The sequence below is a fragment of the Planococcus citri genome, chromosome 2 (genome assembly GCF_950023065.1).
Source record: "Planococcus citri chromosome 2, ihPlaCitr1.1, whole genome shotgun sequence".
Lineage (NCBI taxonomy): Eukaryota > Metazoa > Arthropoda > Insecta > Hemiptera > Pseudococcidae > Planococcus > Planococcus citri.
The window spans coordinates 73,222,809-73,289,413 of NC_088678.1; the positions used below are offsets into that span (position 1 = coordinate 73,222,809).

At 33.4% G+C, this 66,605-nt stretch overlaps 4 protein-coding genes and 2 long non-coding RNA genes across 8 annotated transcripts; all 6 read left to right on the forward strand.

The window, feature by feature from the left end:
* Positions 1–24,884: 24,884 nt before the first annotated feature.
* On the forward strand, positions 24,885–28,567 carry LOC135837667 (speckle-type POZ protein-like). The gene is made up of 3 exons (XM_065353019.1): positions 24,885–25,081; positions 26,614–26,810; positions 27,379–28,567. The coding sequence occupies exons 1-3, from the start codon at positions 25,079–25,081 to the stop codon at positions 28,256–28,258; spliced, it is 1,080 nt and encodes a 359-aa protein (XP_065209091.1). The 5' UTR covers positions 24,885–25,078; the 3' UTR covers positions 28,259–28,567.
* A 2,236-nt stretch (positions 28,568–30,803) lies between these two features.
* Positions 30,804–33,674, forward strand: LOC135837668 (speckle-type POZ protein-like). 2 transcript variants are annotated; one of them, XM_065353021.1, is made up of 4 exons: positions 30,804–31,087; positions 32,125–32,447; positions 32,677–32,765; positions 32,844–33,674. In XM_065353021.1, exons 1-4 carry the CDS (start codon positions 31,085–31,087, stop codon positions 33,563–33,565), a joined length of 1,137 nt encoding a protein of 378 aa, XP_065209093.1. In that variant the 5' UTR covers positions 30,804–31,084; the 3' UTR covers positions 33,566–33,674. The 2 variants fall into 2 exon arrangements, with proteins under 2 accessions (XP_065209093.1, XP_065209092.1); XM_065353020.1 differs by having other exon boundaries at positions 30,806–31,087; positions 32,677–33,674.
* A 3,420-nt stretch (positions 33,675–37,094) lies between these two features.
* On the forward strand, positions 37,095–45,567 carry LOC135837669 (speckle-type POZ protein B-like). Of its 2 annotated transcripts, none has more exons than XM_065353024.1 (3): positions 37,095–37,519; positions 44,003–44,243; positions 44,399–45,567. In XM_065353024.1, the coding sequence occupies exons 2-3, from the start codon at positions 44,029–44,031 to the stop codon at positions 45,270–45,272; spliced, it is 1,089 nt and encodes a 362-aa protein (XP_065209096.1). In that variant the 5' UTR covers positions 37,095–37,519; positions 44,003–44,028; the 3' UTR covers positions 45,273–45,567. The 2 variants fall into 2 exon arrangements, with proteins under 2 accessions (XP_065209096.1, XP_065209094.1); XM_065353022.1 differs by having other exon boundaries at positions 37,096–37,531.
* A 186-nt stretch (positions 45,568–45,753) lies between these two features.
* On the forward strand, positions 45,754–47,284 carry LOC135834376 (uncharacterized). The gene is made up of 3 exons (XR_010556660.1): positions 45,754–45,945; positions 46,054–46,244; positions 46,479–47,284. It is a non-coding gene; the product is annotated as an uncharacterized LOC135834376 (long non-coding RNA).
* Positions 47,285–49,325: 2,041 nt separating this feature from the next.
* On the forward strand, positions 49,326–53,895 carry LOC135837670 (speckle-type POZ protein-like). The gene is made up of 3 exons (XM_065353025.1): positions 49,326–49,842; positions 52,137–52,363; positions 52,518–53,895. The coding sequence occupies exons 2-3, from the start codon at positions 52,185–52,187 to the stop codon at positions 53,407–53,409; spliced, it is 1,071 nt and encodes a 356-aa protein (XP_065209097.1). The 5' UTR covers positions 49,326–49,842; positions 52,137–52,184; the 3' UTR covers positions 53,410–53,895.
* A 1,832-nt stretch (positions 53,896–55,727) lies between these two features.
* On the forward strand, positions 55,728–59,863 carry LOC135837671 (uncharacterized). Its single transcript, XR_010557235.1, has 2 exons — positions 55,728–56,786; positions 57,564–59,863. It is a non-coding gene; the product is annotated as an uncharacterized LOC135837671 (long non-coding RNA).
* Positions 59,864–66,605: the final 6,742 nt, after the last annotated feature.

Below are 66,605 nucleotides of genomic sequence, written 5' to 3' on the forward strand. Positions count from 1 at the left end.
TTTATACTTTAACGACGTAAATCAAGTATCTGAAATCAAGAATAAATTCAAATCGTATAAAATCAATAATGTGAGATCCTATGGTTACCCTGTGTTGCCTAATGCTATCGATATGGTACGCGAAATAGTCTCTTTACACAAATCTAATGACAAATTTCGTGAATTGATTAAAAGTTTGGAGAGTGATTTTAAATACGTCGAATTCGATGCCCATTTGTATCACAAATTGGTAATGAAACGTGTTCCTAATTTAGATTTTTTGGATTCTACTATTGATAGTCTTCGAGAGCATATTCCGCTATTTAACGCCGCGATTAGTGAAATGTTCGACATTATGAGGCCTGTGCTGATTACTGTTCGTGGTAATCTAAAAGATGCTTGGTATATACCTGATGATCTTCCTTCATTTAGGAAAATGATCTGCGAAGCGTTGACGCAGTTGAGATCTCTTCTTCATAGCATGATCAATAAATTCAAATCTGTCGGGAACTCTGTAGTTCTGATCGAAAATCTAGAAGAAGTGGTTGCTTTGTTATTGAATACGTATCAACAAATCTTACCATCTCATCACGATCGAACATTATTGTACAAACTGAATTCATGCTTCGAAAATAAGATCGCTGAAATCGCAATATACAAAGACATGGATAATTCTATTAAAGACGATATTTTACTGTACGAATACGAACATTTATGGGACATTTACAAAAAATCAATATTCCCATTCGATATTTTGTTTCCCGAGTCTTTTTCCCCAACTTCAATGCGTCCTGTTCTCGAGCCTCTTTCTTTAATTCCTCACAAAGGATTGATCATTTCAGGTATGGAAAAATTGGAGTTGAAATTAAACGAGTTGGAAAACCACGAGGATTTTAATGTAGAGTCGTTCTCTGCTGATACCTCGAATGGAGCTTTCTTCACCTGGGGCTACCAATACTACGGGGATACTCTCAAGAAACTGTTCAGAGGACGAAAAGTTACCCTAAAAGCCCAGATCACCAATCGTAATCTCGGTTTGTTGAGATTCAACAGCATAGGACTTAGATTCCATTTGAACGATTCTGCCCGACAGGAGGAATTTCACGATGTAATGAAGAGCTTTAAAGTAACCATGATCCATAGTGGTCTGTCTTATTTCACATTATGTGATCGTATTCATATTCGCAGTCAGGATTCCACCAGGTATAACTTTGATGTGCAATCTGGTTTGGTATCGTGTGGTGAGAATGAAGATTGTACGTCGAAAAAACGCCCCACGAGGAGTCCCTTCACGGCTTGGTCGTTCGAGATGAAGCCAATTCAAGATGGCGCAGGATTCGAGTCATTGGAACGGTTTCGCGGGTTGGAGATTGATCTCGAGCTCGAAGGAGAAGCTAAATTTATTCGTTCGTTGGATGATTACACGTGTGTCAAGGTTGAAACCAGGAGTGATTCTGATGATGAAAAATTGACTGATGACGGTGCTATAGGTGGAGTGTTTACTCGAGGTGGAAATGATTTGTCGAATGAAAGAGTAAAACGTGGAGTTTTTTCTGATGCCGGTGGTTTCGTAATTGGCGCAGTAGAACAGAGTGCGAAACCTATAACTGATAAATATCCTGTAGCTGACCGATTGGTACAATACTTTAAGGATGGTGTTAACTTATCTGCTTATTTAGTAGAGAAAAGTGTTGATTTTGTAGTCGATGGCGTGAAGTGGGGTACTGGTGTAGTAAGTGATGGCCTCGATTCATTAGCTAAATTGATAATTCCAGAACCGGTGTCGAATTACGAGTATTTTGCCTCACAGGTTTCATCGACGGTCGACGGCGTAGGAAATAAATCCTACAATTTAAGTGCTATCGAACCTTACGATTTAAATAGCACGTTAGTATTACTAGACTACGTGATTCGAAATATTACCGATGTGAAACACAGCCTACCCAAGCTCAGACCTTTAACTCCTCCCCAAGCTCAAATTATGGCCATGGTCATCGTTGATGAATTCAGAAGCACAATGACTGAAACTCAATGGCAGGCTGTAGATCCTGTTCAGCTTATGGGAAAGCTGGAAGGAAGTATCCTGAAGGGAGACGGAGCTGCTATCCAACAAATATTACTTGATTATATGCCGAAGAACGTGACGATGAATTGATCTGTGATCGCACTTTTCAGATATTGAAAATTTTTTGAGGCAGCATGTTACTCTTTGTACTTAATAGCTAAATAAACTATTTACAAGATGCATTGCCCTAGGGTGTACCTTACTTTTCAAATTTGTAATTTGTTTCCTCGGATGAGAAAATAATTTCCTTCCCTATCTGCAAAAAAAGTTGTGCAGGTAGCCCTCCTCACAAGTTGAAAAAAATCAAAATGTTTGTTTCTGCGTCAGAATTTTTCTAAATATAATTCGATCTCTTTTCAAGAAAAAACGTTTTCAAGCCCTTCAAACCATATTGACCCCCCTCCCCCTTAGTAAGGAACCCCTCAAAATTGAAAAAAATGAGAATAAATCAAATCAAGGGTAAATTTAGGGAAATATCTCATTTCCATATTAGAATGGTTCAATATCACCCCCTTTTCATGGAAAAATCTTCGTTGGACGCTAAAATGATGTTGGATCTCATGTATGGAGCATTGGAGCACTCCATTCAAGATGCTGCTTTCAAAAATTTTCGAAATTCAAAAACTAAACAGGAAAATTCCAGAAATACCTACTCATAGTACCCAAACCATTTCAAAAGTGCAAATTTTTCATTTTTTCTAAACAGAACCACTAACTTTTCAAAATTATTGTTGATGTTGATGGTAAGTATTGTGCTCCTGTGAAAATGTAAAATAAAACATACAAAATGGTCTTTTTTTAGTTTTTTGAACCAATTTTCTCAAACAATTTTTACTCTTGCAGTAATTTTGCTTTCATTTCAATAAAACAGGGTGTCTAACGGTCATGAAAGTCGTGAAAAAGTCATGAATTTTGGCAAAATGGTCGTGATAGAAATTTTTTTAAAAAGCCCATAAAATCAGGGTGTCTAACAGGTACTGCAGGTACTGCAAGTACTGTAAAAGTACTGCATTGAAATCCTCGGTACTGCAAGTACTGCAAAGTACTGCATTTTGCCTGAAAAGTACTGTATTTTTTCTCAGAATCATTGATTTAAAATTTTTTAAAAACCTCAAAATAAATTACATATTAATTGGTGAAAATTTAAAAAAAATGTTCATTTTGTAACTCAAAAGATGGCAACACTTGTTGAATTATTACTTGTAAAAATTTTATCGACAAATTCCAACCGGTTCAAAAATATTTTTTTTTCTTGGGGGGGGGGTCGGTGTAAGCTGGATAAAAAAAAATAGGGTAATGCAAAAGGTACTGTAAAAGTACTGCATTTCTTCGGAGAAATTTTGTTAGACACCCTGAAAATGAAAAAAACTGAAATAACTACCTACCTACTTGCCTACAAATTCAAAAAAATGTCCTCGCTATTTCGAGTTATTCAATTTTTTTAGGGGGAGGGGGGTTTAAGCGGTAAAAATGTGTCATGAAAAAGGTCATGAAAGAAATTTGTTTAAAAAGCCCATAAAATGAAAAAAAAAGAAAACTGTGTTCAAAAAAGCAGAAAAATGAAAAAACTGAAATAACTAACAATAAGTACGTACTTGTCTACAAATTTTAAAAAGTTTCCTCGCAATTGAAAGTTATTTATTTTTTCGGGGGGGGGGAGAGGTGTTCAAGCTGTAAAAATCATGAAAGAAAAAATTTTTTAAAAACCTATAAAATGAAAATTACTTATTGAAAAATTTGTTCAAAAAATCAGAAAAATAAAAGAACGGAAATAAATACTTTTCTGCAAATAAAAAAAATTTCTTCGCAGTTTCAAGTTATTATTTAATTTTTTTGGGGGGGGGGGGTATTTTCATGCGGTAAAAAATATGTGAAAAATGGGTCATGAAAAAGGTCATAAATAAGTCAGGAGTTTTTGTGCGGGAGTTTTGTTGGACACCCTGTAAAATAATATAATCATTCAATATGAAAGGGTTTTGAAAAAATACCTATCTAAATTAGACTATGGTAATTTCTCATGTCTAAAAATTGGATTTTTCTCCAGCACGTTAAAATTTTGATTTTTGTCGGCAAAAGTGACGTAAACCCCCCTCCCCGCTCCATCCCTCTCAGAAATAACACTACTTCGATCTACATCTTTTTATATTTTTGTTATTGTTTTCATCTTTGAATTAAATCAATTTCATTAAGTACATACTTTCATTATTTGTTATTAAGTTTAAGATTTTGTTTCTAGCTACTTAGTACTTATAGTTAATTTATTACTTATAGTCTGAATTAAATCCTCTTCATCAAACTTGCCTTAACGTTTGTTTTTATTACGTTTTTTCATCCCCTTCACCATTATTTGAAATTTTTTGGTAAAATTGAAAAATTGTTGCTGAAAGCTCCAAGTTGAAATGGCCCAAAACTGGAGGTTTTCGAGATGTGGGGAGGGATTGGATTGAAATAATCATTCGTGCAAGGTCATTTTGTTTGAAAAAAATATTCATATGAACAGGAAAAATCTCCTTTAAAATATATTTTTTTCATTTCTTTAATTTTTAAAAATTAGTCAAAAATCCGAAAATGAACTTTTAGTTTCAGGGGTTTCAAGTCATGATTTTCTTATCTAGCTTAGTTTTGTTCAAATTGAAGGGTATACGAGTATGTAGTATCTCTTCAAGAAGTTTCCTTTCCATATGATAACTTGAGACAAGTTACTTATAGAAATTGCATTCTATTTGAACTTTTTTTTCAAATTGTAGTACTTTGAGAGGGTAATTGACGAATGATGTCAAAATCAGTGTTGCGACTCTCATAAACTTAAAAAAATCGATTTAAAAACTTATAATTTAAAATATACATATAACCATGATATTCAGGAGTAAAAATTTTGAAAAAATTCTTAGTTTTAGTCCTTTTTACGTAGAATAACATATCAGAAAAATTGGACTGGCATTTTTTTTCATTTTCGAGAAAAAAATTACAAGTTTTACACTTATTGCAAAAAATACCATCAGAAACCTAAAAAATGAAAACTTTTGCATTTTTGCGATATTTTATCAATGTGTAAACGAACGTGTGAAAAAAATCCCCCCCCCCCTCAATAGAATCCTGTATTCAGAAAGAATGAACGTTTTTAAAATTGACTCAAAATACAAATTTGATTAATTATTGAATATTTAATTTTCGAACTAAAATTATTAATCATCAATATGCACAATTTCAATTTAATCTACGGATGGAAAACTCCACAATCATACCCTCTACACATCAGCTGCTGCTGATTGTGATTCTCTAGCTCATCGAAATAATTAAAATTTCCCTTATATATGTATGTGTACATGTAATCGCAGCTCGACGATAGAAACAGCATACACGTAGCAAACAGCATACAAAATTAAGTTAATAAATTTGATAAGTAGCTTCAAACGTAGACGGGTAGATAGGTAAGGTAGGACGAGTATACCTATATCCGTACATGTATCTACGATTTACACGATGACAAATACACAGGACGAGGTGGCCGTTTTATTCGCGCAGTCTTGTTATTAGTATGATAGTTAATTAATTAAGGACGACACGTGCCCTTAATGTTTGACTTGGCAGCGTATATGTATAGGAAAGAAACCATCTTGCCAATGCCGCCGTCGTTGCCGCAGCATCCTGCTCCTGCATCCTATACGTAGTGGAGATGTGCAGATTGGGGAGTCGGAGTAGGTAGCATAGCATTATAGTATACGCATATTAAAAGAGTTCACATCGTAAATGTATTAGCAGGTGTTATGAAGCACCTCTACACGCACTACACATAATACTTACAAACGTGAACGACATTTACTACTCTAATTGGCTTTTATTGCTAAAAGGTAGGCTGCTTCAATTGTTTGCTTTTTGCTCGATTTATAGTCCGGGCTATGGCATCGTTTCGTTTTCTAATTACTCGTTGTATAGTATGCGTACGTGTATGGTGTATAAGCATCTTATATGTACATGTACTATATGGTAATTAAAAGCAGCGCCAAAAATATCGCTTGTATTTGCCCCTATGTGTAGGAAGTAGGCGAGTTACACATATGTTCCTTTCAAAGTACTTTCCTACGATTTACAATCTACATGTTCTAATACCTTTGAATAATTATGCACCTACCTACATCAGAGTAGAACGCGAAAAAAAGTGTGGGAGGATTTTGACCAAATTCAGTGTAGACCTTCATTTTGAGTTGAGAATCGTCAAAAAAATTTCAGCTTCTGAGGTGCCTCTGGAGGAGAGATAATGGGTACTCATAGGGAGGGAATTTTTCAAAAAGTCGTGGTTTTTTCGCTCCTGCCCTTATTCAGCCTGCATTGGGAAGGCAAATATCCAGCTACATATTTGTTCAATCCTATGTATGTACCTCTGATCAATGCCTCTCCAGCTCTCACTCAATTTTTTTTTCAAGATTAAAAATAAGTAAAATGTAAAAATTCATCACCCAAAGGCGCTCGAGTGCAATTTCCGATTTTTTGGCGAGTTTTTGAAAATCAAATTTGGTGGGCCAAAAATAGGGAAAAATCAAAATTCTACTATAAATTGACATAGAAAGTTGAAATTTTGCATCAAACGTGAGCTAAATATTCAATGTAGAAAAAAATCATCGAAAATGGTCCATTTTCAGTAATATCAACCTCCCAAGACGACCTAGTGCATCATTGAAGTAAAATATTGCTCCATTTTCAGCCAATCTGAGGCTTTTTGGAGGATTTAAATTGAATTGTATGAATTTTCAAGATCCTATCAAAAATACAAAACTTTATCTGGAACTCCAGACTGATTTTTCAGCAATCTCGAGTGTGGCCTATCTTCAAAATTGAAGGGACAAAATACGTTTTCAAAATCTAAGAGCCAAAATTCGATTTTGACCATAGGGGTCGGCAGTACTTTGAAAAATGAACAAAATTACCTGCTGTAACTTTTTGTCCAACTTGAAAATTGAAGAGGCTGCAAATGATTTTCAATTTCAAAAAATCTTAATGAAAAAAATAAATGAGGAAATGAATACTAAGTTGAAAAATAAACAAATTTTGTTATGATCATTTTTTTTCTTGCTCAAAAATTGTAAAGTTGATGAAATTTTTAGCACATCAAAAATTGTCAAGTTTCAAAATGTTTTCAAATTTTAGAGTAAGAAAAAAAATGATTGTATAACAAAATTTGTTGACGTTACAAAAAAAGCTACTGCTCTGAAAAATAAATATTCCCCGTTAAAAAAAATTATCAAAAAATAATGCATTATTTATCATGAACATTTTTTTGCAAAAATAAACATGAATTTTCCGATTAGGAAATTTTTTGAGAAAACTCAGTTTTTAAGTTGAATTTAAAAAAGTTTTGCTTTCCAGAAAAATTTGATTTCTTGCAGTAATTGCTAAAAATTGTGAAAAGGTTGTAGTTTTTTTTACCTATGTTGCTAAAATTATGAAAAACTTTTGTTGTTTTTGGCCAAAGTTTTCAAAAATTGTCTAAAATTGTTCTTTTTTCCAAAATTACCAAATAAATTTTGATTTTTACAAAACTTCCAAAAATTTTGCTTTTTCCAAAAATTGCCATAAGTTTTTTACTTTTCAAACAAATTTTCCTTTCATTTTTTTTTGTGAAATTTCAAAAAAAAAAAAAAAACTAGCCCAAATCGCTAAAAATTGATAGAAAGTTATAAGTAAGTACAGTTTTTTTTTTTTTTTTTTTTTTGTTGGTCAAAATTGCTTTTCATCAAAACTATCGAAAAATCTCGTTTTTTTTTGTCAAAATACTTAACAGTCAAAAAATCTTACTTTTCGTTCAAACTGCTCAAAAGTGCGTTTAAAAATTTGTGTAATTTTTGATCCTCCAAATTACTCCTATAAAAACTAGCTGAAGACTAAATTGTTGAAAAAATTAAAATTTTGTGATACCAGCAGTTTTTTCGAATTTTTGAAAGCTCAAAAATGAACTTTATTGGTTTCTAAAATTTTGATTACAAAAGGTTTTAAGGCATATTCTTTTGATTTAGCTTGAGTCTGAAATCAAGTACATACGTGACACCTCCCTGTAAAATACATTTTGGAAGACTACGATTAACCTACTGCCCCCCCCCCCTATCATGTGCTAGAACCTTTGATGGAAGCCAAACGGTTATTGTAAAATGAGCTAAAAAATGAGTGCTAAAAATTCAAACTTTTCAAGTCAATGCTTATTTCTTGCCCTCCTTCTTCCTTTTCAAATTTTCTTCCTCCTCCTCCACTTAAGCTAAACTCAAAATGTTGAAAAAAAATAACCGAAAGTTTTTAAACGTGAGATTTCACGCCTTGATATTTTCCCCCTATAAAATACATTTGGATTTTCAATTTCATTTTGAAATTTGAAGTCTCAAAGTGAAAGAAATTTTCATTTGAGGCACGCACCTAATCTATAGGTATAAAAAATTGTGTGTTTTTATTGGTCTAAAAACTTGTGAAAGTGACAAAAAGTTAGCGGGAATCATTCAAAATTCTAAAATTTTCTACAGGATTATGATTTTGGTTTTTCCAGAAGTACGAAAAATTTTTTTTTTGAAGAATTGAAATACGTATATCCAAATTTGCTTATTTCAATTAATATTTTCTGTATACAGAGCAGAAAAATGAAGGAAACTTACTACGTATTCTTCTTTTGGCATTTTTGAAAACGAATGTTTGAATATCTTATAGATAGCGCTACCGTCTGTACGTGGCAAATAACGCGATTCTTCGAATATCACGACATCACGAGCAATTCCAAAATAGGGATCCTACTATTTGTAAAATATGTATTCATTGTATTCGATAAATTTTCATGGAAATTGGCTCAACAATTACTCAAATGTCGAAGAAAATGTGCATAAAAGTGTAAAAAATATTACAAAAATTGTCATTCTTGAAAATTAAATGAAAATTGTTCAAATTTTCAATCCATTTTGGCATCTTTTAGAACATTTGAATTATTTTAACAGCATCTGATCTATTTCCGCGTTTGTTCAGATATTTCAGAAGTATTTTCAACGATTTGGATATACTTTTTCTAAAAGTTTCGTGCTATTTTTAGGCTCCAACCCAAGTGTATCCTCCTGTAGCCTATCTATTCTCAATAGATTTTTTAAAAATTTGCCCTAACCAGTTTCCTTTAAAAAAAAAAAAAAAAAAAAAATGCACTCAATCACCAGTCTAAATAGTTCTGATGGGTTTTGATGAAATCAGGAGCTGATATAGATGAAGAATTGGATCTTTACCCCCCCCCCCCCATTAACCGCATATTGTTGATCCGTGCTTCAAAAATCTGTTATATGGCTGCATTTAATCCATTATAATCAGAACTCTTGATATGATAGGATCATTTTCAGCCAATCACAATGTTTTAAAATCACTATTTTTTAATTTTATGATGCCTATGGATTTTTGAAAACCGTCTCGTAAACTTCGAACCAAAAATTCATTCGGGGGGGGGGGGGGTTCGTACTTCAGTTTTCAGTCTTCTTTAATTTTCATTTAAAAAAAAAAAAAAAAAAAAAAACATATTCAGAGCCTTGTTTTCTAACCTTAGCTGCCATATTTCTCTAGAACAGCTCGTATTTGTTTCAAAATGACCCAAACAAGGCAACTTTACTCGTAGGTATAGATACTCGATGCTCATTAGAATAAGCTTTTGTGTGCATCCTGCATCCTATGGCTTTTCGCCTTCTCGCCTGTTTCACGCAATGATCTACGTACTTACGCCTATAAACATAAATTAAAACGCAAATGAACTAATATATAATAAAATTTCGCGCACTAGGTACCACCGAATATATAAGTTATACTCATACCTACTACTCTTAGTAAGTATATACGGATCCATTAGTCAAACACACACCAACATTTGCGTAAGCCAATAAAATTTCAATTCAAAAGCTTCGTCGTTTGGTAAACTGCGGTCTGGAAAATTGAAATTCTCGGGGCTTTAACGTTTTTGATATATGAAGCCAGCACAATCATTTCCTTCGCCGTTAAGAAATAGTAGTACGCGATGCCGCGCCGCCGTCACCATTCACGTAAGATATAAAGAGAAGTGGAATAAGAGCATAGCATAGCAGCAGAAGAAATAGTACTAATAAACGAAAAGGTCGTTATAATAATAGTATAGTTGAAAATAGTGGTTAAGATGAAGAACGCTCACGCTCGCGCGTCGCCCCCTTTCTTTGGACTCTGCTGAAGCATTACGTAACGAAAACTTGTAACTTTAGTAAGTTATCGTCATATCGGGCCGAAGTTAAAACAATAATTCGCCAACAACGAAGAAATCTTCAAATTGCAAGCAAAGTTTATTTTAATGGCTTTTCCAGTTCCGATTCGTTAATACATTTGTCATTAGATATTCAAGGTAGGCCGTTCACTTGCGAAGATCGCACCTCCCCCAGCACCACCATCCGCGACATAGTACTCGGTTTCTTCCTTCTTCTTCTGCTTCTCATCTTATATACCAACATTTTATGTGAGTTACACTTGTATTTTACGTACTCTCTACCGACGATGTTTGCGCTCTCGCTTTAAGAAACAGCGTGTTTTACATACCACATTTTCGCAGGCTTTAATCCGAGATAACCGAATAACTTCCGTAGCCTGACACCGATGCCGAGAATTGGAATTTTTATCCGGAATTTATTAGATATCTGGAGGTGTGAATGCGAAAGGGAAGGGAGGGGAGGGGGAGAGACGATTTTTCAATTGAACGTGTAATACATATAAGAGAGGTTCATTTCAGAGTGTAGAGGGTGGGGGGAGGGGGGTGAATCTCATACGGATTGGTCGTAATAATTACCTATTGTTTGCCTAATCTAGAAAAATTTGCGTTGGAAGCTCCCCCCCCCCTTTAAAGAACAAATAAAAAAAATTGGAAAAATTAAATTTGAGTAGGTACCTATTTTGAAATTTTTTATTTTTGTGTCAGAATTCTTCTAAATAATACCTTTTTTGAGGAGAAAAAAATCTTCTGAAAATTTTACATTTTTGTTTTATACTTGAGAATATCTCCATTTTGAAGGAAAAACCACCTCCCTCTACCAATGTTGATCTCCTTTCCAAAATTGGAAATGCCAAATTTTTTTTTAGAATTCTTCTATACAAATCTCGTCTTGAAAAAAATCTCCCTTAACTCTCTCAAGCAGTTTTGATCCCCTAATATGGAAGTTCTAAAAGTAGGAAAGGAAAACATGAAAAAAATGCATTAGATGATAACTAGGGCTAGGATTTTTAAGCACTATCAAAACACGTTTTAAGCGCTATAAAAAAGCAAAAAAAAAGTGCTATCAAATCCTACCATGTTACATATCAAAATGAAGGTTTTTTCAAACCCAGCAAGATGTACAACTTGATCCAAAATGAACTAAAAGAAAAAAAAAAAAAAAACAGGAAAAAAGTGAAACTAAAAACTAAAGAAACTAAATAAATAAAATAAAAATTGAATAATGAAAATTGAATCTGTTATTTTTCAGTTTTTCCTCCCTTGTTCTTTTGAACTGATCTTTTTTCAAAAAAAAAAATTCAAAAATGTGCAAAAAGTTGATAATTTTTGTATTTTTGGAGCTAATTGCTTTAAGTTTACCAATTTTGTACCTAAAAAAGCGCTAACGACGAAAAAAAGTCCCAAAAAAGCAAAATTTCTGCCTTTTTGAGCCAAAATAAGCATTTTAAAGCATTTACACCCAAAAAAAGCAAAAAAAACACTATCAACTTTCACCATTTGCCTCAGAATGCAATGAATTGCAAAGAAAATGTATTTATGCCGTATAATAGGGTGTTGCTGTACCTCCTCTCAAAACAAACAATGGAAGCAAGGGAAGTTTTTTCTTGAAAAGAGAGTTATTCAGAATAGAAGGGGTTTGACTAGAAATGGAAAAATTTCAAAAAATTGTTGCGTACCTACTTGAATTTTTTTATTTCATTTCATTTTTCAATGTTAGAAGCTACATTGCGCATTTAAAGATGTCAATGCTTTGGGGGGGGGGGAAACGGAGGTTTTTCTGTCGAAAAGAGGTTTATTTAGATAGGTTCTGGCCCGAAATCAAATATTTTTTCAAAAAGGGACAACGGAAGATTTTCCCCTAAAAAGGGGTTATGTAATTCTGACCGAGAAATGAGAAATTTTGAAAAAAAAAGTTGTTGATTTGGATTAATGCAATTTTTTTTTTAAAATTTCCAATTTCGGGAGCTTTATACGAGGGGAACAAAAGTAGCTTTAGGGACGGAGGAGATTTTTCCTTCAATTGGTACCTACATAGATTATTTAGAAAAATTCTGACTCTGAAATGATAAATTTTGGAACAAATTGGATTTTTTACAATACTTACTTAATTCTAAGTTGCAGTGCTAAAATTTTCATGGATGGATTTTTTTTTCTTAAAAGCAAATTATTCTAAAGGGAAGAGTGAAGAAAATCGTTAAAAAATTTGTACTCTTCTTTTTGTATTTATTTTTTTAGATTTGGACTTCGAAGCCCATTATCTTAGCCCATAATGGAGTGGTGGGTGGGGGGGGGGGGGGTTTGAAGAGGATTCGAAGATCCCGAAAATATTCTAGGCTCGTGGACTTTTTTTTTTTAGAACTTAGCGTGAGGTAAACATCGCAGGATAATTTTGACCACGTTCATGAAGGTGCATTTTGGGAAGGTTTATGTGCCATACATTTTTTGAAAACAGTTGCCCAAATAGACGGAGGATTTTGAGAAAAAAGTTGATTTTTTCGTTTAGATGATTTTTTGATATCCATTATCAGTAAAGTTACGTATCACGTAAATGTCGTAAATGTAAATTATTTCATTTCAATTGTAGAATTTTAAGGCACGTGATAATCACAAAATTATTATATGAGAGTCGCTGAATTTGACTTACTTTTCTAATTTTTTAATGGTTTGAACGCTATGATGTGGAATTATGTATTAAGGTTATCAAAACACCACTTGAATAAAAAAATTTAAAAAAATTGTTGAATACATACTTACCTATTTGAAATTTTTTTCAATCATTTGAAGTCTCTCTTGCTGGAGAAACTGAAGTCTGAACACTCACCAAAATATTTGAAATTTTTTCTACGTCTTGTAGAAATCATTCGGCCATAATTTATTGTTAGACCATTCAAATTTCAAAAATGTAAATAGGTAGGTAAATGAAAAAAATATGAAAAACCCTACCCTTTACCTACTTATCGTGTACCCTCCTTCTTTGAAATGTTTGAAAACTATGAAACATTTTTAACAGGTATTTTGTTTCAATGCCTTCAAACAGTAGTCTACATTACGAGTAAAAGTACGATTTTTCAAAATTTTGAGGACACCTCAAACCCATTCAGTTGATTTTTTATTCTAGAGTTGAAAGAATTTTCGCAGTTTTCCTAAATAAAACACCTTAGCCTTTTTTTTGGAATAGATTCACTTTACAGATTTACTTAATTAAATTGCGTAAAATCCAATAATAATTGTAAAAAACAATCAGTAGATATAGATATTCAATTTTTATCGTTTGATTGTTATTTTCAAGTATTAAAAACAACTATATTTTACGAGTAGAAACAGCAAATGGTAGATTCGTGCCTGGGGTGCTTAAATTATCCATAGTTTTGTTCGAATTTCTCAAATTTGCCTTTTTTATTCAAATTTATTAGTCGTAGAGCAATTTTGTTCACGACTATTTTTCTCGTAAAGGGCATACCTATTTTTAGAGAAAAACTTGAAAAATAGATTTTTGGAAAGGTCTCAATCTGTTTTGAGGTGACGTTCACCATCTGGGAGTTGAAACTTGAAGAATGGCATATTTTCCATAATTTTAAAATGAAAATCCTTGTCATTAGAACTTTTTTTTGCAGTTGGAGGAAGGGAGGGGGGGTTAAAACTTCAATAATTGTCTACATGACTTAGGCAAAATTAAATTCAGCATTTTAAATTAGAGTTTGTATTTTTGTATGCTGTTTTTTGTGTGTTATGCAAAAAATGATGCGTTCGTTGGGGTATCTCTTTTCGGAGGGAAGGAGAGGGGAGCTTCAAAAATGGTCACATCGAGTGAAACCAACCCTTGATTGAGAAAAATTAGGGGTTATTATTTCTAATACTTGGGGGGAGGGGGTAAGTAAAATGACGTTTTCTTACAACACCTCTTCGCTAACGAGCGGCTCCAAAACAGTCTCAAAATTACGATAAATTGACTTATGAAGTTCGTAAAAAAGGGTATGAATGCAAGTTTTAGCTTTTTTTTACCTCAACTTGAAGTGATTTTGATTTTTTCCAGTCTAATTTGTAAATTCCCAGAATCCAAAAATCTGAAAATGAGAACGTTTAACGGTTTAAATTTTTACTTTTGGCGTATTTCTATCTGATGAAAAATTGTTCCACCTCCTTGAATGATTTTGCTTGAAAGAACTTCTATCACGACCAATTAATGTATAGAATTTGCAAAAAAATGTATGAATTCAATTTTACAGCTTTTTACCTCAACTTGAGCTGATTTTGATTTTTTCCAGCTTAATTTGGAAATTCCAAAATCTAAAAATCTGAAAATTGAAAATGAGAACGTTTGAAATTTTTTCTTTTAACGTATTTTTGTCTGATGATAAAACGTTCCAGCTCTTGAAATATTTTGCCAGCCTGTTAGAACTTCTATCATCCAAACGTTGAGCTATTTGTGAAAATCTGATCGTGATGAAATTTCAAAAACTTGAGTAGTTTTCTTTATTTTTACTTCGTGTATATTTTTTGGTCACATGAACAAAATGGATTTCAGAAATTACCTGTCAGACGATTGAAACCTTCAATTTTGGGCATATTTGGGTTGAAGTAGCAGAAGAACCCACCTCATTTGTTGCCCCCCCCCCGGAAAATTATGTTTGCTGCTTTTCATATGAACCTGGGAAAATGAAAATTTAGGTGAATTAAAATGAAATAATTTAACACAAAGTAAGCTTTTTCCAGCTCAAGTTCTATAAAATTTTGTTCTATCTAAAAGTTAAAAAATAAAAAATCATTAATTTTCATTTTTTTTTTTTGATGAAAATAAGTATGTGCATGTACTGTACCTATCAATGAAAATTTCCTCAAGATAAAACATTTTTCAAGTAGTCGTCAATTAGCTGAGTGCTGAAACAAAAAGCTGAGTTGTCTAGTAGAAACTCACATCGTTGATTTATCAAGCATTCAAACAGGCAAAATCTTAATTCAGAACTCTTCCCCCTCTCTCATCAAATAATTTCTTCAATTAAAAATTTGCAACTAGGTAAATCAAATTGCAACTTACAAACTGGTACTTTTCTTAAACCCTTCTTGAGACCTCTACATAATTAATAAGGTATTCAAAACACCACAACATCATCTTATCTACGCTGAAAGCTGGAAAAAAATGAAAGAAGATGAGAACCCACAGGGAAAAAAATTAACCACACGACCAGAGAAGCCAGAGAAGCGAATCTATATATTAAAATTATGACCGGATTCTTGTGACAGCGAGATCTCAGGAACTGCTGAACCGATTTTGATCGACGAAGTCTCAAAAAAAAGCTTTTGACCCGTAGATGTGCAGGTTTTAATCAAAAGTTCAAAAAGCTGCGCCGTAAAGCTCAAAAAAGCTCAATAATTGATTTTTGTCCATACGTAGCGCATTCGACGTATACACAGTAGTACGTATATTATACTTTGAAAGAGCATCTAAAAAAGTCAAATGTTGAAGAAAAAAGTTCACAAAAAAGTTGTGCCTTAAAGCTCAAAAAAGCTCAATAATTGATTTTTGTCTATACGTAGCCAACTTGAGGTATACAGAGAAGTACGTATACTATACCTTGAAAGAGCATCAAAAGAAGTCAAATGTCGAAGAAAAAAGTTCATAAAAAAGTTGCGCCATAAAGCGCAAAAAAGCTCAACAATTGATTTTAGCCTATACGTAGCGCATTCGATGTATACACAGTAGTACATATATTATACCTTGAAAGAGCATAAAAAAAAGTTGAATGTCAAAGAAAAAGCTTGCAAAAATTTTTTGTCATAAGCTCAGAAAAGCTCAACAATTGATTCTATATCTTCTATACATTAAGATTATGACCGGATTCTTGTGACAGCGAGATCTCAGGAAAGGCTGAACCGATTTTGATCGACGAAGTCTCAAAAAAAAGCTTTTAACCCGTAGATGTGCAGGTTTTAATCAAAAGTTCAAAAAGTTGCGCCGTAAAGCTCAAAAAACCTCAATAATTGATTTTTGTCCATACGTAGCGCATTCGACGTATACACAGTAGTACGTATATTATACCTTGAAAGAGCATCTAAAAAAGTCAAATGTTGAAGAAAAAAGTTCACAAAAAAGTTGTGCCTTAAAGCTCAAAAAAGCTCAATAATTGATTTTAGCCTATACGTAGTGCATTCGACATATATAGAGAAATATGTATATTATACCTTGAAAGAGCATCAAAAGAAGTCCAATGTCAAAAAAAAAGTTTACAAAAAAGTTGTGCCATAAAGCTCAAAAAAGCTCAATAATTGATTTTAGCCTATATGTAGCATATGTCACGTATTCACAGTAGTACGTATATTATACCTTGAAAGAGCATCTAAAAAAGTCAAATGTTGAAGAAAAAAGTTCACAAAAAAGTTGTGCCTTAAAGCTCAAAAAAGCTCAATAATTGATTTTAGCCTATACGTAGTGCATTCGACATATATAGAGAAATATGTATATTATACCTTGAAAGAGCATCAAAAGAAGTCCAATGTCAAAAAAAAAGTTTACAAAAAAGTTGTGCCATAAAGCTCAAAAAATCTCAATAATTGATTTTAGCCTATATGTAGCATATGTCACGTATTCACAGTAGTACGTATATTATACCTTGAAAGAGCATCTAAAAAAGTCAAATGTTGAAGAAGAAAGTTCACAAAAAATTTGTGCTTTAAAACTCAAAAAAAGCTCAATATCTATATATTAATACCAAGGTGTTTTTTTTTGTGATCGTTCGTTTGGAAGAACCGCCGAACCGATTTTGTTCGATGATGTCTCAAAAAAAAAGCTTTTGGCCCGTAGATGTGCAGGTTTTGGTCAAAAGTTCAAAAAGTTTTGAAAAAAGCTTTCAAAAGATTCAAAAAGCTCAAAAATTGATACAGTATAAACAAGCGTGACGATGTATACGCGAAAGTACGTATGGTCCACCTAGAAAGAGCTTGCCAAAAAATACTTTTTGACCATATTTGTTGAGTTTTATAAAAAGCTTAAAGCTCGAAAAAGTTGAAAAAGCTTTGTACATAGAATTCTTCAATACCCCATAAACATTTTAAATTACGTAAGAGGTCTACCCAGAAAGTGCTTGCCAAAAACTACTTTTTGGCCATATTCGTAAAGTTTTGAAAAAAGCTTAAAGCTCAAAAGTCAAATTTTCCTTATATTATATTGTGTAATATGTCGATTGATATGTTTTCGAGGTCGTAGAGTTCGAATCTGGAGTTATTTTTTTGGTGAGGTTGTGGGGTGAGTCATGGAGGAGCTTAAAGCTTTAAAAAGTTCAAAAAGCGTCATACTTCATAAGAACAATTAAAATTCTCCAGTGTCCAATGAATATTTTAGTATGTATAGTCTCCCTAAAAAGAGCTCCCCAAAAAATACTTTTTGACCATATTCGCAAAATTCTGAAGGAAGCTTAAAGCTGAAAAAAGTTCAAAAAGCTTCAGATATGATGTAAAAATTAGAATACTCCAGTGCCCAATGAATATTTTAAAGTACGTATAGTCTACCTATATCTAGCTTGCCAAAAATTACTTTTTGACCATATTCGTGAAATTTTGAAGAAAGCTTAAAGCTGAAACTTTTTTAGAAAGCTTCAGATATGACATAAAAAATTAGTATTTTCCAGTACCGAACCAATTTAGAGTACTCATAGTCTACTTAGAAAAAGCTTGCCATAAAATACATTTTGAAATGAAATCCTAAAGCTTAAAAAACATGAAAAAGCTTCATACAATCAGTATTCTCTACTACTCAATAATATTTTAATTTGAAAATAGCTTTAAACTTTAGTTGTGATGGTTTTTATCAAAAGTTGAAAAGTTTCTGAAGGGAGCTTTAAAAAGTTTTTAAATAGCTCAAAACAGAAAAATAACGGTGTTGATGTACACATGAAAAAGTGCGATTTTTAGCACATTGGGTATCAAAATTAATCCTGGAACCATGGTTTCATTTTTTTGAGTTCTGGTGTGGTTATATCTAGCATCTCACTTTTTCATCAACTTATGCAAGTTTCGGACTATTTGGGAAAATCTCTACTGTTATATGTTGGAGTTTAGATTTTTCAACTGAGGTGTTGAATTTTTTTTGTGAGTCCTTGACAAAATTAGAATCACGTTTTAAGGAAATTCCTAATTGCATTTTTGACTCGGAAATCTTGGAATATTTCTAAAATTGTGTCAAGTAACTATTTTATTGAAGTATTTTCCAGTACCGAACCAATATTTAGAGTACTCATAGTCTGCTTAGAAAAAGCTTGCCATAAAATACATTTTGACACATTCGCAGTTTTGAAGAAAGCTTAAAAAAGTTCCAGGTCAAAGTTAAGTGAAACTTTGAAATTTTCAGTTATGTGGTATTAGATCCAATCCGATGTGTTAGTTTCATTTCAACTGTAGGAAAAAAACAAGTATTCTTGGAATTTTTCAGCAACTTCTGCTAAAAAAGTGATAAGTAGGTAGCCTAATTCGCAATTTTGCCTAAAACTTGAAATTTTTGCCAACTTTAAATGAAACCATGACTTTTCAGGCAATTGTTATAAGAAAGCTGATAGGTACTTTTTTTCAATTTTTGTAGAAAAGTAGGACATTATTTTAATGAATGATAAAGCGATGACAGAGTGATGCTTTTCAGGATATTTTAGAGAACAATTTACGCTTTGGATTATTTTTGATGAAAAAGTAAGAATTATTGGAATTTTTGCTTTGAAACAATTTTTTTTTCTGTCAATTATTAAAACAGTCATAAACTTTCACAATTTCCGGCAAAAAGAAACAATAACAATGTTAGCAAAAAGCAAGACTTTTTGGGAATTATAGGCGAAAAAAGATATGTACTTTCAAAATTTTCAAAATGAACAATTCACGTCTAGAAGAGGAGCGCAGTATGCGCGAAAACGGGTTATCTAGTTATTATTAATCTTTAAGGTATACAGTTCATCTACGCTGTTTAACTTTCCCTATTACGTCAGTACGAAATCTTCTTTTTTCTCGCGACCTCATAACAGGACAAAACGCTGCCGGTATCACTCGCCACCTTTTGAACAAAAAGGTAGGTAACAAATCGTAATCATTTTTTAATTCCAAAACTTTTTTAATACTCGGAGTCTTCGTCTACTCGCAGCGCGGCGTGGCAAAGGTCTTTATATAAAATTACACGCCGCAATCGAGTTCTCTCAGCTCGTTGGCAAGATGTTAATGAATTTATCAACGATTGTTTAAATTTTCATACAAGAATTTGCATTTCGCGGTTCTCGCAAGCACGAAACCTTATAATATAAGTATAAGAAAAACAAATCCGAAGCAGAAGCAATTTCCAAGAAACAAAAATCAATTTAGACCTTTTTTCCGTATGATAAATCAGTACAAAAGGATGAGCGAGATAGGACAGGGCAAAGGGGGATGGGTATCTGGTGAAATGACAAAAGTACCATATAAAAGTTTAGCAACAAGGTTTCTTCGTTTTTTTTTTCTTTCTGCACAAATCGTAAATAGTAAAAAAAAAATACTGTAGATGGGCGAAGAGGTACCTACGCTGCGCTATTATTACTTTTTAATTAACATCAGCATGGCATAGTCCAATGAATTTGGACATCCGAGATGCTCAGTACGAAGAGAAATAAATTAAAAGTCGAAAAAGTTAAACTTTCAAATATAAAAGAAGTGGAATGAATTAGTTTGAAATGAGTTCGACGAGCCTGCAAGCTTTGTGCAAGTGGAGAAAAAACAGCACACAGAAAAGAGAACTCGCCAAGAAGAAGAAGAGGGGTGCTGGAAAAAAACCCACTAATGTTTAGCTTTTTGAGTTAATGAGTTATGCAAATCGAAAAATCAACGTTTTAAAAATAAAAAAGACGAATGAAAATAAAAACTTTTACACTTCGTCAACTTTAGCCGAAAAGGTTCCGGGCAGACAAACCGCGTACATCCGATGTACCTCGTTCATTTCCCCTCCTCGGATTCGAAACACACCGCCTATATAATATTTAAAAGAAACCCAACCGAGGGTTGCATATTGATGAGATATGCGCTGGCCAAATGAAAGAAAAAAGGGGTGTCGAGAATCAACTTAGAGAGGTACATTCGCGACTCGACTGTTTCCTTCGGTAAGTTGACAAACGTTACCAGGTGTGAAAGAGATCGGAAAATCGTTTTTTCTTTAGAACAGTAAATGAAAAATTACCGACAAAGTTTTTCTTCGTTTCGTACTTTTCAGTTTTAATTATTCTTTTCTCGGCCGCACCTCTACGTTGCCCGATTCCCCCTATCTGTGCTCTTCGCCCCAATGACGAGATTACAAAATACCGACGCTATGACGGTTTAATGTGACAGCCACGTAGAAATACGAGTACCGAAGAAGGGAGCGATAATTGTTGGAAAAATTGCGAAAAATTGCGGTTTTCTAATATGCCAACGCGTGTCAAGTAGCCTTTTTGAAAACTGTTTCAAAACGACAAGATATCGAATGGTATATTTGTAGAAATATCGAGTTGAAAGGAAACACTTCTGGAATGATTATTTCACCAGCTGAATAATCGTCAAGTTCGATGGATGAAAAAAAACGAGTATAATGGAACAGAAATTGAGAAATTGAAAAAAATATAAATAAAAGTGCAGAGAACATTGAACAGAATTAGGAGACTGTTGGAAAACGAATAATGAAATGAAAAATTAAAAGTACATGTGAAAGTCATAAAAAATTTGTAGAGATGAAAAATATTATGAAAAGAAGTTATAAAAAAAATCAAAAAAAAAGGTCCCAAAAATTATTCAAAATTCATAAAATCACTGAGAAGAACTTGTGTAAACCAAAGAAAATCAACTTCAAAAATGAAAAAATTTCGAAATGTTGTCTGGAGTGTATCTTTGCCTACTAGTGAATTGGATGAAATTTTTTAAATTCGAAATTTCAGCCCAATGCAAATTTTTTGATCGTTAGAGGAGGATAAAGAAGGGGGAAGGTTACAAAGAATTTTTTGAAAGTTAAAGACGAAAATTTTCACTGTTTTTTATGTTCAACACTTTCGTATTGAATGTAACTTACTCATTCAATTCTATTTCACAAGTTTTAACAATTTATTTATTTTAAAAGGAGGCAAAGTGTTCCCCGGCCCATTTTTGGCAATGTTCTTGAAAAAAGAGAGTTTGAAAGTCGTAAAAAAATGGCAAACTACAAATGCACATACTAACCGCACCAGGAAACTCTGTGAGCTGGCGCCCTCTGATGTGAACGGAACCAACCTAGATTGAAAGAGCATATCGTAAGATACGACCACGAATGAAATTCTTCACGCTGAAATTCGTTTTTGGTTTATGGCATGAAAACTGAAAAAATTTGAACAAAATCCTAAAAAGGCATAAAAACATTTTCGAACGCATTAATATTATTTAAAATATCCAAAACATATCAAATTTCTCGTAAAGTTTGGCCAAAATGGCTTAAATCGTAGTTAGAAACCTATTAAAATTATATAAAAACATGAAAATAAATCATTACAATTTTCAAAAAATCGCCAAAAACTGATGACATTTTATCGGAGGGATGAGTTATGAGGAGTTTTTGTCCTTCTCCTCCTCCCCCCTCACAGGGAATTTTGGACTAAAATAGACCCTCTTGAAAAAATTCACCATCAGTTCCCCAAAAACATCATAATAGTCGGGGAGCCCACTTGAGGATAAATTGCACCCCCCCCCCCCGTCGATCCTCCGGGACAACTTTTTTCTTAAAGGGGAAGTCCTAAGGAACATTTCTAGCCCATGTACTCAAAAAAAACTTGGCTCTACTTACAAAATAGCGGTCATTTTGATTGACAGGTGAACAGAAATCACAGATTTCGTGCTCCAACATAGGACTTGCACAAATTTTTTTAAACCGTACAAAGGCAAATCGAAAGATCAAGCAAAAATTTATCACCTGTCAAAATTTAAAGTGCTAAAGTACGTTTTTCGATTTTTGGTGAATTTTTGAAAATCAAATTTAGGCCAAAAATGAGAGGAAAAATCAAAATTTTATCAAATAGACCAAGAAAGCTGAAATTTGGGACAAACTCTATTTTCGACATGACAAATCGATTGGAAACTGTTTCAAATCGTTTTGAGCAGTTCTGGAGTCTCCAGCAGATTTTTGAAACTCGAAATTCCCACAAAATTTCACCAAAATGGAGTTGGAAAGCTGAAATTTATTCTGTAAACATAATTTCAATGCACTACGAAGTACTGCAGGTAAATTTCAAGTCGTTTTGGAGCCTCCGGCGGCTTTTTGATAATTTCTGGAGCCTCCATTAGATTTTTGAAACTTTAAATTTTTACAAAATTTCATCAAATGGCGATGGAAAGCTGAAATTTACTCTACACTCCAATTTTAACATCCTCTGAAGACGACTTCAAGTGGGTCCAAATCATTTTGGAGCCTCCAGCGACTTTTTGAAAATTACTGGAGCCTCCAGTAAGATTTTTGAAACTTGAAATTCCCGAAACATTTTACCAAATGGAGTTGGCAAGCTGAAATTTACTTCGCAAACTAATTTCAATACGATATGAAGTCGACTACATGGTGGTTTAAAATGGTTTTAAATGATTTTGAAGCTTCCAGCTACTTTTTGGAAATTTCAATTTTCCAAAAAACAACACATGACCTCTCAAAAAGTTGCTGGAGGCTCCAAAACGACTTGAAATCCACCAGAAGACGAATTCGTAGCGTATTGAAATTGAAATTAGTTTGCAGAATAAATTTTGACTTTCCATCTCCGTTTGATGAAATTTTTAGGAAATTTAAAGTTTCAAAAATCTAATAGAGGCGCCGTAATTTTCAAAAAGTCGCCGGAGGCTCCAAAACGACTTGAAATCCCCCTGCAGTTGACTTCGTAGCGTATTGAAATTAGTTTGCAGAGTAAATTTCGGCTATCCAACTCCATTTGATGAAATTTCGTGGGAATTTCGAGTTTCAAAAATCTGCTGGAGGCTCCAGAACTGCTCAAAACGGTTTGAAACAGTTTCCAATCGATTTGTCATGTCGGAAATAGGATGTGTCCCAAATTTCAGGTTTCTTGGTTTATTTGATAACATTTTGATTTTTCCCCTCATTTTTGGAACAATCAAAATGACCGCCATTTTGTAAGTAGAGCCAAGTTTTTTTTTGAGTACAAGGGCTAGAAATGTTCCTTAGGACTTCCCCTTTAAGAAAAAAGTTGTCCTGGAGGATCGACGGGGGGGGGGTTGCAATTTATCCTTAAGTGGGAAGGGAGGTAATACCAGCCCCATAAAGCTGAAAGCTTTAAAAAATTTTGGAATCATCTGCAATTGAAAAAAAAATTTTCGATGGTGAATTGGTATTGGGGTAATTAAGTAGTACATATAACGCAAGTGAAGCAATGAAACTAATCATGGAGGTCATTGACCTTTTTTGGGGTCTGGCATATGAATATAAGTAATCAAAAAGCATTAAAATTATTCAAAATGATCAGAAATTATGAAATGTCATCAAGAATGGCATAGAACGTGATTAAAACGTATTGGAAATTGTGCAGAATAAAAATCTCAAAAAGCATGAAAAATCATTAAAAATTACAAAAAATTGGTAAAATTTTTGATCATTTTTAAAACTTGTTGAACTAAAAATTTTCAAAAACGATTAAATAATTTCAAAGTACGAAAACTGAAGAAATTCCAATAAAATTTGACGAAAATTGCATAAAGAGTGGCGAGAACTCGTTAAAATCACGTAAAAATGCAAAAATATAATAATTTTTGAAAATTATTAAAAAAAAATTGGTATTTGAATGCTTATAGAACATCTCTAAAACGTGTTGAAATTGCGTAAAAATACTTGAAAGATACCTATTTCATTACAATTTTGTGAAATATGTACAATGAACATTGCACAAAACATCGTTAAAAGATGTTGATGAAATCGCATTAAAATTTTTTTTATAGAATATTAGAAATTAGCCAACGGCCGAGTACCTACTTGAATGTGTGTGTTTTTTTAAAAAAATATTTTTCGCAGCTTCACGAGAGGGAAGGAGATATTGCAACACACTCGCGACCTCCTAAGTTGACCTGGGAGACTTTTTTTGGTTCTGGTATAAGCATCAAGTGGATGCTTCATGCTTCGTACACATTGATTGAAATTGTTTTTTAGATTACATAATTTACGAGCAATAAACACTATAAAATGATTATCAATAACGTTATCAAATTCAAAATATTATGTATTAATCAACTGCTAATTTATTTTTTGTTTCAGGTAAGTGATTTTATGTCATAAAATTCAGGGAAGAATGGAAGATGGGTAAGTCAGTCATTGGCGATTTATATCATTTACAAATTGAAGTTCGATTTTCCAACTATGTATGTACATATCGACATGTTATTGCATGTTGATTTCAATCTCGCTAACGTAGAATAACGTTGTAAGATGATTTTATATTTGTAAGTTGTAAGAATTTTTGAATTTCCTTGTGTAGGAAATGATGACTAGATCAATGAAGGAAATTTGTACAATACTAAAACTAAAAGGAAAAGAATGTGGGTGCTGTTGCAAATTACATATTAGCATACCTACAGTTGATAAGGAACGAATTCGACAGATGTTGCCAAGACGGCGGATATGTTATCGTTCTTATCGTCTCTGGTTATTGGCGTTCGAACCGATTAGAAAATTCATTTCTTTACCTTGTGTATGAGACCGTTTTTTGTATAGGTGACTAGTGTTTATTTTGTTTTATTGCTGGACCGTTCAGTAGTTGGTTATTGTGATCGTGTTAATTTTCTCGCTGTCATTGTTCAAAAACAAGAATATTTACATCGGTATGGTAAGTAGACTTTTTTCTTATATATCCAATAGAGGGCTAAAGGCCTAAGTGGGTTACATAAGCCACCCTTTGCTCTATGAAAAAGTATCTTAATCAATAGATAACATTTAAAAAAATCGAAAAATTTACAAAAATTCACTTTTGGACAAAATTTTAGCCTCTGAAGTTAGTTTTTGAATGCTGAATTTTGGAAAAAAAAGTGGAGTGAAGTCTCCTCTCTAGGGAAAATTTTTAAGCATAGATAGGGTAAGTGCAGGTAATATGGGGTACATAAGTTCAAACTCTTCCTGAATGGAGAGAAATTGATGAAAAATGAAAATTTTTGCGACATTCGAAAATTCAAACATTTACCCATCTGTGATAAAAATTGTGGCCACTAAAATCATTTTTACTATTTTTAATTTTTTTTTTTTGAAAAAAAAGTTCAAAATCGAAATTTTTGAAAAAGTGCAGGTAATATGGGGTACCAATAAAAACTACAATGAAATGACCTTTGAAAAGCCAAACAAAAATGTTTTCCAGTTTTTACATTTATTTCACGCACAAACCATGGTTTCCCATGATTTTTTTCATAATTTTTTGATTTTTCGAAAAAATTGTTGAAAATTCACCAAAAAATGGCAGATAACATGAAGTACTTGTAAAAATGAAAATAAACGAATAAAACAAACAGGAAAAATTATTTTTATTCATAATTTTTGCATTTGTTAGTGTTTTGGTTCAGAATATGTCAAAAATCTGCAAAAAAACAAGGTACCCCATATTACCAGCATGTGAAAATTTTAACGCCAAAAATGTTCTATTTTTTTTTTCAATTCAGAAAAACGACTCACTGAAAAAGTAAAGTATGAAATAGATAGTAAAATCATGGCTCTTTCCGACACTCTACTTGAAATTTCAAAAAAATATGTACTTATTTTTCGCGAAAACGTTCAAAAAACTTGACGTATCTGTTTTGGGGTTGCATGAAAAAGTCACCACCGACGAATAAAAAAGAGTACACGTGACCAATCGCCTCCGGGTCTGATCAGATCATCTTAGAATCATTTAAAAACACTCCTTAAATTTTTTCCTGTTGGATAGCACCCACATAATACAAAAAAAGCGGGTACCCCGTATTACTAGCAACCCCATATTACCTGCTTTTACCCTACGTTTTTTGCTCAAGAAATTTCAAAATGTGATTTTTTCAATTTTTAAAAACTAATTTCTCAAAAATGAGTCAAAATATTGTGAAATACTCGTACCTGTCAAGTTTTTTCTAAGATTTTAAAGGTCTGACATTAGAACAATCATTTTTTTAGAATTAGCATGCCTTCAAAAAAAAAATGTGACTAAAAAAAGTCTGACTGGATAATTAATATCTATCTATAAATTAACTTCGTCTTCGTCGAGCTTTTATAAGTTAAGGTATTTAATAAACAGGCATTTCTGTAATCAGTTTTGAATCTGTTAATCAAGTAGGTAAGTACCTATTTTATATGTAGTTGTTCAAGCTTCTCCACTACTTGAGTTTGTGAAATATGTTGCAGATTAACCCACAAGATCTAAAAAAAGAACAAATTGTCGAAAGTCAATGTCTCACGAAAGCCAAAATAAGAAAATGTACTTTCTTATGCACAATCGATAATTACTCGGTTGTCGCTCGGAGAAGAGGAGAAATATTGAAATCGTCAGCGTTTTGTGCTACTAATGATGACTTCAAGTGGCATTTGGAACATTCACTTAGGTACTGGGTATGAATTTTATTTAGAGAGTATAGGTAACCTCCGTATAGGTGCATCAATCCTTTATTTACCAATCATTAATTTTTTGTCGGAAAAATCAAGCTGAGGCGATTAATATCATTTAGGTAAATACGAAAGTATAGGTACAAGATGTTTGATGTTTTTAAGTTATTGAGTAAAATAGCAGTAAATAAGTGAATGAAATGAAGTTTCCCTCGATGAATTCGCAAAATACCTATTCAGTTTAAATCTTAGATTAATGGGTTTCCATTTCAAAAGTATATACTTATATGAAGAATTTAGTACCTAGTTGTTATTTCGAAGATTTTCTCTTTATTGCAGCTGTATGTAGAGATGTGAACCAATTTGTAGATTAGGAAGAAAACTTTTTTTTGGGGAGTCTACTTTTCTGTAGTTACGTAATCAGTTTCTTACACACGTAATGGACGACTTGTTTTTTTTTTATTTTCTTGCTGTTGCTTGGTTTAGGTGTCTATTCGGTTATAGGTACAATTTACTAAATTAGGTAAACGTCATGATTTTTATATTAGTAATTATTTTTCATTTCAGTGATCCAAACGTGAATTCGGCTTATGCTGCACTCGAATTATGTCCCAATTCTAGAAAAGATCTTGAAAAGCACGGTTCGGTATCTGGAAATGTGGAAATTTCTGCGCTGAAGCCTGATCAAAGCAAACTTACAACCGAAACCACTAACTTCACTTTTAAGTTTAACGATAACGAGGAGAATCTTAAATGTAAATTCAAATACTTTATCGCTATGAATTACATGGAGCAAGAGGAATTTCAAGACCAATTAACGATTCTTTGCGAACTAAGCTATGTAAAAAGTTGCGACATTGTGAACGTTTCTTCTCCATATTGTTCGAGTTCAATTGAAATTCTTGAATCTAGCCTCCCAAAAGACTTGGGACGATTATACATCGATGGCCGTTTCAAAGACTTGAAAATTTCAGTCAAACAGAAAAATTATCTTGTTCATAAAGCTATTCTAGCTATTCGCAGTTCGGTTTTCAACGCCATGCTCGGAAACGATATGCAAGAAAGTAATAAAAATCACATTGTCATCAACGATATAGAAGAAGAAATATTTGAAGAAATGTTACACTACATTTATACCGGAACAACAAAAAATTTGGACGAATTAGCCTTCGAATTGCTACCAGTAGCAGATAAATACCACCTCAAAGAGTTGAGGATCATGTGTGAAAACGTTCTGTTAAAGAAATTATCTACAGACAACGCTGTCAAGATTTTAATATTGGCTGATATGCATCATGCTGAAGAATTGAAGAAGGATACTCTTGAATTTATCAAAGAGCATTACGCTGATTGCGAAGATTTAAAAAATGCTAACGTTTGGAATGATTTAACAAGCTCTCGTGCTGAATTATTGAAAGATATGTTGAATGCTTTTTGTAAGATTTAAAGGATTTTTGTAACGTTTAATTTATATAAAGAACCAATATTTTGAAACATGAATATAATTCAATGTGAAATCCTTTTTTATTGGTTCATCGACTCATCGTAGATACATAGGTACTCGAATATATTTTGTTACCTATACAATATCTACTCGAATATAGGTAGTGTAAGATTTATGGGTTTAGGTAGTCTATGTACTAAGATTGTAATGTAGGCCTAGTTAGCGTTTTAATCGATTTATTTTAAAAATGTGCCAAAATAATAATCAAAAACTTATTAAATTTCTTGTAAAGTTTGGCAATTATTGCATAAATCGTGGTCAGAAACCTATTTAAATTATATAAAAACATTTAAAAACCCATTACAATTCTCCGAAAATCACCAAAAACTGATGAATCCTCCTCCCCCGGTGAATTTTGACTAAAATGGTCAAAAATATTTAAAATATTGCGTATAGCCCCTGTTGAAAAGAATTTGTCATTAGTTCTCCCAAATCATTATGAGGAGAGTCGTACCTGCCCCCTGAAGCTAAAAATTTTGAAAATTTTTGGAATCACTGCAATTCAAAAATGGTTTTCGATCGTGCATTGGTATTGGACAGGTAATTTGGGTACAACACAAGTGAAGTAATGAAACTGGTCATTGAGGTCATTGACCTTTTTTGGGGTTGTGGATGCTTATTTACGTTTGGACATTTTTGAAAAATTAATTTCACTGCCTTCCTTTTGGGAGGGTTCTGCCTTGCCACAATTTTTGTTAAATAGCTCGATGATGAGTAAGTCAGTAGAAAAGTGTAATTTTTTTGTTTATAAAAAATGTAAGATGACAGTCTTTAGCTTTTTGTCTGGAAAAAAAGTTACAAACTTTTTTCAGGGGTTCCCAAACATGAATTCAAAACCACAAAAAAAGGAAACTGGTTCAAATTATGATTCAAAAACAATCCTGGGGATACATTATTAATGCAAAGTGCTTTTTGATACAACCGTAAACAACATGTTTGCCACAAACTGAGTATTTCCACCTTTTCAGGGGTTCCTAAAATATTGAAAATTGAAAAAATACTCAGAGATCGAAAATCGAATTCTTCTATACCAGCACAACTGGCTTATACAGTTTTAACAAAAATAGGTAAACTTTTCATCATTAAACATCATTAAAACATGTTGAAATGTTATTTAAAATTTTTTTTAAAAGTTATTAAATAATTTCAAAGTAGGTATTATGAAAAATGAAAAAAATTCAGTACAATTTGGCAAAATGTGCAAAACATCATAGAAAATGTTGGAATTTGTATGCATACGAGTAGGTAGGTAGAATAGGCTCTAAAACGTGTTAAAATTGCATAAAAATACTTGGAAGAAATTTCATCAAAATTTTGTGAAATTTAATAAAAATTGTGCAAAACATTAAAAAATGTTAAAATGCCATAAAGAATTTTTTATGTAAGTAAGTATATAGTATTCGAAATTAGCAAAAGACCGATGAAATTTTGACAAAGTTTGCATTAAACGTCCTGGACAATAGTTATAAATGAGGGGAAAATTTCAATTAAAAAAAAAGAATAAAATGATTAAAAATTATCAAAAATTGGTAACATTTGGACAAATTTGGCAAAAAATGTTGAAATGTGTTTGAAATGATGTAAAAAGCACCTAAAATCATCTAAATCCATCAGTAAGTAATTGGTAAAATTTGAGCAAAATTTTATGACGATGTGATGAGAAAAGCCAGCTGTTTCCTGAGTAACCGTTTTAAAATTTAATTTTTTTGGGGGTAAAGAAGGGGATATTCACGATTAGATGGTAAAATTTTCCAATTTCTCCTTTCTCCTCTCTCAATTTGATCCAAAAAACGCATACCTAAGTATGGATACATACTCAAAAGTGAGTACTTTTTTTTCTGATTTTTTTTTTTTGCAGTAAGTATTACGAAAGGGAGGGGAGATACTGCAACACACTCGCGACCTCGTAAGTTGACTTGGGAGACATGTTTTGGTATAAGGATCGGGTGGGTGCTTTAATTGCACTATGAAATGAATAATGATTATCAATAACGTTATCAATATATTAATCAACTGTTCATTCATTTTTTTGTTTCAGGTAACTGATTTTTTGTCATAAAATTCAGAGAAGAATGGCGATGGGGTGAGTAAGTCAGTCATTGGCGATTTATATCATTCACAAATAGAACTTGAAGTACGATTTTCCAACTTCATATCGACATTATATGTAGACGTACTATGTATGTAATGTATGTTGATTTTAAACTCGCCAACTGTCGCCTACATAGAATGACGTCATAAGATTATAATTTGCATGAATTTTCAACAAAGCACCAGTTAACATAGAATTCATGTCTGAAATACTTTGGTACCTATCAAAATAAGTAATTGCAATTATGTATGTTCGACTTGATGTGGAAATATATGAACAATAATTACCATACATACAATAGGAAAGAATATATGTGTGCTGTTGCAGATTATTATAATGTATATATATATGTAGCTAGTTAATGGAGAACGAATTCAACCGACTTTTCTAAGAAGGCGGATATGTTATCGTTTTTATCGTCTCTGAACCGATTAGAAATGATTTTTTTCTCTATCTTGCGGAGTTATTGAGACTGTAGCTTGACAAAGTAATGAAAAGTGAATGATTATTTTTGTATACGTGACTAGTGATTGTTTTATTTTATTGGACTATTAGGTGGTTTGTTATTGTGATCGTGTTCATTTTCTCGCTGTCATTGTTTAAAATGAAGAATATTTAGTTTACCTATTTACACAAATTGTTGTAAATCTGAAATTCAGTAGTTGGTATTCATCGGTATGGTAAGTACTAAGTAGACATTTTTTTATGTATCCGAGAGAGGGCGAAAGGCTTAAGGGGGCTAAAGCCGTTCTTTGCTCTATAAAGAAGCATCCCAATTCCCAATCAGAAGAGAAAGTTTTGAACCAGGATTGGAGAAGAATCGAAAAATATAGAAAAATTCACCACTGGCACTGGACAAAATTTTAGCCTGTCTCAAAGGAAAGTTTCAAAATTCAAATCATGAATACATTACTTATGTTTTTTGGTCAAGAAATTTTAGAATTGGGTAACTTTTTCTGTTTTTAAAAATCTGGCAGAATATTGAAAATTTATGGGAATTTTTTCCAATTTCTCAAAAATGTGTTAAAATATTGTGAAGTATCAATTGTCCTTACCAAAATGTCAGAAATCGTTCCTTTTTTCAGTCTTTAAAAATCAAACATACTGTCAAGAATTTATCGGAATTTTTTTCATTTTCAAAAGTGAGGCACAAAAATGACTTTTTCGTGGTTTTCAAATCTGACAAAGAATTCATTACAATTTTTTGGTTCTTTAAAGTCAGACAAAAAAATTTCAATTGTTTTTGAAATGGACCGAATTTTTTTCAAATTTTTAAATGTCTGACATAATGTATACCTACTTACTTAATATCGAGATTGTGGCAAAAAAAATTTCCAAGTTTTCAAAAATCTGCATTTTTTTAGAATCAGCGTCTCGAGGATCAGCGTTACCTACACAAATTTCGAAAAGATCTCCGACGCAAAAAACGTAAGGACATGTTTGATGACGGTTTTGAGCCTTGAATCTAATTTGAGCTTTTTCGATTCTCATGGGAATTGGGAAATACTTGAGCCAATTTAAAATTTTTCTATGAATTTATGAACCTATCAGAAATCGAAAAATTTCAGACTCTGAAATTTTACTTGGTAGTGTACCTACTCAAAGTGGAAGACAATTTTTAAAAAATTCTTCAATGTGTTAGCTCCATTTTTCAAAGGTTTAGGCGTAATTTAATTTTTTTAAAACGCGTTTTTGAATTTTTTTGTTCATTTTGTAGCTCTCTCTTCAACGTAATCAGAAGTTGAATTCGTTAGTTCAATGGTTCAGAAAGAAAGCACCGAGTCACTCTACGAGAAATGAGAGTCCCTCTGCGAGAAATGATTATTTATTGGTCGCTGACACTCATTGTGATTCGAATTTAGATTTAAAAAAAGGAAACTTCTCGTGGACGATCAACAACTGCGCATCAGTTTATGAATTAATGGAGAAGGAAAAATTGAAATCGTCACCATTCTCAGCTGTAGATGATGATTTCAAGTGGCATTTGGAATTTTCCATTGAACGGTGTTTCAACAATGATTGGTTCTACGAAATAAGTGGGTGAGTTGAAATCGTTTACTTTTACGAATTAAACTTTCTTTTTTCTTTGGAAAGCCTCAAATTTGAAGAAATCGATTCTCAAATTACTGTGTGGAATTTTCTCAGCTTTAGATACGAAACATAATGGTGAAAATTTGTCAATTTTTTTCAAACGTTCGAGATTCTATGCATAAATATAAATTTGATGTAGGTATGTAGATAAATATTACTTTCGAATTATTCATTTCAGAGTAAATGAAACGGAAAATAAAGAATACATTTCGGTATCTTTTTACGCGGATAGTGAAGAAAAACTCGAAACATGCGGTCCTCTAAAGGGTAAAATAAAATTTTCGTTCTTAAAAGCAGACTCCAGTAAAGATGCAACTGAAGAAATCAAATTCCGTTTCGAAACAGACGCCGATTCCAGGGATAGCTCTGACGATGAGATGCCTCGTACCAGTGTTACGAAAATGTTTCCGTGGAGTCAAATAAAAAATTACATATTTCACGATAAATTGACGATTTTTTGCGAATTTTCCTTCATGAAAAATAATAACGTTTCCAATATTTCTACCTCATTGTGCTCTTCTCGACAGAAAACGAATTTCGCTCGAGATTTTGAAAAATTATTAAACGACGAAGATTTCAGTGACGTTACTATTTCGATCAAAGGTAAAGACTATCCGGCTCATAAGAGTATTCTCGCTGCTCGCAGTTCGACGTTCAATGCTATGTTTAAAAGCGATATGCGAGAAAGTACTACGAATCGTGTCGATATCGAGGATATAGAACCGGATACGTTTGAAGAAATGTTACGCTATATTTATACCGGAAAGTCGAAGAATTTGGGCACGTTGGCTTTCGAATTGTTGCCAGTTGCTGAGAAATACGATATAAAGGATTTGAAGATCGATTGCGAACAGGCGTTATTTGAAAAATTGTCCAGGGAGAACGTGGTGAAAATATTGATATTGGCGGATATGCATAATGCAGATCAGCTGAGAACACAGACGTTGCAGTTCATCAAGTTGTATGGTACTCATTGTGACGATATTAGGAATACGGAGCTTTTCAGCGCATCGACTACTCGACCTCAGTTGATGAAAGATGTGTTGCATGTACTTTTAGAGAAATAGGTGAAAATTGAATCGTGACAATGTACATAAATATGGCTTAGATTTTCCTTATTATTTTTACCGCTAAATTTATATTGTAGGTATAAATATAATTTGATTTTTTTTTAATTTTAATTTTTTAAAAATTATTTTCAAGCCCGAAATAGAACTGAGCCATGATTTTTGGGATTTTTGAAAAAAGTGTCGTGTGACTTATGAAGTATCGAAAGGAGTTAAAATTTCGGCAGAAAATCAAAAATGTCTATTAAAACTTTTTTTAGCAGTTTTGAAGAATTTTTAGTTCAAAATTGGTCATGTTTTCGGAATTTTTGAAAAAAATTGCATGCAACTAATCATGAATGGGTTAAAATTTTGGCAGAAAGTCAAAATAACTAGCTACTAATTTTTTTATACCTAATGAATTATTTTCAAGTTTGTCACCATATCACCGATTTTTAACCTATCTCTGCTTCGATACATAAGTACATAGGAACCTAACCTAGAACCTACATAATTACCTACCTATAACTGTCTAGGTTCCAAAAATCATGCTCAAAATGAGTTTTGATTGAAACTTTTAATTTCCAGCAGAAATTTTAACCCATTTGAATGGGTTTTTAGACTTCACATTCGTCGACTGAAAAAAACCAAAATTCCTCTTCTCTGATCATCTGAAGTTTTAGCCCCAAATCTAGAAAAAGCAAGCATAATTCTTTGGGCAGCAAAAAAGCCAGCCAGATTCGATTTCTAGAGCAATTTTTGTCAAATAAACTTTAGACTACCACTACCTACTGTTTAGTGTTTTTTTAAATGTTTTAAATAAAACTCCCTTCATTGAAAGGAGAAATTAATGGCTACCAAACAGAATGAGACAAAAGCCCACCAATCGATTAATTCCGAGTAATGAAATGTTGAAAAAAAATATCAACATGAGATGAGTTACTGAGTCAGGTTATAATATAGTCCGGCATATGACAATAGGAGTAATTGCACACCCCCCCCCCCCCGCCGATCCTCCGGGACAACTTTTTTCTTAAAGAGGCATCCTAAGGAACATTTTAAAGCAAACTTGCCAGAAAAAAAGTTGGCCTTACTTACAAAATGGCGGCCATTTTGATTGACAGGTCAGCCGAAATCGCAGATTTTGCGTTTTAACATAGGACTTGCACGAACTTTTTCAAACTTTACAAAGCTAGATCGAAAGATCATGCAAACATTTATCACCTGTCAACATTTCAAGTGCTAAAGTGCGTTTTTCGATTTTTGTGAATTTTTGAAAATCGAATTTAGGCCAAAAATGAGGGAAAAAATCAAAATTTTACCAAATTGACCAAGAGGATTCACGGTCATTTTCCGGAATCCGAAATCCCGAATGGACATTTCCCGAATTGGATATTTCCCGAATACCATTATCCCGAAGTCGTTTTCCCGAATGCCGTAATCCCGAATCCTTTGTTTCCCGAATCCCGAAAAAAATTTCTTTTAAAAAATTGAATTTTTTAAATTCAAAAATACTGTGGTATGACAAAAAATTTTAAAGAACAATGTTATGAGCCAAAGTTCTGAGGTGCATGTGGACAGATTGCTCAGGTCCTTTTAATACAACTGAAGCATGTTTCCAAACTGCACTAAGTCCATTTTCAAGGTTTCGGAGGTTGCAACGCCATCGTACATAGCATGAAGTCACAGCCCAAAATGACTGATACTTTGATATATTGTGTCCAAGGGTCTTGGCTACAACATATCAAAAAATCAGCCAATTTGGATCATTTCTACATTTCCAAACTGTACTACGTAAGTACCATGAATTTGGTATCAATATTTTTTGGACTTGGTGCAGTTTGGAAACATAATATCTATGCTTCAACTATATTTCTGCCTTCGTCAAAGAAGTTGGTGATACATCGAGCTCTACATGGTTTTGATCGGACTCACGTAAGCGGCAATCCCAATATATTCTATTGATACTGTGATCTGGCTTTGAGCGGTGGTAGACATACCCGTCACACATTTTCCATAGAGAATAAATATATTCGGGATTTTTAAATTCGGGATAAAGACATTCGGGAAAGTAGTCATTCGGGATTTTGGGTTCGGGATTTTTGGCCTCGGGAAAACGGATTCGGGAAAATAGTATTCGGGAAATATCCTATTCGGGAAACGTCCATTCGGGATATCGGATTCGGGATTTCGGGTGTGAACCGACCAAGAGAGCTGAAATTTGGGATATACCCTATTTTCGACATGCCAAATCGATTGGAAACGGTTTCAACCCGTTTTGAGCTGTTCTGGAGCCTCCAGCAGATTTTTGAAACTCGAATTTCCCACAAAATTCCATCAAATTGGAGTTGTAAAGCTAAAATTTATTTTAAAAGTTGATTTCAATACGCTACGAAGTACTGCGGGTGAATTTCAAGTCGTTTTGGATCCTCCAGCGACTTTTTGAAAATTCCTAAAGCCTCCAGCAGATTTTTGAAACGTGAAATTTCCCCAAAATATCATTAAACTAAGATGGAGAGTCGAAATTCTTTCTGCAAACTAATTTCAATACGCTACGAAGTTGGCTGCTGATGAATTTCAAGTCGTTTTGGAGCCTCCAGCAACTTTTTGAAAGGTTGTATGACTTTTTTTTTGGAAAATTAAAATTTCTTAAAAGTAGCTGGTAGCTTAAAAACCATTTGAAACCACCATGTAGTCTGCGAGGTAAATTTCAGCTTGCCAACTCCATTTAATAACTTAATGTTGGGGAAATTTCAAGTTTCAAAAATCTACTGGAGGCTGCAGTAATTTTCAAAAAAGTCGCTGGATGCCCTAAAATGACTTGAACCCACCTGAAATCGCCTTCAGAGGTTGTTAAAATTGGAGTGTAGAGTAAATTTCAGATTTCCATCTCCATTTGATAAAATTTTGTGAAAATTTAAAGTTTCAAAAATCTGCTGGAGGCTTTAGGAATTTTCAAAAAGTCGCTGGAGGATCCAAAACGACTTGAAATTCACCTGCAGTACTTCGTAGCGTATTGAAATCAACTTTTAAAATAAATTTTAGCTTTACAACTCCAATTTGATGGAATTTTGTGGGAAATTCGAGTTTCAAAAATCTGCTGGAGGCTCCAGAACAGCTCAAAACGGGTTGAAACCGTTTCCAATCGATTTGGCATGTCGAAAATAGGGTATATCCCAAATTTCAGCTCTCTTGGTCAATTTGGTAAAATTTTGATTTTTTCCCTCATTTTTGGCCTAAATTCGATTTTCAAAAATTCACAAAAATCGAAAAACGCACTTTAGCACTTGAAATGTTGACAGGTGATAAATGTTTGCATGATCTTTCGATCTAGCTTTGTAAAGTTTGAAAAAGTTCGTGCAAGTCCTATGTTAAAACGCAAAATCTGCGATTTCGGCTGACCTGTCAATCAAAATGGCCGCCATTTTGTAAGTAAGGCCAACTTTTTTTTTTGGCAAGTTTGCTTTAAAATGTTCCTTAGGATGTCCCCTTTAAGAAAAAAGTTGTCCCGGAAGATCGGCGGGGGGGGGGGGTGCAACTACTCCTTTTGTCATATATGCCGGACTAATAAGGAGGTAGACGGAAGAAACCAGAATGAACTACCTAGTTTGTACTTATTTCAAATGCCTCTGAAAAGAACAAAACAGCTGGCTATCTGTGTTGTACAATGTACACTCGTGGCTACAGTGCGTTTGTGATCATCTATACCTTATCTGCTGCTGAAACTGGTTTGTAAACGTGATGGCTGGAGGCGCTGGAGGCTGGACATTGTGCGTTGGCCGTTGGGTTTATTGTTATTTATAACCACATAGGTATTGATGAAGTTCAGTTTCCAATTACCATGTGTTGCTGTTCTGTATTGTACGTGTAGGTACTTTTGATTATTCAATGCTGTGAAGTCAAAAAATTCAGTTTTTCGATCAAATTCTTGCCTGATCCTTATTCGATTCGAAGCGAGAAAAAAGAAATACCAAGGTACAGTGAAAGGTGAGTTATTTAAATGATAGTCTTCGTATTTTATTTTACATTTATTTTAAGAATGGAATTGTACGTCGAAAAAGTATTGAGAGGCAAGGCGAAGGCCGTTTGAAAAAGCACCAGTATCAGAGCAGTGAAAGTTTAAGGCCATGTTTTGAAAACAGCTATGATTTGAAATTTGAATTTGAATAATGAAGTTACACTGCATGGACCATACGATGAAGGGTGTAAAATGTGCTTGCAAAAATAAGACAAATATTTATTTTTACCTCCGCATGTTTTTTTTTCTCGAGATTTTTTCATGAACATAATTATATTCAATCAAGCTGCGCTCTGACATTGCTGTGTTTTTGAATCAAATTGTCATCTCATCTCTTCCGATGGCAGCAGTGTAAATGCCGAATGGAAAAATTTTGCGTTTTCGATATCACGAGGCAAGAAAGAATTCCAATTAGTCTACAATCCATACACATAAAAGTGTTACCCTACTGAAATTTTTTGCTCACCAAACAAATTATCCGGCAAAATGTAGAAGGAACCCCCGAAAACCCGAACCACATGATTTCAATATTTCCAACTTGCACAATAGGGGGCTGGAGCCTTAAAGGGGTGTATTTCTGAACGTGGCTGGCACAAAAAAAATGAAACGTGGTCAAGAAGGGTACTACCACCCGATACCAAATATTATGTGTTTTTTTTCTGTTGGGCATTAGCACAAACGGATTTTATTGCACTTTGAATGCAGTTTTTATGCATTTTTGAGGGTGAAATTGTCCTGTAGTCGTAAGTATGAGCGGCAACCGAAAGATTTTTGTAAAATTAGTTCGACAAGATTATTTCCAACCGAACTGAAAAAAACGGCCGAAAAATACCTGCACAATGACGAATTATGGGGCCGTGAAGTCGTTTAGAGTTACCCCCACTCCAAAATTTACATTGACATTTTTTCTCTCAAAGTACCCGTGCGACCCGACCTATCAAAATGTATTAAAATTTCGCGTTGAATCCGAATATAGCGTTAATTTTGAATTCCAACCCTTGTGTGCCCCTCCCCTTCGCCCCAAAGTGTAGTTCGACAACTTGTTCATGAATATTCCCGTGTGACCAATCAAAATGCATTGAAATTTTGCGTAGAGTCCCAATATCTCACTAATTTTGAATTTCAACCCTTCTGTGCCCCCCTCCCCCACCCTGAAGTGTAATTCAACAAGTGTTTTATAAAAATATTCCGGTGCGACCTATCAAAATGCAATAAAATTTTGCGTGAAATCCGAATACATCATCAGTTTTGAATTCCAACCCTTCTGTGTCCCCTCCCCGCGCCCCCCTAAAGCGTAGTTCGACAACTTGTTTATGAATATTGAATATTCCCATGCGACCAATCAAAATGCATCAAAACTTTGTGTAGAATCTCAATATCATATTAATTTTGAATTTCAATCCTGCTGTACCCCTCTCCACACCCAATGATAATTTAAAGGTAATAAATAAAATTTCAAAAGTTTATTCCAAAAAATAAAAGTAACTAGACAGCTAAGCAAAGCTTAGCTGCAAAGTGTGCGTAGCTAGCTGCCTTTTCTACAGCTATAACCGTTATTACATCTAGGTAGTGCATAAGTGAATCAACCATGTCACAGTAATGAGAATTTTTGAAACTCTTACTGCTTCAAAATAATAATTGTTTTTCAGTGTTTTCATATTTTCCAAATTACAATAGGTATTTCAGAATAATTTATAAGCTTGTATTGCTTCTAAATTACAAAATTTCAAATCAATTTCCTGAATTCCCCATCGCTACAATTTCATAAAGTTTTCAATAAATTTTCAGAATTTTGCATTGCTGCTGAGTTAGGAAATTTGCAATCAATTTTTAGAATTCACATTGCCTCTAAATAGTCAAATTTTGAATAATTTTTCAAAATTCATATTGTCTTTAAATTAAAAAATTTCAAATTCAATTTTCAAGTTCATAATATTGTCCACAAATTGTAAAACGTTTAGTTACTCAATTTTTGGAATTTACATTGCATCCAATTTTTCAGAATTCTCATCTTCTTCATAAATATTACAATACCTACTTATTTCATATAATTTTCAAGTTCACATTATCTGCAACTTACAGAACTTTTAATCAATTTTTGGAATTCTCAGCGTCTCTAAATACAAATTTTCATATTATTTTTTTTAGAATTTCCATTGTCTTCAAATTTATAAATTTTTAAACCAATTTTCAGAACTTGCTTTTTATTCTAAATTAAGAATTAAATCTTATATAATACATATGTTAAGAATTTGAATTGCCTCTAAATTACACGAAAAAAATATGGGTAATTTTTACAAAAAAATTTAACTAAATAGTAAATACTGGTATTATTAGCACAATTAAGTACCTACCAGATCCCATTCAATAATTTTTACTGTAATCATATAGTAAAAAATCAGGGATAGAAACCGTAACCAAAATTTTTAACCGAAATGAATTTTAACCGCTAAAATGAGGAAAAAACTGTAACCGTAACCGTAACCATAACCGAAATTATTGATTTGAAATTTTTTAACCATAACCTTAACCGATTCATTTTTTCGTTTTGGTTAAATACATAACGGTTATTTTTTTAAAGTAAAAATCTCACTTTTTCGTGTAAAATATGACATTTATCATGTTTTTTTTTAGAAAAAAAGGGCTCAATTTGTCTAAAATTTTCTTCAAACTCAAAAATTGGCTGTGAAATAGCATTTTTTTTCACTTTTTTGGCTGCAGGCGCACTTTTTTGACATTGAAGTGCAATTAATTTTTGATAAATGAAAGAAAACCGTAACCTTTATTTTTAACTGTAACCTTTATTTTTTTGAGTCATAACCGTAACCCTTAACCGTAACCATAATAAATAATTTTGAAAAAAATAACCGATATTTTTTTTCATTTTGGTTTCCATCCCTGGTAAAAATTATCATTTTAATAAATTTTGCTATAGGTACCAATAGTAAAAATCATTTTGTTTCAATAATTTTTACTAAATCATGATAAGGTGCACCGGGGCAAGTCAGAATGATTTTTCGCAATTTCAACTTTGACCAGCTGTTACTCCCCTTCTAATGAACCAATATGGATCAAATTTATTACGTAGGTTCCCATAAGGGTTCTTAACCTATGGTGAAAATTTGAGCGCGATTGACACAGTAGCTTTCGCTCAGTGGAATAAAATATAAACTGTTCTGACTTTGCAAAGGCGTAGATCACAAACGGAGCGTCCTAGAAAAATTGCTTTATAACAAAATTGTAGAGAATTTAATTCTCTTGAGATCACTCTCATCAGATTTTTACTAGGACGCATGGTTCGTCCGCTATTTGCGAAAAACTAAGAAATAGAAAGTCTGTATTTTAGACCAAATTCAAAACAAGTTCAAAACAACAACAAAATACAATTGAACCAAAGACATCTAAAATGAAACTGAATCGCGAAAATTTTTATGCCGTGATGAAGTAGGGGTAGTACCCTCAAGTCACCTTTAGTGGCACTTCGCCAGATATAAACCTCTAGGCGCTAGAGCAAGTTTTCTAACTTACCCCGAATTCCAACTTCCCCCAGTGCACCTTAATAAAAATTACATGTTTCAATTGTACAAAAATTAGTTTAATTACTCATTTTGAAGTAATTTTTAAATTATAAGTAAAAAGTTAAAAATTATTCATGTCAAGGTTCTTACTATACTTATGGCTATAGGTAGACAAAAAATTAATGAAATGAATTTTTAGTTGGCAAATATATCATAATTCATAACTCAATTTCAGCATTATTTTTATCCCATTATCATGTACCTACTACATAGGTAACTCCAAAGCATTTACCTATCCAATTTTCCTACGAAAAATCTGTCACCTACCTACTTACCTCACGGGGATTCGAACCAGGGTCCCTAAATTTCCTATTCCTACCTACATGCCCTAACCACTCAGCCAAGAATTCACTACGAGGGTTAGGGCATTAAAATAATATATTTGTTTGGTAAACGCCCCACCAAACCACTCCCACTTGGGATTTACAGCTAACAGACCGGGGGTGTAACAGGGTACAATGAAACACAGCTGGTGATGGAATAGACTGGGGGTATAGCAGGGTACAATGAGCGGCAGGTGTTCTACAATTCCCCTTTTCCCTTTTTTAGGATTTAATGCATTAAAATAATGAACTAAAATTGCAATTACTCAGCAATTACCCATCCGAATTGAATGAAAATAAATCTATACCCTCCGTCTTAATGATTCTCAAATGGTGTCCAATAGGTATGAAAAACGGTTGGATAGCTTAAGAGAACATTCATTGCAATTGAAATTTCAATTCCTCAAAGCGAAACCAATAGTGTGCTACGCACACTAAAAATTGAACGACCATCACGACGCTGCCATTCATCTACTGTTGTGAATCGGATTCAATTTTCACAATTCATTTTTATTTTGAATCCAGTTCTGAATCCGATTCAAAATTGATCCGCATTTCATTTCTGCGATTCAAATCGCCCCATCTCTGGTTGTGGCTATACTCTCAGTACCCATCTGCGCAGCTCATTTATGTTCTATCAGGAATGATGCAATATTCCACAAACATTCATCAATGTGTCCTTTGTTGCGGATATGTTACAGATACACCATGTGTCTGGAGGAGTGATGGTACAAACTTCAGATTTGGTATGACTGACTTGAAAAAAACGTTAGATGAGCAAGTTGCCTACCACTCAAATTTAAAGGACAACCGAGCTTTGAAAAAAAAGTTGGAAAAACGTATTTTTGGTAATGGGAATGAGAAAAACTTTAAAAAATAAACAAATGTCGTAATTATGAATTTTTGCCTAACATTGAAATTGAAGAGGCTAAAAATGTTTTAAAAGAGAAACATTGAGAAAAACTGTAGACACTGGACCTGCGTATAAGACAACCAACTGCAGGCCGAGGGGAACGGAAACGGTAAGTAAATCTTGAGTCCGCGAGGTACTCCTGACTGCGCGCGCAGCCAGGAGTTCCTTCCGGACTACACGACCCTCCCTCTTCCCTGTTGCCTGCAAAATTGAAGTACAGCGCTGCCAAGATCACCCAGCGGGATAAATTGGCGTTACTCAGGTTTTTTTGCCAAGATGGCGGCCAGTTGGTTGTCTTATACGCAGGTCCAGTGTCTATAAGAAAAACGTATATATTACCGCGAGAAGGGTGTACTTTAGAAAATAAACAAATTTCGTGATTATGAATTCTTGCCTAACATTGAAATTGAAGGAGCTAAAAAATTGTTAAAAGAGAAAAATTGAGAAAAACGTATTTATGACCGCGGGAATGGGTAGTACTTTAGAAAAAATACATAAACAAGTTGTCGAACTACGCTTTAGGGGGGCGCGGGGAGGGGACACAGAAGGGTTGGAATTCAAAACTGATGATGTATTCGGATTTCACGCAAAATTTTATTGCATTTTGATAGGTCGCACCGGAATATTTTTATAAAACACTTGTTGAATTACACTTCAGGGTGGGGGAGGGGGGCACAGAAGGGTTGAAATTCAAAATTAGTGAGATATTGGGACTCTACGCAAAATTTCAATGCATTTTGATTGGTCACACGGGAATATTCATGAACAAGTTGTCGAACTACACTTTGGGGCGAAGGGGAGGGGCACACAAGGGTTGGAATTCAAAATTAACGCTATATTCGGATTCTACGCGAAATTTTAATACATTTTAATAGGTCGGGTCGCACGGGTACTTTGAGAGAAAAAATGTCAATGTAAATTTTGGAGTGGGGGTAACTCTAAACGACTTCACGGCCCCATAATTCGTCATTGTGCAGGTATTTTTCGGCCGTTTTTTTTTTCAGTTCGGTTGGAAATAATCTTGTCGAACTAATTTTACAAAAATCTTTCAGTTGCTGCTCATACTTACGACTACAGGACAATTTCACCCTCAAAAATGCATAAAAACTGCATTCAAAGTGCAATAAAATCCGTTTGTGCTAATGCCCAACAGAAAAAAACACATAATATTTGGTATCGGGTGGTAGTACCCTTCTTGACCACGTTTCATTTTTTTTGTGCCAGCCACGTTCAGAAATACACCCCTTTAAGGCTCCAGCCCCCTATTGTGCAAGTTGGAAATATTGAAATCATGCGGTTCGGGTTTTCGGGGGTCCCTTCTACATTTTGCCGGATAATTTGTTTGTGAGCAAAAAATTTCAGTAAAATCGATTTCTAATGTACTTTTGGCTCGGTGGATTGTAGACTAAATCTTCAACTCCGGTCAATGACATTTCCGCTAATTCTGAACCAGTAGGTACTTTGAAAACATTTTTTTTGCCCTCAACAAAATTTCGTAGAGTTCGCGTTTTCTAAATCAGTTTCTGCTACTTGGATTCTTTACTAACAAATATGTACCTAAATAAGAAGAATTTATTCTTCAATGTGCGAGTATAGGTATTTGAAATTTTTGAATATTTTTTTCAGTTTTTCGAAAAGGCAGCGAAGTAGACATGTCGAGCAATACTCTTGTGACGAAATGTGAAAGAAAAAGAATCGTTAAAAACTGTTGTAAAACGAAGTCGCATATAAAGGAGTGCAGTTTTTTATGGACAATCGATCATTATTCGAAGATCGTTCTAAAAAGAGGCGAAAAACTTGAATCGTCGCAGTTTACAGCCGTCGATGATGATTTAAAATGGTGTTTGGAACACACGACTTATTGGAGGTATGGATTACAAGTTGTTATTCTACATTTACCTACGATATTATATGTTTACTTTATACCCACTTAAGTGCTTTAACTTACTCAAAAAGTTAGATAGGTATTCAACTTGAAAAACTGATAAGTATGTACTGAAAAATCTTGAATGTTTGTTTCAGCAATTGTTATCAGTATGTGTCGTTTGCTTTACGAGTACATCTGGATTGCCACGAAAATCTTGAAAAATATGGTACTATTACTGCAAATGCTGAAATCTCTTTCATGAAGCCTGATGGTCACGAAACTGGAACCCGAAATTCTACTATCAACATTACCCCTATGGAAGATTCACACAGTAAAACTTCGTTGTTGTGTGAGTTTGGTGTAGGAAGCATGAATGAATGGACGTTTCAAGATGAATTGACGATCTTTTGCTGCGTTAGCTACTGTAAAGAAAATGACATTGTGACTACTTCATCACAGGATCCAAATTCATTCGAAATTTCTGAATCCAGCCTCTCGCAAGATTTCGAACGATGTTACCTGGATGATGATCACTTCACTGACGCGATAATTTCAGTCAAAGATAAAGATTACCCAGTTCATAAAATAATTCTGGCTACTCGCAGTTCGGTTTTCAACACTATGTTCAGAAGCAAAATGCAAGAAAGCCAGAATAACCGCATCGTTATCCCAGATATCGAGCAAGAGCCCTTCGAAGAAATGCTGCACTACATTTATACGGGAAAGACGAAGAATTTAGACGAATCGGCCTTCGAATTGCTACCCGCAGCGGATAAATACGATCTAAAAGATCTGAAGGCTATGTGTGAAGAAATGTTGTATCGGAAATTATCAACTGATAATGCTGCGAAGATTTTAATGTTGGCGGATATGCATCATGCTAATGAATTAAAGACGCTCACTCTTCGATTTATCAGAGATAATTACGCCAGTTGCGAAGATTTTAAGAATTCTGAAATTTGGACCGAGTTGACTACGTCTCACGTTCAACTGATTAAAGATATGCTGGCTGCTTTTTGTGAAAAATAATGGTTATTTGTGAAATTGTCGTTTTGAAGACTTTGAATCGAAAGGAAGGACAGGTAGATATCTGAAATTCACCTCATTATGTTCTGTTCTTTTTTGTTCCAAATTTTGATTTAAGAAAACTGTACTTTTTTTTGAGTTTTGATCAAAACAGTATCTTATCTCAGCCTATTGTATTGTATACCTACCTATTTATAAAGAGTATTTATTTTTACGCTGTATTTCAGTTTTCGTTTTGTAATTATATCTACGTAGAAATTAAATAGTACTTACCTACCTATACTTTCGTTTCGTGTTATTCCTCATTTAATCTGCTTTCATTAATTTTCGAATGACTGGGCGTTTAAAAAAATAATAAAGAGGGTTATCATCGTAATACCTAGGTAGGTACTAATATGTACTTATCCTCGCGCTAATTTTGTTGTGATATCGAAATTGGTAGATTATTACATAAACCGCGATAATTCTTGATTACTCACCGACTCGGAATTCAGATTGTGATCTGTGGGCTGTGTTCATTCATAACTGTAGTGGATTTTTATTTCGTGAGAGTTGTGTTGATTCGACATTTCGTTCAGTTTAGTCTAATGTGTTTAAATTAGCGTATCATTTGATCAAAATAATTCTTGTTTGAAAATTAAACGTAAATTTTTGGAAAATTCCAATGTCATCCAAGGTAGGTAGTAGGTACCTATAAATGTATGAATTCTTAGACGGTTTTCGTTTTTGGTTCTACTATAGGTAGGTACAAATGAAAGGAATAATAGATAACATCATTTTACAGTTCTTCAAGTGTCTCTGCAAAGGAAAGAGTTACATCAAATCGAAAAAGTGTACTTTTTCGTGGACAATCGACCAATATTCGCGCCTCATTGAGCGAGGGGAACAAGAATTTAAATCTTCTACATTCTCCACTGTTAAAGATCGCTTAAAATGGCGTTTAGGTCATAAATACTCTCATTACTGTCGGTTTTGGTATGATTATTGTATTTTTTTATTTTTCTACTTTTTAAAATTTGATTGGTCGTTGCTTATTACATATTAATTATTGATGAGAGAGCATAAGGTTGAGATTGTATGTATTTGTGGACAGATAATGCGATTTTTAAACGGATTTCTGACGTCCGTGGCTTTTACCTTACTTATATTTCTTCGATCTTCATGCAGGTATTTCAGTACCTTTGGTAATCGATTTAATTTTAATTTCAGTTCCGAGTGTCGCGAATGCGTTTTATTCTGCTTATATCCCGAATCCAAAACCGACCTCAAAAAGTACTGCCCAATATCGGGAAATGTAGAAATATCTGTGATGACTCACGACCGAGGAGAAGTAATAATTTCGAGAAAAATTCCCTTAAGTATTGACTATACTGCGGGGCGAAGAGTTTGCGCATTATTCTCCATATCTCTCGATGAAATGAAGACGTACATATTTCAAGACAAATTGACAATAGTTTGCAAACTGACGTATGTAAAAAATAAGGATATGAGTTCTAGGCTAGTGAAGTTGGCAGGAAAAATGAGGTAGGTAATTTGGAAAACTTCGGTGGAAAGCTGAATTTTGGTATACTGGTCCATTTTTATGTCCCAATTGAGGATTTGAGGTGGTCCCCCTAAATTGTGTATCCTAGCCTCCGAAAAATGGACCAGTACTTATACCAAAATTTAGCTTTCCACCAAAGTTTTTCAAATGAAATGCCAATTCTCGTGGACTATTCGACAAATCTGCAAGTCTCAGAATCTCGCTTGTCAAACGACCTCGAACGATTGTTCAACGATGACTATTTCAAAGACGTGACATTTTCAGATAAAGGCAAAAAGTACACGGTCATAAAACAATTCTAGCTGCTCGTAGTCGTAGTTCGGTTTTTAATATGTACATACCTACTGATTGTATGTATTATTTGTGTGTTATTCTGTGTTATTATGATAATGATGATGATTTAAGAATTTTTTCCTTGTACACATCTAATCATAATAATTTTCTTGATGACATTTTGAGCTATTTTTGCAATTTTGCCCAAATAATATTTATATAGGTATAGGTATTAAAAATCTACTCTTTTTTATGATATTTTGTTACGTGATGGAATTTTCAACATTGTCGGTGTAATAAACTTTCAAATAGGTAGGTTCAGTGAGCCTTGAGTTTTTAAAATTTCAATTTTATTTCGGGGAAAACTGAAGCAGGGTTAGCTTTTTTGGAAAAAATATAGGCTACTATTTACAGGAAAAACGAGAAAAATCTCAAGTAGGTACAGCTACAATGTGGTTGTGAGGAGGTTCAGAATTCAGATGTCCGATCGAAGAATCGAGTTGATATTCGAATTTTGACGCCCCTTTATTTTAAGACATAAACCAAAGATTTTAAATCTCTGTGATAAAAATTGTATACTTCAAGATAATAGATATTAGGACGAATTGCGAAAAAAACGGCAGATTTTGACCAAATTCAATGGATGCCTTCATTTTTGAGTTGAAAATTATCCATAAAATATATTTTTAGCTCCGGAGCTTCCCATGAAGGAGAGATTGGAGCCCTTAAAGATGAAAGATATGGGACATTTTCGGAAAAATCGTGGTTTTTTCGCCCTAGCTCCTATTCAACCTGTAAAAATGACTCATTGTCAGTTCCAAGAGATAGTATTCGAAATTCTGAGTCGACCTTGGCCATTGCCATCGAAATCCAAAACCACTTGATGGTTTTACATGAGCGGTTAAAAACTCGCGAATCGCTTATTTTTGGATAAATTCGTGTTTTGAAAAATTTTTCTTGGCAAAAATTTCGCATTGATTATGCCAAAATATGTATTGAAACTATTGAAAGATATCATTCTTGATACTGGGGAAATATTTTAGAACTTGGCAAAGTCAATTTTTTAAATCATTTTTGCCATTTTCAAAAAAAATTCTATGTTTTTGGCTATTTGTTTCGATTTTTTGAAAGGTATTATATTGACCAATAGGTCAAGTGGCACCACTGCCTTTGAAAATATTGCAATTATTTTGAATTCAGTTTCCTTCGATGATCTTGAAAAGTGCGGTCCTGCAGTGAAGATAGAAATGAAACTTTATATAACCACATTTTTTTTTTCAAAATACAGTTACATAAATCTTCCCAAAAATCCCATTCAAAAACTCATTAAAAACACTAACCGAGGTCATCAGTGAAAAATAATTCTTCAATTCTACGTTTTTTTGCCAACTTGGTCAAAAATTTAAAGGTGGCCCAGTCTACCCTCTGACAAAAAAAATGCCTAGGTACTTACAATTACATAGGTATTCGATAAACATGATGTACCGGTAAATTAATTTTTAAATTGCTGCGGAAAACGTGGAAATCAATTAGGGCAATTGGGAACGAGCTGTGTGTTTTACGAGTAATAATAGCGCTATGAAATGATTAAGTATCAATAACGTTATCAATATATTAATCAACTGTTAATTTATTTTTTGTTTCAGGTAAGTGATTTTATGTCTATAAATTCAGAGAAGAATGGTGATGGGTAAGTCAGTCATTGGCGATTTGTATGATTTACAAATTCAAATGCCTACGATTTTCCAACTACGACAAATTTGATTTATTGCATGTTGGTTTCAATCTCGCCAACATAGAATGATAAGATGATAATAAGCTGCACGAATTTTTGAATTTCGTTGCGTTAGAAAATGATAACGTAACTACATTATGTAGATCTATGAAGGAAATTATTCAATGTACCTAGGTAAAATTTGCCTTCAAATGAAAAATATGCAATGTTGGAAAAACAGCGAAATCGAACTTGGCTGGGGGAGTTCATTGTTTTCAAATCTCAAAAGAAGAAACATGCATTAAGATTGCTCAATAATATGAGTCAAATTTTTTAAATATGGAATTTAACATCGGAAGTAGGTACTTGTACATTACTCTGGTATCAAAATAGGTGATTATGTTCGACTTTACGTGGAAATATATGAATGAACGATAATTACCATACATGCTTACAATAGGAGAGAATGTGGGTGCTGTTGCAAATTATTACAGTTGATAGAGAACTAACGAATTCAAATGAATTCGACCGACTTTGCTGAGACGTCGTCGACGTCGATTATGTTATCGTTTTTATCGTCTCTTTGACTGGAGGTGGAACCGATTAGAAATAATTTTTTTCGCTATCTTGTGCAGTTTTTGAGGACTGTAGCTTGAAAGACTGAAAGAGTCATGAATACTGAATAGTGAATTATTATTTTCTATACGTGGCTAATCGTGGTTATTGCTTGTTGTGCTTATTACTACTGTTTGTTAGATGTAATCTGCAATTCTGCATTTAGCATTTTATTTTCAAGAGTTATAGTTATACCTACACCTACAGTGTTGACGTTCGTTTTTGTATGTTTAAATGAGTTCATTTTTTCATAATGTACATTATAATTTATTTTCGTACTTACTTTAAGTATTTTACATTGAAAGAAGTGAATCGTATAATACAGAAATTTTTACATTTGCGAATCGATTGAGTGTTTTTATCAAAAAAGAAATCGTCTCAGTTAATCCAGCCGCGTTCATAGTGTGGAAGTTTGGCTCTTAGTCAAGGTGAGTTTTTTAACGTTGATTTTACTCTTAGTTTGGCTGTACGTACGTCGTACGAGTAATGTTATGTATGTTACAACTTCAGGAATCAGGAATAGTAAAGTTGATTACAGTTTGTTACTTTACTATTCCTGAGTGTGGTAAAGTAACTTGACATTCCTAGTCGCGCTAAAAAACATTTTGCACAATATGGGTAGAGGTCATCAAATGATGAGAAATGGTGCAATTATCAAAAATACCTAGCCCTTTTTATGCAGAACAACATATCAAAAAACCGCGATGACGTTTTTTGCTGATATTTACGAGAAAATTATCTTAAAAGATTGTAAATAAGTAATAAATTTCAAAAAATAGTTTTTTCGATTGTTTTATTATTTTCTCGATAGAAAATACAAAAAAAATCGTTCTTGCCTAAATAGAAGAAAAATTTATCAAAAAAATGCGTTTTTGTGCACAATTAAGTATACTTACCTATGACATATTTTACATTTAAGTACACGTAATGAATCTAAAAAAAAGCCAACATCAAATTGTCCAAAAATATTGTAAAAATTGCAAAAATACCTATATCAAAATGTCTAAATAATAACCACTCGTCGAAAATTCAAGCTTTTATCAAATTTTTTAAAATGTTAGTTGAAATGTAGAAGGGTAAAGTACCAGTTAAGGCTCAACGTACCAGTTGAGAATCACTACTCTGTGTGGAGCGCTATTGATTAAAAGTTAAATTTTTTGCCATATTCTAATACCCAAGTCCTCCAACCACACATTACAACTCATTACATCGCGTTTTGTTCAATAACACAGCCAATAAAAAATATCAAAGTTGATGTTGAAGAAAAAGCGTGATTTTTTGATACTTCAAAAAGGTGATGTTAGTTTTTTCGAAAAATTTAGCAATTAATCCTTGAAATTTATCGAACAAATACATTATATGCGAAGTAGAAGGCTAGTAAAACATCATTCATGCTCATTTGCGAACTTTCAGCAGCTTTTGTTGATTTGCGATCTCACACAAAAACGTTGATTTCAACATTTTTCGGAGGCAAATTTCGCTAGTAATTTTAAATAAGAAATTGCTTGTATGTGCTTAAAGTGTAGCTTAGATGTGCTAGGAACGAAATTCATTCGAAAATCGATCAATTTCAGAAGTTTTTGTGTGAGCCGCATATGGTACGAAATTTGCCGAGCCGCAAGCGGACAGAAAGTTGGGTGATTCGCAAGTGGTACTAAATATTTTTGATTTTTTTCAGAATGTAGCATCAAAATTTTATACTCAATAGGACTTGGAGTTTGCTATTTGGCGGGAAATGATAAAAAACTAAACACAAACCAAAGCAAACCAAAAAAAAATTGAAAATTTTTAAATGTCCACTAGCGGCTCGGCCAAGAAAATCCATATCTGTCCGCTTGCGGCTCACTGATTTTGTGAGCCACAACTGGTACTTTTTCAAACACGTTTTTCTATGTGAAGTTGAACGTTTCGAAATTTTTCCAGCTGTCTTGTTGTATGGAAAGGTGTAGGTAAGCTGTGAAATATTTCAATTTTACAAAATATTGAAGAGCCGCAACCGGGCCCCCGGGCCCGGTTGCGGCTTTTTGGACCATTTTTCAAAAAATCGTGGCGCTTAGGCAAAAATTTTTAAAAATTTTTCAACGCTGAAAATGTGTAGTAGAAGGATGGAATTTTCATTTGCATTTAAAAAAAAAAGTATTTTTTGTCATTTTCATGGTGTAATGAACGGTTGAAAAAAGTGAGCCATAACTGGTACTTTACCCAATATTTCATCTTTCATATTCATACTGCCATCATGAAAAAGTAAGAAGGTACCTACGTAAAAATAAATATTTTATGAATTTTTTCATCATTTAAATAATGATATACAAAGTCGGTTTTTTTTTTTTTTTTAGATTTTTAGATGTTTAACGCAATTTTTGTATTTTTTTTTTTTATTTCGGTAAGAAAGAATTTCTTTTCGTTTTTTAGGGACTTTACTATACTCGTATAATCAAAAGTGGCAACATTGATTTTGGAATTTGACATTTTCATTTGGCAGTCACTTTGAAAATTACTCGAATTAAATATCCCTCCTGCTCGAAAAAAATCATAAGGACTTCCGGTTTGCAACATTTCTCATTATTTGATGACCTCTACAGACATGCAGGATATGGAAAAAAATCGACGACCCTTCGAGCCAATTTTGGCTGATTTTGCATGAAATGAATAACCCCTAAGGTATTAAGCATGTACAAGTCGATTTCTCATTTCATATTCTAATTTTTGAATAATGTTACAGTTTTTCAATACTTACCTGTCAGATCGCCTTATGAGATAGGTACTAATTATGTCGAATATTAGCCCTTGTGACATGGAAGTCGAGTCAATAAGAGAATGTACTCACTGGTGGGAAATCAAAAAATATTCGTGTACATTGCCAGAACTAGGAAAAAAACTGAAATCCGAAAAGTTTTCGGCTGCTGATGATTATCTCAATTGGCGCTTGGAACACATGCGATACGCGACGTAAGTACTAAGTAGGTAGTACATAATATAGGTCCAAGAAACTATTTGCTTGTTACTTATTCATGTATTGCAAAAATCAAGCTGTGGCTGTTCTTTTACAGCTAATTTTTTGGTAATTGCATTGATATTCATATATGGTCAATATTCATTTCAGAAAATCGGATGAGATTTATGTTTCAATCAACCTGCGTCCTGATTGCTATGCTGATCTTAGAAAGTGTGAATCTGTATCCGGAAGTGTGAACGTTTATCTTATTAATTCCTATATTTACTCCACTGACGCACCCTTACGTTTTACAACATATTCCTTCGAGCTTAGTTATGAAGAACAGAACCGTAATCGCAAGGTGGCTGAATTTAGCATGAATCAAATAAAGGAATTATTAGGACGGCATGATGCATTAACTATTATTTGCAAGCTCACCTATCGTAAGAAAAATGAAACTGTCGCGATTTCTTCTTCAAACAACTCGAAAGCCGTCAGAATTTCAGAATCGAGGCTTTTGAGTGACATGGAAAGATGTTTCGCCGAAGACCGTTTCAAAGATGTGACAATTTCGGTGAAAGGTAAAGAGTACCGAGCTCATAAAAACATTTTAGCTACTCGTAGTACCGTGTTTGACAAAATGCTCAGTATAGACATGTTGGAAAGCAAGAAAAATCACATCGATATCACCGATGTCGACCATGAACCTTTCGAAGAAATGTTATACTATATTTATACTGGAAAGGTAAAGAATTTAGACGAATCAGCCTTCGAATTGCTACCAGTAGCAGATAAATATGATCTCAATGAACTGAGAAGCATGTGTGAGGAAGTTTTGCTCAAAGAAATATCAACCGATAATGCAACCAGGATTTTAATATTGGCGGATACGCATCGCGCTGAGGAATTGAAGGAGCGTGCACTTCGATTTATCAAAGAGAATTATGCGAGCTGCAAAGAGTTCAATGATACTGAATTTTGGAAAAATTTAGCTGCCGGTAATGCTAAATTATTGACAGAGATGATGGCTGAGTTCTGTAAAATGCAAAAACTCGATTGATGTTTTTTGTAGATTTCACGCGAGCGATAGAAATTTGAAAGATTTTGACTATTTTATGTTGAATGCTTTTTGTACGTAATTATTGTATGTACCTAGTAAGTAGTTAGTTTTTGGTATGAATTTTATGTTTTGGAATTGGAAACATCCAATTGTGAAAATTGAAAATTGTATTATGGCGTATTATGCCGTTTTGTATATTTTGGGGAGGGGCGGTGGAGTTACAATATTATTAATTCATATTTTTCCCATCCAAGCCCTCACACTTTTCTGTTGAGTATCAAATTTGAATCGAATACATACGAAAAAAATTGAAGCAACGTGTTGAATATCGCGATTTAATGAGAATGATACTTTCATACAATATAATTATAGGTAACTACTTAGATACTACTTTCCCTTTTTTTCTTTTCATTTTTTCATTTTATTAGTCAATACTTATTCATAAATTTAAGTGTCTGTATATACGTTATTAAAGTTCCAAGCGTTTATTTTGTTTTATTGGACTATTAAGTGGTATGGTTGTTGTGATCGTGCTAATTTTCCCGCTGTTACCTTATTGTGTAAAAAAAAGAATATTTACACGAATTGTTGTTGATCTGAAATCTGAAATTTAATTGTTGGTATATTCATCAGTATCGTAAGTAGATATTTTTCGGCAAATCATCGTTTGCGCTTCTAATTGTTATCAACGGAAGCGCAAACGATGTATTTTTTTCAATCGTTTGCGCTTTTTACTAAAATTTCGTCAGAGTAGCAGTGGTTCCCAAAACAGCATTTAAATATTAATTTTTTGAGAATTATTTTCTGAAAGTTTCAGCATTTTTTCGTAGTTGGTGCTTTTTGAAGGAAAAAATGATAATATGTATAGTTAAGTTCATAAAAACAGTTCTGTATTTTACTTATTATCAATTAAAAAAGTGCAACAACACAACGAGTAAAAATAACCAATTAAAAACGCGAGAAGATAAAAAAAGCGAATTAAAATTCGATATAAAAAACACGAATCTTCAATAAACGTACAACAAATAGAAAATTAGTTAAAAAGGAACATGAAAATAAGTACCTATGCACTAGAGTGGAGCGGAAAAAATTTATAGTCTTCGATTTCGCTGAAATTGAAGTATGTTGGATATTTTGAGTTGAAATGACCCCAAAAAAAATTTCAGCTCCCCACGTGCCCCTGCGGTGGAACGGTGGCCCTCCAAATTGGGTAATTTTGGAAAAAAACGTTGTTTTTTGAATTTAAAAGTATCAATAACCAACTTTTATCGATAACACTTTATTTAATAAAGTCAACGGCATGTAGGTAGTTAGGAATGTATCCTACTAATGTAAGGCGCATATATAATGTATAACGTACCTGTATACTCTCATACCCATTACATATGCGCTGAGTACAACTTACATATCAATCATTTACCCATTCTAGTTATTTATAAGGGAAGAGAAATGTGAGTAGGTACCTATTTATGGGGCTCTGTTGAAGTGAAGAAATGCTTCTGTATGTGTATTGTGTACTAACACCTTCCAGTAGGTGCCTAGATGTTACTAACAAGTTTGGGAACCCCTGCTTTTCAAAAGCGCAAACGATGTATAAAAGCGCAAACGATTAAAAGCGCAAACGATTTACGAAAAGCGCAAACAGTTAACAGCCTATTTTTCTTATATATCCAAGAGAGGGAGAAAGGCCCTAGGGGGCTATAAGCCGTGCGTTCTGTTCTATAAAGAGAGGTATTCCAATCAGCAGAAAAAGTTTTGAACCTGGTGGGAAAAAATCGAAAAAATATCCAAAAATTCGCAACTGAACAGAATTTTAACCTTTGAAGTTACGCATTTTTCAAATGCTGAATTAAAAAAAAATCAAATCTGGTCTATTTCTTATTTGAAAAAAAAATTGAGTGAAGTCTCCTCTCTGAAGAAAGTTTCAAATCATGGATGAGCTGAAGAAACGTTAGCTGCCGTTTTGTCACCGTCTATATTATTTCGTTCAGTGACTTATAGTTCCATGGTGATTTTTTCAAATTTAAAAATTCATGAGAATTTTTTCATATTTTACAAAAATAAGTCGAAATATTGTGAAATATTAAGTACTTAAGTATCAAGTTTTTTCCACGATTTTAAAGGTCTGACATAAAAACAATGACTTTTTTTTTTCAAATTTTCAAAAGTTGGGCAAGAAAATGATTTTTTGTGGTTTTTAAATCTGACATGATATTAAAAATTATTCATCTCCTTTTTGTTCGAGTTCTTTTAAGTCAGACAAAGAAATTTTAAATAGGCTAATTTTGAAATCCATCCCGTTTTCAAACTTTTAAATGTCTGACAATACCTATCAAGAACTTGGCAGAATTTTTTGAAAACATTGAATTCAACATCTGACATGACTTGACACTTGAATAACCTGCTAACTTGGGAATCTCTTGAACTTGAAAATTTTTGCCTTCGATTTAAATAGGACCACGATTTTTGGAAAGAACATGATCTGAAATCTCTTTGACCAAAATTTCAGCTGTGTAAATTGATTTTTCAATTTTTGACAAATTATTTAAAATTCAAAATTGACCATTTTCAACTATTGGAATGCTGTAAAAAAAAAATGCATAGGTAGGTGCCTATGTACTTAAATTTATTCGATAAACATGATGTAAATTAATTCTGAAACCAATATCAACTCCTCGAATCGAATTTTACAATTTCTGGGCATTCTGTAGTCCCTCTCTCGTAGTTGTCAATGTATACAGCATTTTTTAAAGTGCTGCAGAAAACGTGGAAGTATATTTGGGCAGTTGGAAATCGAGCTGTGTGGTGGTTTATTCTCTATTCGTTTAAAGTATTTATCAACATCTCGAAGGTTTTCCCTGGAAACTGGAAAGAGATCTCTGGCTTCATGCGGTTTCATTTCGGAGGTTTCCTCCCGTCCTCCGGCATGAATGATGAAACCTTGTGCCGGCTGGCCGACTCAGAAAATCCATTAGCAATGTCTGTCTTTGATATCGAAATTAAAAATCGTCTATCTGATTGGCGAATAGTTGCGCAATAAATATGCGAGGACGATGTGGAAATGTATTGTATAGGTAGGTAAGCGATAAGCCAGAATTCGAATTGTCTTGTACGAGTGTCGAGTATATTCGTTGCTTACTGTGCGTTCGTGATCTTCTGTATGTTATCTGCTACCTACATCTGCTTCTGAAAATGGTTTGATAACGTGATAGCTACTAGCTAGCTAGGCATTGTGCGTTCAGTTTTCAATTTCCAAGCGTTGCTGTGCTGTACTTATTGATTATTCATTGTTGTGTATTTAAAAAATTCAGTTTTTCGATCAAATTCCTGCCCAAACCTTATTCGAAGCGGTAAAAAAGAAATACATTAGGTAAAAGGTGAGTTTATAAATGATAGTTTTCGTATTTTATTTTACGTTTAAGAATGGAATTATACGTCGAAAAAGTATTGAGGGGCAATGCAGGGACTGTTCAAAAAAGCAAGTATCAGAGCTGAGCTTGACACTCATCATTATGAAAAAGATGTTCAGAAGTTTAGTGAAAGTTCATGGCCATGTTTTGAAAACTGCTGTGATTTGAATTTGAATAATGAAGTTACACGTGAACCATACGACGACAGCGAATATTGATTTTGACCATCCCTTCTTTTTTTCTCCAGATTTTTTCATGAAAAATATTCAATCTGGTATCAAGCTCTGCTCTGAGATTGTTGCTGTTCAAAATCAACCCCTAAATCATTGCTATCTGACCCCTTCCAACGGCAGCGATTTAAATGACGAGTGGAAAAATTTTACGTTTTGGATATCGTGAGACAAGAAAGAATTTCAATCTGCAGTTCCGGTAAATTTTTTTTTGTCCTCTCTTGCAATGGAAAAACACCGCTTTTTGACCTCCCATCAACACTGGGGGGGGGGAGATTTTTTTGATATTTCCGCTAATCCTGAACCAGTACATAGGTATACTTACCTTACATTTGAAAAATAATTTTTTTACCCTCAACAAAATTTCGATAGAATCCCCGGTTTCTAAAGCACTTTCGGCTACTTGGATTCCTGACCAACAAATAAGTACGAGTACCTAAGAAGAATATACTAGTCTTTAATGTACATACATTCATATGTACGAGTAATTCAAATTTTTGAATATTTTTTCCAGGTTTTCGAAACGTCTCCGTAAAAGCTGGCGAAGTAGACATGTCGAGCGATACTCTTGTGACGAAATGTGAAAGAAAAAGAATCGCTAAAAACTGCTGTTACACGAAGTTGCATAAGAAGAAATGCTGTTTCTCGTGGACAATCGATCGTTATTCGAGTCTCGTCCAAAAAAAACACGAAACGATCAAATCATCGCAGTTTACAGCCGTCGGCGATGATTTAAAATGGTATTCAGATCACCGTGTTTATTTGAAGTATGAATTTCGACTATTTCGAATTTTTGTTCTATACTTACCTTACCTATACCATCTATGTATTAGTTTACTTCCTCCCTGAATTCGATTGACTGTATTATAGTAGGTATTAATCCAATAGTTGTGAAATTAAGTGAATTAATTAACGATCATGGTTAAACAAAAAATGAGCCATTTTTTCGTTTATTTTCTTACTTTGTCAATTATTGAATAAAAAAAACTTATAATCTCAGAAAGAAATTTATGACCAATTCTAAATATTATAGGCTATACCTACCTATTTATACGCTATTATACCCTTTTATCATCTTACACGTAAGATATGTAATAGACTGGCAAAATTGATACATAACACGACATTTGAAAAATTTTGAATGCTTGTTCCAGTGGATGTAGTTGGTATGCTTCGTTCAACTTACGAGTATATTTTGATTGCGACGAAAATGTTGAAACGTACGGTATTATTACTGGAAGTGCTGAAATCTCTTTCATGAAGCCTGATGGTCAGAAAATTAAAACCCAAAATGCTGGTATTACTGACATTACCCCTATGAAAAATCCACAGAGGATTTTGAATTTTGATATGAGTGTTGAGAAGATGAAGGAATGTACGTTTCAAGATGAAGTGACGATCTTTTGCTGCGTGAGCTACTGGAAAGCAAATGACATCGTCACCACTTCATCACCGGATCCAAATCTTTTCGAAATTTCGGAATCCAGCATCTCGCAAGACTTCGAACGATGTTACCTGGACGACTACTTCAGTGACGTGACAGTCTCGGTCAAAGGTAAAAATTACCCAGCTCATAAGATCATTTTGGCTACTCGCAGTTCGGTTTTCAACACAATGTTCAGAAATAAAATGCAAGAAAGCCGGAATAACCACATCGTAATCACAGATATCGAGCAAGAGCCCTTCGAAGAAATGTTGCACTACATTTATACCGGAAAAACAAAGAATTTAGACGAGTTGTAACAGACATGACGATACAAAAAGTAGAAATCGTCATTAGATAAATTCATTTATAAAGAAAACATGAAAAGTACATGAAACAAATAGATATTATATAAATTTTGCGAATTCGCGTACATAAAAAAATTATAAGAAAAAGTACATGGACGAACCAACGAATTGAAAAAGAATGGAAAAAAAAAGACAAACTTTTAGCGAGTACATAAACAAAAATCAAAAAACCGAGCGCGGCCAAATATTATTGAGAAAATTCGCGAATGCCTCGAAAAATTGGAAAATTTATCGGATAAGTTTGGAATCACAATTTTGGCCGTTGCATATGCCCCCTGGCTAATTCAAATTTCTCAAAGCAAGCTTGGAGAAAATTGAATTGAACATAGATGAAAATAACAAAATTGTGAAATAATAATAAACAATCAAAAATTACCTAAATTAATTTTATCGCGTTGTAAATTAAACAAAACAATAAATTAAAAAAAAAAACAAAAAATATATAGGACAATAATTAAGTATGAGGAAAAAGAGACAAAAATTGGGAGACATCATGGAAAAATAAAAAAATAGGAGAAGAGAGTGACACCAACGTGAGACTTGCGTAGGTGGAAAACAACAAGCCTGCACCATGGTCTGTCACCTTCTCTGGAATGTAAGGCTTGGACAAAAGTCCCTCACCCCATTCCAGAGAGTAGGAAAGGAAAACAAAGGAAAACAAAAAGATAAGTAGGAAAAAATAGGAAGAAAAACTGGAAAGTTGGAAAATTTGATCACAAAGATGTGCATAGAAATGCCACTAAATCAGAAAAAATTTATCATTTTCATTTCGAGAATAAAAATTAATTGATCAGAAAAATCAATATCTTCGAGCAGTTTGAGCGAATAAATTTACAGAGGAAAGCGAACCATAAAGATCTAAAAAACGTTTTTTCCTTTTGCGTTTCAGGGAAATCAAAATAAATTTCAAAATCAATTGATCATCGAACATTTTATTATATCCACAAAAATTATGATCCTGCAAAGGTTTTACAAAAGATACAGACTTGCCCCCTGCATGAGAAAATGCAGTAAAATAAGAGAGATAGGTTTTATCAAAAATCATTTTTAAATAACGTTTTGTTATACTGATGATTATAAATTTTGTATCAAAATTATTGACAAGTTTGAAAAAAGGATTTATAAGTTTGATTTCAACTTCAAGATCTTCAGACACGTTGGATTTGTGAGAGTTCTCACTTATAGTTACATCTAAAACTAGTTTATCATGAACTTTTGGAATTTGTGATCCTAAATTTATCAAGTTTGAAGTTTGTGGTCTAGTAACACTATTTGAAGACGACTCAAACATGATTAGCTCAAAAAATATTTCATTTTCTAGTTTTAACAAATCAAACTCAGAAAAACTTGAACTGAAAACATAGTTTTCTGAATCACAACAAACTTGAGATAAAATTGGGGGTTCAGATACCTCAACTATGTTAATATTTTCAATCTCCGAAAAATTCTCAACTGAATGAGCCTTTTCAGATATTTTGATCTCACGAGTTTCAAACTTTGGTGAAAAATCAGGACAAAAATTATTTGAGTTTTCTGCTTTGGGAAAATCATCAATGATTTTAAATTCCATTTTCAAAGAATTATGAGTGAAATCACATGCGTGATTTTTGTCTGAGTTCAAAATTTCAAGTTGGAAATTATTTGTATTTTCATTCACAAGTTCCAAAGATTTGCTCGAAACTTTTGCCTCACAAAAATCATCCATAAAAGACATATCGATAATTACGTGATCTGGTTTTTTGTGAAAATTAGAAAATCTCGTACCTACATGGCTTAAATCAAGATAATTTCCATAAGTTTGTTCGTAAACTTGAGAAACAGGTACAATTTTTGGTTCAATAAAATCATTAATTTCCTTATTTTCGGAAAGACATCTTTTTGTATCACTGAAATTGAGATAATTTCCATAACTCTGTTCATAAATTTGAATTGAGCTTGTAGAATCATAATTATCGGTTGCATTATTCGAAGACAAATTAACATTACCTTTAAATGTTTCTATAAAATTTGACACAGGTATTTGAGGTAATTGATGAGGAAAAGGCTGACAAAAACCTTTTTCATTGTTTTGGGCTAACAAACCAGAGTAATAAAACCTTTTCAAGAAATTTAACTGATTTGCATTTTGGATATTGTTACCTTCTGATAAATCTAGATGATTATGAAGTCTTATCAGAGTTTTAGTTAATGTAAGGAGACAATTGAACAATTTTGGATTATTTGAAAATTCCTCCATTTCTTACCTTGATCAATCAATTTTTTTAAAAAAATAGCATCAGATAGGTAATTAATTACAAAATATTGTGGGTTTTAAATATGCGAAAATAAATTGGTGATTTATCGAATAAATCATCACGAATACATAAAAATTACAAAAACGTATTTTTTTTTCAAAACATAAATACCATGTATACTTGAATACCAAATGAAAACAATGATGTGATGACCTGAGTGGTGATGAGCTGAACGAAATAAACGAAAACAGCGAAGTATTATTACCAATCAATTGACACAAGTTGCTGGCAGTTCAGGTTGAGAAAAAACGACATCGATAATTGCAGAAAATTGAACGAATTTGGCAAATTATGCAGACTCATTTGATAGAAATCGGAGGTAGTGACGTAATATCAAGGTCGACGCATTCGGCATATTCAAACTCCGCGGAGAAAACGTAGTTGTAGATAGTAGTTGTAGATACGTACAGACGATACAGATGTTTATATTTTGGTATAAAATTTCAACCAAATCACTTCTTGGATCAAACATTTTTTTTAAACAGTTAAAAACAAAATAATATGTAAAACGAAATTACAAACCGTTTCGTTTCTATCCCGGACGGGCCCCCATTTATGTAACAGACATGACGATACAAAAAGTAGAAATCGTCATTAGATAAATTCATTTATAAAGAAAACATGAAAAGTACATGAAACAAATAGATATTATATAAATTTTGCGAATTCGCGTACATAAAAAAATTATAAGAAAAAGTACATGGACGAACCAACGAATTGAAAAAGAATGGAAAAAAAAAGACAAACTTTTAGCGAGTACATAAACAAAAATCAAAAAACCGAGCGCGGCCAAATATTATTGAGAAAATTCGCGAATGCCTCGAAAAATTGGAAAATTTATCGGATAAGTTTGGAATCACAATTTTGGCCGTTGCAGAGTCGGCCTTCGTATTGCTACCCGCAGCGGATAAATACGATCTGAAAGATTTGAAGGCTATGTGCGAAGAAGTGCTGTGTTCGAAACTATCAACTGATAATGCTGCGAAGATTTTAATATTGGCAGATATGCATCATGCTGATGAATTAAAGACGTTCGCTCTTCGATTTATCAAAGAAAATTACGCCAGTTGCGAAGATTTTAAGAATTCTGAAATTTGGACCATGTTGACTACGTCTCACGTGCAGCTGATGAAAGATATGCTGGCTGCTTTTTGTGAAAATTAATGGTTACTTGTGAAATTGTTGTTTTGGAGACTTTAAATCGAAAGGAAGGGCAGGTATTTGAAATTCGCTTCTTCCTAGTTTTGTTCTGTTTTGTTTTGTTTCTAACTTCGATTTTTTTTTAAATAACGTAAAAACAGGAGTGAATCGCGTCGAAAAAAAATGTTGGAAGATTTTAACCAAGTTCAACGGAGACCTTCATTTTGAGTTGAAAGTTAGGTACTCAGAAGAAATTCCAACTCCGCAGATGCCTCTGGAAGGGTCGAGATAGATATGGATTCTCGAAAAATGAACATTTAAAAAAAAATCGTGGGTTTTTCGCTTTAGCTCCTACCTAACCTGTAAAAATGACCCAGTTCCAGAAGACTGTACAATTTGAGATTCTGAGTCGATCTTGGCCACTGCCATCGAATTCCAAATTTTATGGTTTTACTGAAGGGTTAAAAATTTGCATATTTCTCACCTATGGGCTTGGGCCAATTCGTATTTTGGACATTTTTTTTCAGGTATTTTTCGCAATAATTATGCCAAAACTTTTAACAATGTAACTTCTTAACCTCAGCAAATATTTTGAATCGCAGAGCTGCCAATTTCAATCACCAAAAAATTTCATACTCTTATGGCGTAAGTCGACGCAGAATCTCAAATGCTAACCTGATCTTCTGGAGCTGAGCCATGTATCCCTAATCAGGTTGGGTGGGGGCTAGAGCGAAAAAACCTCATTTTTTTCGAAAATGGTCTTTCTTTGAGGACCCATACCTCGCCTACAGGTGCACCTTCGAAGCCAAATTAAAATTTTTTTTTTGAGTAGCTTTCAACTCGGAATGAAGGTCTCTCAGGTCTCTATGTTTTTGGTTGAAATCCTCCAATTCTTTTTTTCGCAACCCATTCTAATTTCTGACACTACTATTAGCCATTTTCTGCAGCACCGAAGACGCTTAGGAAAGTTTCCGAGAGGAGAGGGGGTCTGCACTTGAATATTTTTCAAATTTTGATTCAAAATTTTCTGACTTTGTGATTTAACGTGGGTTAAAAAGTATCCAAATTAACAGTTGGGCTCCAAATTAACAGTTGGGCTCATGAGTAATCAATTCACCAGATCAAGTTAGACTTTCGTTTTTATTCTAACTTAAGTGGAAATATGTTATCTCAGTTTATATATTATAGGTACATATAAAAGGTATTGTTAGTTTTACGCTGTATTTTATTCGTTTTGTAATTATTACATAGGTAGGAATTAAATACGTACCTGACTACCTATGTATGTATTTTTGTTTCGTGTATTTCAAAATTATTTTATCTGCCTTCATTAATTTTCGAATGACTGTGCTTCTTAAAAAATAATAAAGAGGGTGATCATCGTAATACTAAATACTTATCTTCGCGCTAATTTTGTTGTGATATCGAAATTTGTAGATTATTAAACTTCGAGAATTCTTGATTACTCATCGACTCGGAATTGAGGCGAAAAGGCGATAAAATCAAAATTTGATCTTAATTGAGCTGGAAAGCTGAAAAAACTTACCACTGAAATCGATTGAAATGCATGTACAGAGCCATTTGGGATAGTTTTCGAGCCTGCAGCAAATGAGTTAGATGCAAAAGCTATCGAATTATGTGATACCCTATACCAACCTAAAATTGGACTCTTCGTCAAAGTTGAGACTCAAGGCGAATTGTCCTCATTCTACCCCTTCACTCCTTCAATCTATGGCCTTAGGAATCAGATCACTCGTGAGCTATGCCGATTTTTAAATTCTCCTGTGTTGAAAAAATGCTTACTCTCATTTTGGCCCACTTTATGGCAATTTTCCCAAAATTGGAAAATCTGAAAATTTGCTAAACGTTCCAAAGAGGCTTCAAAACCGCTACACATATGTACTAATTCGATTGAGGAGATCAAAATAGGACTAGGATCAAATATCAGCTCTCTACCTCAATTTTAACAATGAGTTTCTTCTTGGAAAATAAGTAGATTTTCATGCATAAATTTTCAGAATGATATCAAAATTTGAAAACATTGAATTCAACATCTGACATGACTCAATAACACTTGAGTAAAATTTGGGAATCTCTCTTGAACTCAAATTTTTACCTTCGATTTAAGCAAGACTACGATTTTTATAGAGCATGGTCTGAAATCTCTTTGACTAAAATTTCAGCAGTCTCAATTGATTTTTGACAAATTTTTGAAAATTTAAAAATTAGTTAACCATTTTTAATGATTGGAATGCCTGTCAAAAAAAATGCATAGGTACTTAAGTAGGTACCTAATCGATAAACATGTTGTAAATTAATTCTGAAACCGAGATCAAACCTCGAATCGAATTTCACAATTTATGGGCATTCTGAAACCCCTCCCCCGCAGTTTTCGATTTCTACAGAATTTTCAAATTGCTGCAGAAAACGTGGAAATAAATTTGGGCTGGTGGACTATAGTCCGGCATATGACAATAGGAGTAATTGCACCCCCCCCCCCGCCGATCCACCGAGAAAACTTTTTTCTTAAAGGGGACATCCTAAGGAACATTTTAAAGCAAACTTGCCAAAAAAAAGTTGGCCTCACTTACAAAATGGCGGCCATTTTGATTGACAGGTCAGCCAAAATCGCAGATTTTTCGTTTTAACATAAGACTTGCACGAACTTTTTCAAACTTTACAAAGGTTGATCGAAAGATCATGCAAAAATTTATCACCTGTCAAAATTTCAAGTGCTAAAGTGCGTTTTTCGATTTTTGGTGAATTTTTGAAAATCGAATTTAGGCCAAAAATGAGGGAAAAAATCAAAATTTTACCAAATTAACCAAGAAAGCTGAAATTTGGGATATACCCTATTTTCGACATGCCAAATCGATTGGAAACGGTTTCAACCCGTTTTGAGCAGTTCTGGAGCCTCCAGCATATTTTTGAGACTCGAAATTCCCACAAAATTCCATCAAATTGGAGTTGTAAAGCTAAAATTTATTCTAAAAGCTAATTTCAATACGCTACGAAGTACTGCAGGTGAATTTCAAGTCGTTTTGGATCCTCCAGCGACGTTTTTGAAAATTCCTTAAGCCTCCAGCAGGTTTTTGAAACTTTAAATTTTCACAACATTTTATCAAATGGAGATGGAAAGCTGAAATTTACTCTACACTCCAATTTTAACACCCTCTGAAGACGACTTCAGGTGGACACAAGTAATTTTAGGGCCTCCAGCGACTTTTTTTGAAAATTACTGGAGCCTCCAGTAGATTTTTGGAACTTGAAATTTCCCTAACATAATGTATCAAATGGAGTTGGCAAGCTGAAATTTACTTCGCAGACTACATAGTGGTTTCAAATGGTTTTAAAGCTTCCAGCTACTTTTAGGAAATTTCAATTTTCCAAAAAAAGTCATACAACCTTTCTAAAAGTTGCTGGAGGCTCCAAAACGACTTGAAATTCACCAGCAGACGACTTCGTAGCGTATTGAAATTATTTTGCAGAATGAATTTCGACTCTCCATCTTAGTTTGATGAAATTCTGGGGATTTCAAGTTTCAAAAATCTACTGGAGGCTCCAGTAATTTTCAAAAAAGTCGTTGGAAGCTCTAAAATGACTTGAACCCACCTGAAGTCGTCCAAAAACAAAAGATTTTTATAAGTTCTTGGCTATTTTTTTCGATTTTTCGAAATTGACATTATATTGACCAATAAAGTGGTACCACTGCCTCCGAAAACATTGCAATTATTTCGAATCCGGTACCCTTCGAAAGTGAGGTCCTGCAGTGAAAGTAGAAATGAAAATTGATATACGAGTAACCACCTTTTTTTTTCTTCAAAATACAGTTGCATAAATCTTCCAAAAATCGCATTCAAAAACTCATTAAAAACACTAACCGACATCATCAGTGAAAAAGAATTCTTCAATTCTTACGCTTTTCTGCCAACTTGGCCAAAAATTTAAAGGTGACCCAGCCTACCCCTCTGACAACAACCTGACCCCCCCAAAAAAACTATAGAATTAAAGATTGGGGTCGTGTAACGAAGATTAAATGAAAAAAGACGATACATTTTAAAATTTTGTTTTAATTAGGGCCAAACTAATATTTCCTGGGACATTTTTTAGTCCCAACTCACAACAGATAGGTACGTTGGTTTTTCCTTCAATTTTCATTTGCCAAACTATAGTTTGTTCCAAATGAATTGGGTCATTCCAGTTTTTTCTGCATTTGTGCCGGCCGAACTGTTGTGCTGTCTGTGAACTAGTTTGTTTATTGGTTGACTCGCCATAAATGTATTAAACCCGTAAACGGTGAAGGGGTGTTCGAAGGAACCATACCGTTTTAG

Excerpts from the sequence above, each read along its gene's own strand:
- LOC135837667 (XM_065353019.1), top strand. Across the intron at positions 26,811-27,378 it reads CATTTGGAACATTCACTTAG|TGATCCAAACGTGAATTCGG; the intron begins GTACTGGGTATG and ends TTTTCATTTCAG.
- LOC135837668 (XM_065353020.1), top strand. Across the intron at positions 32,448-32,676 it reads TGGTTCTACGAAATAAGTGG|AGTAAATGAAACGGAAAATA; the intron begins GTGAGTTGAAAT and ends TATTCATTTCAG.
- LOC135837669 (XM_065353024.1), top strand. The coding sequence starts at position 44,029 with ATGTCGAGCAATACTCTTGTGACGAAATGTGAAAGAAAAAGAATCGTT. Across the intron at positions 44,244-44,398 it reads GAACACACGACTTATTGGAG|CAATTGTTATCAGTATGTGT; the intron begins GTATGGATTACA and ends TGTTTGTTTCAG.
- LOC135837670 (XM_065353025.1), top strand. The coding sequence starts at position 52,185 with ATGTCGAATATTAGCCCTTGTGACATGGAAGTCGAGTCAATAAGAGAA. Across the intron at positions 52,364-52,517 it reads GAACACATGCGATACGCGAC|AAAATCGGATGAGATTTATG; the intron begins GTAAGTACTAAG and ends TATTCATTTCAG.